This window comes from Spinacia oleracea, chromosome 2 (genome assembly GCF_020520425.1).
Source record: "Spinacia oleracea cultivar Varoflay chromosome 2, BTI_SOV_V1, whole genome shotgun sequence".
In the NCBI taxonomy this organism is placed as follows: domain Eukaryota; kingdom Viridiplantae; phylum Streptophyta; class Magnoliopsida; order Caryophyllales; family Amaranthaceae; genus Spinacia; species Spinacia oleracea.
This window is the reverse complement of record NC_079488.1, coordinates 900736-972824: the sequence shown is the minus strand read 5'-3', so window position 1 is coordinate 972824 and position 72089 is coordinate 900736. Positions and strand designations below refer to the sequence as shown.

At 36.5% G+C, this 72089-nt stretch overlaps 3 protein-coding genes across 3 annotated transcripts; 2 read left to right on the top strand and 1 right to left on the bottom strand.

Annotated features, from left to right (window-relative positions):
- Window positions 1–4175: 4175 nt before the first annotated feature.
- Window positions 4176–6923, top strand: LOC110777664 (protein FAR1-RELATED SEQUENCE 5-like). The gene is made up of 5 exons (XM_056835331.1): window positions 4176–4417; window positions 4718–4774; window positions 4917–5081; window positions 5388–6507; window positions 6810–6923. The coding sequence occupies exons 1-5, from the start codon at window positions 4176–4178 to the stop codon at window positions 6921–6923; spliced, it is 1698 nt and encodes a 565-aa protein (XP_056691309.1).
- Window positions 6924–14006: 7083 nt separating this feature from the next.
- On the top strand, window positions 14007–48050 carry LOC130466719 (uncharacterized). Its single transcript, XM_056835330.1, has 6 exons — window positions 14007–14105; window positions 14983–15280; window positions 15392–15502; window positions 46169–46367; window positions 46547–46748; window positions 46833–48050. Exons 1-6 carry the CDS (start codon window positions 14007–14009, stop codon window positions 48048–48050), a joined length of 2127 nt encoding a protein of 708 aa, XP_056691308.1.
- Window positions 48051–54940: 6890 nt separating this feature from the next.
- Window positions 54941–61829, bottom strand: LOC110777663 (beta-xylosidase/alpha-L-arabinofuranosidase 1). The gene is made up of 6 exons (XM_021982253.2): window positions 60729–61829; window positions 57409–57696; window positions 56849–57018; window positions 56666–56763; window positions 55755–56516; window positions 54941–55666 (listed from the first exon to the last, which is right to left on the bottom strand). The coding sequence occupies exons 1-6, from the start codon at window positions 61203–61205 to the stop codon at window positions 55089–55091; spliced, it is 2373 nt and encodes a 790-aa protein (XP_021837945.1). The 5' UTR covers window positions 61206–61829; the 3' UTR covers window positions 54941–55088.
- Window positions 61830–72089: the final 10260 nt, after the last annotated feature.

Below are 72089 nucleotides of genomic sequence, written 5' to 3'. Positions count from 1 at the left end.
CCGAACCGAACAAGAACAAGTCTTTAGGACTCCAAGTGTCGTCCCTCCGTAGATACTCCACAGCACGTCCGGATCCGCCTTAAGCTTGACCAACTAGGATCGCCCTTAAGGTACTTAGAATTTTCGGCACTTATAGGCAATTGTGTGACTGAATTTTTGCTCTCAAAAATCACTTTGAATACTTGAATACTCTATGTAAAATAATGACCCTAGGCCTTTATTTATAGAGGTATGGAAAGGGAATCGTAATCCTATTAGGATACGAATTAATTAAATTAGAATCCTAATAGAATTCTTATTTAATTAATTCATCCTTTTAGGTTTAGGAATTTAATCATTAGTCGAAACCTGATAGCTTTAGGATTCGTATAGCACACCAACACACACGCACGCACAGCAGCCCACGAGGGGCGCCATGCGCGCGCGCGCAGCCCGCGAGCTCGCAGCCCATTGCTGGGAGGCCCACACGCTGCCGCAGCGTTGGCGCGCGCTGGGCCTGCCTTGCGGTGGGCCTGGCGCAGCCTTGGCTGGTGCGTTGTGGCGCGCTGGCTTGCTGGGCGATGGCCCGGCTTCGTGCTGGGCCTTCGTCCGCGAGGCCTCGTCCGATGCTAATTCGTACGATACGCTTCCGATTAATTTCCCGATTCCGGAATTCATTTCCGATACGAACAATATTTAATATTTCCGATTCCGGAATTAATTTCCGTTTCGAACAAATATTTAATATTTCCGTTTCCGGAATTATTTTCCGATTCCGATAATATTTCCGATTCTGACAATATTTCCGTTTCCGGCAATATTTCCGATTCCGGCAATATTTCCATTTCCGATAATATTTTCCGATACGTACCATGTTTCCGTTTCCGGCAACATCTACGACTTGGATAATATTTATATTTCCGATAGGATCCATATTTCCGTTTCCGGCAATATCATCGTTTCCGGAGCATTCATTTCTTACCTGTGACGATCTCAGCTCCCACTGAAACCAAGATCCGTCGATTCCGAATATCCATAGATGGAGTATTTAATGCCATTAAACACTTGATCCGTTTACGTACTATTTGTGTGACCCTACGGGTTCAGTCAAGAGTAAGCTGTGGATTAATATCATTAATTCCACTTGAACTGAAGCGGCCTCTAGCTAGGCATTCAGCTCACTTGATCTCACTGAATTATTAACTTGTTAATTAATAGTGAACCGCACTTATTAGACTTAACATAGAATGCATACTTGGACCAAGGGCATTATTTCCTTCAGTCTCCCACTTGTGACAGTACAAACTTGATGAGCTTACCTATGTGAATGTGGGGGTTACGCTCAATCCCCTATGAGAGTCCTAAGGCTTAGACCTCTAGAGCATTCATGAAAATCCAGGTAATTGTGGGGCAACTAAAATTACAAATTGCGAGAATACGTCTTGATCCGAGCGAAGTTTAGTGCGCATATATATCTCACTAACATCGTGATAGGTTCAAAGAGAAATCTACCTAATACGACTGTGAGACATGTTTGTATGCACTGGGTGTTAATTCAAGTCCAAAAGACATTGACACTTACACAACTGAGTCTCCATTGCCCAACAACTCTCTATTCAATTTTTCTTTGTTCTTTGGAATCATGTGGGGGATTGTTGGAGTTCTGTTCACTCCAAATGGTTTTTGCTTCAAAAGAACAAATGTTTCCCGTTGGTAAAATACCCTCTTATATTTTTGGATAGAATAAGTGATTGGATTCGTGATTGATTTCGTGAAAGGTCATAATAATATGTTTGACCATTCAATTGCATTTCCCTTGATTTGCTCTCTAATTATGGGCTAATTGATTCACCTTCCAACTTCATTGTCACAAATTGATTACCTTCCTTTTTTGGCTCATTGACTAAATAATATATAGGTCACTCTCCTTCCAAGGGAAGGGACACAAAAATATTCTCTAGCTTCTCCATAAAAATTGCTTCAAACACTTTGTTCTTCGAGTTCTTGGGCAGTGTCGATTCGGTTCTCAATCTACCTCTTTGCTACACCAACGAGGTAGACGTCGTGTAACCCTGGAGGTTGATTGCTAAGAGGCCGTGTGTATGTAACGGGGCAAATTCAACTTTAGGGCAGTGATATTTTGTCACGCCACGACATTTTCAGATAAGCCTTTTACATTTTATCTATTATTAATTTAGATAAGTTTGATATGATTTGTTTGCTATTAGTCATATCTCCATCAATCTAAAGTTGAATTTTTTCTGTTTTTATTATTATGGCTAATAGTATTAAAGGACAACAAAACTTCTCGGCAACTCAAAGTTTTTGGTCTCTTGATGATACGGTCATGAATAACTCCTATCATTTTGAATCTAATTTTTATTTGAGGTTAGAAAAATGCAAAGAGAGAATTTGGTACTTTGAAGTTTTGAGGCACGCAAATATTGTTAGATTACACGAGGTGGAGAATGTAAAGTGTTCTCACTAATCACTGAAATGTATCTTGGGATGATGGTCAAACGAGTATGTTTGAGATGTCCATTGGGTTAATAGAAAGTGATAATTCTAGTATGGAGTTGAGTGTCCATATCATTGGATTCTACCATTAGAAAAACTTTTGGATGTTAACTCATTGTAGGGGTAAGGTGATTTTTCTATTTTTCCACATTATTATGTGCATATTACTATGTATGTGGGTTGTCAGGTACAATTAGTTAATTGGAAAATGTGAGATCCATTGTTGGTGAATCCAACTCCATTAGTACCATGGATTTTGGCTTACAAGCTATAATTGAGATAGTTTGTAATGTAATTAGAATACATGCTTGAGGCATGGATATTGATCATGAAAAATTGTGATGTCACGTGAACGTGAAGAATATTGAGATTCTCTCATCAAAGGCCTTTGTAGAAATTTGGTGCCGGAGTCAGCATTAAGGAATGGGTTTTAAAGCCTGTGTGGAGTAAATTGTGATTGATACCCATCTTAGAAATATTTAAGTTCAATGGGTCAAACGAAGTCACAAAAGAACTCAAGTATTGTACTACAACCATTCCTATTAATAAAGTGATGTAGTATATTTCTTACTGTCATATGTGTAAGGTTAAGCTAAACCTCTTAATAAGTTCATAGCCTTGTGAAGGTGGTTTGTGACAGTACAAACTTGATGAGCTTACCTATGTGAATGTGGGGGTTACGCCCAATCCCCTATGAGAGTCCTAAGGCTTAGACCTCTAGAGCATTCATGAAAATCCAGGTAATTGTGGGGCAACTAAAATTACAAATTGCGAGAATACGTCTTGATCCGAGCGAAGTTTAGTGCGCATATATATCTCACTAACATCGTGATAGGTTCAAAGAGAAATCTACCTAATACGACTGTGAGACATGTTTGTATGCACTTGGTGTTAATTCAAGTCCAAAAGACATTGACACTTACACAACTGAGTCTCCATTGCCCAACAACTCTCTATTCAATTTTTCTTTGTTCTTTGGAATCATGTGGGGGATTGTTGGAGTTCTGTTCACTCCAAATGGTTTTTGCTTCAAAAGAACAAATGTTTCCCGTTGGTAAAATACCCTCTTATATTTTTGGATAGAATAAGTGATTGGATTCGTGATTGATTTCGTGAAAGGTCATAATAATATGTTTGACCATTCAATTGCATTTCCCTTGATTTGCTCTCTAATTATGGGCTAATTGATTCACCTTCCAACTTCATTGTCACAAATTGATTACCTTCCTTTTTTGGCTCATTGACTAAATAATATATAGGTCACTCTCCTTCCAAGGGAAGGGACACAAAAATATTCTCTAGCTTCTCCATAAAAATTGCTTCAAACACTTTGTTCTTCGAGTTCTTGGGCAGTGTCAATTCGGTTCTCAATCTACCTCTTTGCTACACCAACGAGGTAGACGTCGTGTAACCCTGGAGGTTGATTGCTAAGAGGCCGTGTGTATGTAACGGGGCAAATTCAACTTTAGGGCAGTGATATTTTGTCACGCCACGACATTTTCAGATAAGCCTTTTACATTTTATCTATTATTAATTTAGATAAGTTTGATATGATTCGTTTGCTATTAGTCATATCTCCATCAAGGAGAACTAGATGCAAGGCTTCAGTTTAGTTTGATGTTGATAAGAAAACCGGAGTGTATGTTCTTTCTAAACATTGTCGTCTGCATAACCATTCAATGGTTCCTGCTAATAAGAGATACCTTATTAGGTCACATAGGCACATTTCAAAAGAACAGTTGGCTTTTCTTACTACTTTTACTTGTAGTGGCACGAAGCTTGCTGATATTCTTAGAGCTATGAGGAAAGAAGTTGGTGGTGAGGCGAATTTAGGCTTCACTGTTCCCGATGCGTATGATGCTGTTTTGGCAGAGAAGAAGAAAAATTTGGATGGTTGTGATTCAAATCAGTTGATCAGATGGTTTGCTATGAGGCAAGCTAATGAACATGATTTTTATTATGATTTTCAATTGAATGAACATAATCAGTTGATCAATTTTTTTTTGGAGAGATGGAAGAATGCGGTCTGATTATGAAGCTTTTGGTGATTTATTGATTCATGATACAACTTATCGTACTAATAAATACGATATGATTTGTGGGCCTTTTGTTGGAATGAATCTTCACACTCAAAATATCATGTTTGGAGTGGGTTTTATATTGAATGAGAAGGCAGGTACTTTTGACTGGCTTTTTAATTCTTTTTTGACTTCCATGGGAGGGAAGCAACCTGTACTATCATGACTGATCAATGTTCTGCCATGGACAAGGCTATAAGGTATTGTTCTTTTATCTTGTTTGTATGTTCGTTCATCAAACATTTTTGTTCTTTTGTATTTTTGTACTATTTTTTATGTTCTTTTCTTTTGTCTTTCTGTTTAGTTTATTTTTTATCTATTTTTTGGTTTATGTTTTTTTAGGGAAGTGTTTCCAAAATCGAGGCATCGGTTGTGTACATGGCACATTGGAGAAAATGCTGTTGTAAACATCAAAGGTGTTATGGCCAAAGAAGGATTCAAACGTCGGTTTGATTATGTTTTGAAATATACTGACACAGTTGCTGAGTTCGAGCATTATTGGAATAGGTAAAATTTATTTTGGTAATAGACTGATTAGTATTTAAAATTTTGTTTTGTTCTTTTCATTCCACAACATGTTCTTTCTAATGTTAAGTATTGTTCTTTTAATCAGGTATTTTAATGTTCTTTTCCTTGTTTAATAGAGTCCATACTTCTTGAACTGTGATTGTTTGTATTTTCTTTTCAAGTTTTATTGTACTGTATGTCGTTGATATTGTTCTTTTTTTCACTTCTGTCGTTCTTTGTTTTACTCATGGTGTTCGTTTTGTGTCCCTGATTGTTCTTTTGTTCTTCTTATTTGTTCTTTTGTAGTCTTTTGGCTGATTACAATTGCGCTAAACATTCATGGATAATAAGGTTATATAGTTTGAAGGAGAAATGGTGTCCTGCATATAACAAAGAGTGGTTTTCTGGGGGTGTTTTGTCTTCTCAAAGGAGTGAGACTACAAATCATTCTATTTCTAGGAGGTTGCATAAAACCAATGGTTTATGTGATTTTTATAAGTGTTTTTTAGATGCCATTGATGAGTGGAGAAGTAAGGAGAACAACGGAAATTATAATTCTTCTACTGGTAATAAATATTATGCATGTTCTGATAACATGTTATGTATGCATGCCCGGGATGTGTACACCATTGCAATATATTTGATATTTGAGCAACGATTCATCAAAGCTGTTGGTTTGAGGAGTGAACGGATTCGTTTTGAGTATCCAGTTTCTGAGTATATTGTTGGTCATCCTACAAAGGATTTCATTAGACACAATGTCAGATTTAATGAGTTAGAAATGGTTGTTGATTGTACTTGCAAGTCTTTTGGAGAAATAGGCATTCTTTGTTCTCATATCCTTCGAGTTTTTATCGTCCATAATGTTGAAAGGATTCCCAATCGATACATTATGAAGAGATGGACAAAACAGGCTATGAATACAATTGTTGATGAGGTAGAAGATAGAGATAATGAAGTAAGTGTTGTTTCTGCATCGGTGTGGAGGATGCAAACCATAAGGAGTTGCATTAAAGTTATAAATGAAGCTCAACACTGTCCCGCTGCAAGGAAGATTGTTGATGCGGGTGTGCTGGATATGTCAACTAAAGTTAAGGAGTACATTGGTGGAGTTGGAGGGGCTGATGTTTCATCAAACCATTTTGTGCGTAATGAAACTTTACTTGATGCTTTTGAGCCTTCAACAGAACCAGTATTGCAGGAACAGATTGTTGAGGAACCTATTGTTGAAGAAGTTATTCCAGCAATGATTAAAAATCCACCAAAGAGAATAAAGAAGAACAAGAAAGAGAATGAAAAGAGTAATGAGAGGAATGTTAGGCCAAAAGGAATTGTTGAGAAGAAAAGCAATAAACTAAAAGGTTGGAACAAAAGAAGAGAAAGACATGTTGATAATTTGAGAGAGGAAACTCAGTCTACTGATCAAGTGAAGTGTTCTATTTCATATTATAAATTGTTCTTTTGTCTTTCAAATATGTTCTTTTTTTTTTCCTTGTTCGTTTTTTCTCTGTTGTTGTTCTAGATGTTCTTTTATCCTCAGATTATATTCTATTGAATTTTTTTGATGTTCTTTTGCTTTTCCTGTTAGTTTTTTCTCTGTTGTTGTTCTAGATGTTCTTTTACTTTCAGTTTAACATGTTCTGTTGAAATTTTTCATGTTCTTTGTCATGTTCTTTTTCTTCTGTAAAATGTTCTTTTTGAGCCCTCCTTTGTTCTTTTTTTATACAGCGTATCATAAACTTACCTGTTGGTGGTGTCTTGGTTCATCCAGTATCTTCAAATTCACAGTTGGAAACTTTTATTCCAGATGATTATTTTGGAGTGCACATACATCCCTTGTAGATTCATTTCACGATTGGTAATATTTTGATTTTTAATTTGTATTCTCATTAATGTTCTTTTAATTTTTTTGATACGGGCTACTGATGTTTCTCTCAATCAATATTTTGAAATGAGAATTTCAGTTGTATATATTTTTGTTTTAATTTTTGTGCAATTACAATATATATTTTTTCACTGCAAAATTATTGCATACAAGTACCACAAGCACACGCTTAAATGCTTCAAATATGAAAAGATTATGCCAAAAGAGAATTTCCGAATAGAAAGAACATGTCCCACCATGTAGAAGAACATGTTCCTGGATAGAAAGGAACTTGTTAAAAGAGTGAAAGAACAATTTTGGGACCTTTAATTGAAATACTTGCTTAAGATATCCAAACTATGTAGACAACATTCATATTGTTTAGAAAACATCTAATTGTTTAGAAAAGAACATGACACACATTCAAAATAACAACCCATAATTCCAGCAATAACCACACTGATATCTACAAAATATACCATTATTTTTTAAAGCATACTTCTAATAAAAAGTAACTATTATTCTGCCTTCATGAAAACACACCAACTATTCAACTTGATTAGCTCTGTTCAATGCCAGATACGTTAGCTCATGCCTTTTGTTCAGAACGGATAATAAGATTTCAGTACCGTACCGCATTCTCAGCTTGCAAATATAGTCCTTCTGAAAACATAAAATAGTACATTAATAAAAGATTATATGTCAAAATAATATACGTACATATATTCAAAATTTACTTACATCTTCATCTGTGTTTTTGAAGCCACAATTCCAAGGCTGGTTGCCTTTGTAGGTCTCCATATGCCTCATTGAATATATTCCACAATCAGTCTTGTTTGTTCTGTTTTTCCATGGCATTTCAAGCAACACAATTTCATATGCTGAAATCTGTGCCTTCCGCAAAGGATGTCCTTCTTGTTCACAAAATATTGTCCATGCTTCAAACTGAAATAAAAAGAACATTTAACTTAGTAAAAGAACAAAGAACAAAGAACAACAAAGGAAAGGACAAAGAACAACAAAGGAAGGAAAAAAGAACATTTAATTTAGTAAAAGAATAAAGAACAACAAAAGAAAGAACAAATAAAATATATAAGAGGAAATTCTTCAAATAGACTTACAGTTCTTTCTGCAAATGTTTTATATTTTAAATCATATGTAATTCCTTCAGGTAAGGTGAGATTGTCAATGATCTCCACCTTCTTTGCCTTTTGGTTGATTACAATGAGATAAAAAAGATCACCAGACCAGACTGGAAAGAACAACTACAAGCAGAGAAAAGAACATTAAACAAAGGAAAACGAACATATGTAAAAAAGAAAAGAACAATTTTATAATTTTACCAGATGGAATCCCTTCAAAGACTTCACACCAGCAGTTACATACTCATGGCGTACACTTAAAATAAAATTTTCTAAGCGTTTGTCCTCGGTTGCTTGACTATCCTGTGATCCACCATACGGTTCATTCTGGCAGAGCATATTCTGCACCGAATTTTTTTTTTTTTTAAATATATCTTATATAATAAAAATAACTGAAGAAGTACGAAAAAATGAATTTTTAGTGATATTAAAACTTACGAAAGGGATTGTAGAGAAATAGAACTTTAAGTTACTCTTGACACTTTGATCTGGATCATCATTCAGTATTCTTGCAAAAGTGGCAATAACATTATTCATCACCCACACATTGGGAGCTGTTTTAAGGAAAAGAACAAAAATATGAGTAAAAGGAACATTAACAGCATTTAAAAGAACATTTTAAATTCCAATGATTAAATATATACCTAGGGTTTGAAACTCTTCTCTAGTAACTATATTCCAATCATCAGCCTGACTGTTATAAGAATGAAAATAAAATTTCCATAAGAACATGTACAAAAAGAACATCTACATTAAAATACTTGTAATAGTATAAAATTCTTACGTTGGTCTTCCCTTTCCAAAGGCATAATCCAGTACGCATCGCATGTCCTTTTCCTTTTGATTCAACTGTTCTTCCCCAACCAGTAGGTGTGAATACTGAGTTAAGAAGGGTGACAGTAACTTGAGGGGAACATTTTTCTTTCTCTTCCTCACTTATGAAAACAAAGACATTATAAAGTAAAAAGAACATATTAGAGGGAAAAACGAATTCAGACTAACAATAAAAAGAACAACAAAGTGAAAAGAAAAGAACATTTTATAAATGATTATGAAAAATAACTTGTAATAATAAACGAAAAATAACTTATAAAATAAAATGCAGTAGTCATACTCTATGTTCATAGATGTAGGTGCATTTTCTGGTTGCGAGTAAACCGCGCTTGGAGTGCTAAAAAAGTGGAAAGAAAAGAATATATTACTATAAATAAAAAGATCAAAAGAGAGAAAGAAAAGAACATTAAATTAAAGATTATGAAAATTATATTTTAATAAAATACAATAGTCTTACTTCAGGAACATTGATGGAGTTTCCATTTCAGTCTGTGACTCAGCGACAGTCGGAGTCTTAAACTTGGATTCCTCAGTTCTAACAGTTGGAGACATGGGGTTTCCATCTTCAGCTCCTTTGATTAAACCTTCCATAGTCTGAAACTCGGATTCTTCAGTTCTAACGGTTGGAGACATTGGTTTTCCATCTTCGGCTCCTTGGATTAAACCTTTCATATCTGATCTCACATTTTCAGGTTCTCTGTGTATTACAAAAAAAAGAAAAGAACATGTGAGGAGGAACAAAGAACACAATGAGAAGAATTAAAGAACAAAAGTGCAATGAAAAAGAACATATAAGTTAATATTAAAAGTAGGAAGATATTAAAGTAAATATAGAAAGAACTCAAAGAAATATATGAAAGGAACATTCCGAATAAAATAAACAAAAGATCCATTAAATAATTGTATAAAGACAGAGAATTAATAAAAAGAACAAATCAAACGAATAAAAAAACAAATAATTGTTTATAAAAGAACACTGTGAATAATGAAAGAAACAGTCACATATTTATTATACATGTGTATGTGAACTGTTTTAAAACAACGCATACTCAGTTTTTTCTGGAGGTGGCTGTTGTTTTTCAGCTTCATCTTTGTTGTCCCTGAAATTGTCTCCAAATCACGTTCAGTCAAAGTTTTGTTTGCCAAGATTGCTTCTAATCTCATTTCCTCTTCATAGTCGTGTGCCTGAGGAGGAGGATTTGAATCGGAAACCATTCCAAGCTTCAATGTCAAATCAGCAAATACATTAGGCTGGGAAGGCATGACCAGAGGTGTTAAAAATGGTGGCAAATCAAATGGAACATCCTCAGATTCCTCGATTTCCTTTCTTTCATTTCCTTCTATTGTTGCCTTTCGTACTGCTTCCTCAAATAGTATTGTGAAGTAGTCTGAGCTGAAAAATTCTTTATCTTGACTGAGGATTGAACCAATCTCCTCAGTATTCCTTCCTTCTTGCCGCTCTTCTGTAGAGTTGCCCTTCTCAAAAGTAACTGAAATTTCAGTTCCAGAGCATGTTGACCACATTTTTGCCATATTGAATGGCAGACTTTTTTTGACATCAATAGTAGTGTCAAAGAACTTTCTGGACAACGACAATAAGTCGTTAAACTTGTTCATGACACTACTGAGTTCAGTAGTGGTTTAGTGAATTCAGCATGGAATTCTTGTTTAACAATAACAACAATAAGGACTGGATAAATAAAAAGAACATTCGAATGGAAAAAGAACAAGAGAGATTCCTAAAAGAACATTCATGAAGAGCTAAAAAACATTGTTAATGATCGAAAGAACATGTTAAAGAGATAAATGAACATGTAAATAACATGCTTAAACATATAAAAGAACATATTCAAATGTAAAGAACATCTTTTAAGAAAAAAGAACATGCTTAAATAACATGAATAAACATTTAAAAGAACATGTTAAAGAACGTAAAGAACTAGTTTTTGATAAAAAGAACATAAACACAGAAAGCAAAAAACATTGTAAGAAAAAAGAACATATTGAGGACGTAAAAGAACATTTGTTGTAGGAAAAAGAACATTACAACAAAAACGTTGAAAAAATAAATGCAATGGTTGTGTTAAGTGAATTTAATTTTTACCTCAATTGTAGAAGGGACTTTTGCTTTCTCACTGGGGTCTGCCTGTTGCTCTGGAAAATCTTTGTCATCCCCGAGTTGAGTCACTGGTGCACCTTGATGTTCTCTGGGCACATCATTTGTGGACCAGTTAGGCTCTTGGTGTTGCTGTTGCTGTTATGGTTGCTGCAGTGGTTGCTGCAGTGGTTGCTGCAGTGGTTGTTCATCATGTTGCTGCTGCTGTTCCTGTTGCTGTTGTTGTTGTGGGTGTTGAAGAAGAAGTGGTGGTGGTTGTTCATTGAGTGCTTTTTTCTGTTTGAGCAGCTCCATCTCCTCCCTGTACAGTTGTAGCTCAGGTGGACCTTGAATTATGTCCAGAATCAAGCCATGTCCGAAGCCTGTAGCATTGTCATTGCGTACCCTGCTGCTTATCATATCTCTTGTCCAGCAAGAAATTAGGGGGAAGTTCCTTGGAGGGTACTCTTCCATGATCTGCACCCGATCGAAATAACATACCTAATTTAACAATAACAACATAATTTATTGTTAGTTAGGTGAAAGAAGAAGATGAAAGTAATATATATAACAAAGGGAAATGTTAGCTTAATGATTGAAATTTACCATTAGAAATGGTAGTGGACCAGCAAACCATCTGCTACGGTCCACATTCCAGTACATAGCTGCCCCAAGAAGGCTGGTGTGTGCATACTGGCACCAATTTAGATTCCTCACTTGCTCCAAGTCAACAGTGCTTGCTAGGAATCTGAAGTTTGGCTTTTGAAACAGAAAAATATAAAAGAAAAGAACACTAATTATGTTTTTAAATAGAATAAGAAAATAGAACATTCAATAGAAAATAAAGGAACATTAGAGAGAATGAAAAGAACAATGAAAGAAGAGCAAAAGAATATTGAATACAACTGAAAAGAACACAACTAACATTCATATAAAGGAAAGTACAATAATAGGACATTCAATGGAAAAGAAAGGAACATCATACAGAATAAAAGAACAGTGAAAGAGAAAGAAAGAACATGGAATTCGACAAACAAATAAAAGAACAATAAAAATATTAATAAACATTTAAAAGAACATAATACGCAAACAAAAGAACATTAATGAGAAACAAAAGAACATTAATGAGAAACAAAAGAATTTTGATGTATACCGATAAATTAGTAGTGGATTTAATGCAGGTGTTAACTGCAACCACTAGGAAAGATCTTTTCCAGTTATCATCAACTGGAGTCTCATCTTTGATCAGTTTTTCAACCATTTCTTTTAATTTTGGGCATCCAGACCTCACGTTCCAGTATGCCCAAAATTCAGCAAAAACCCTCAACACTTCAGGATCTTGTTCATCAGTCCATTCCACGACCGGAGCTCCTCCAATAGGTATACCGTACACCAGGTATACATCCTCTACAGTAATATCAAGGGAAGACTTTGGTAGATGCAAGGACCGGTCGGACGAGTTGAAATTCCTAACCAACTCGTACGGGAATGGATTTTCGTTTTGTGGGATGTCAAGATGCAGAAGAGATCCAAAGCCTAACTCCACGATGGCTTGTTGTTTTCTTATATCATCTGGTTCATTAGATGCAATTCCCCTCAAGAATCGCATCATCAATTGCGGAGTTTGCCTTAGATTTAGTTTCCTTTCTTCAGGTTTTGGTTTGGCAACAACCAAAGATTTTGGTTTCTCATCATCCACCACCTCCATGACCTCATCAGAAACAACAATTTGTTTACTTCTTGTTGCTATCTGGAAAAAAGAAAAAATATAAAGAACATTAGTCAGGGAGTAAAAGAACATTATAAGGAAGAAAAAGAACAAATAACTAAAGAAAATCTTTGACCTTCTCAACTACTTTTTTCCCCTTCTTCATTAAGGGTTCACTTTCCTCTTCTACTTCTTCACCTTATTCTTCACCTCCTTCTTCATCTTCCTCGTCTTCATAAACCTCCCTCACAACTATCTGATTAACTTTGCTACCCCTCTGAATGAAAAAAGAACATAAATGATGATGTAAAGAACACAAGACAGGAAAAAAGAACATTCTTTATTTAAAACACAGCATTTATCTCTATTATAATATAACATTAAGGTAAATAAAAAGATATACAAAAAGGGTAATGTGAAGTTTACCTTAGGTGCTGCAGTCTTTTTCAAAGTAACTCCTTTCCCCTTCTTAGCATTTGGTGCAACTTTTTTTGTTGAAATTTTCTCAGCAGGCAACAAGCTCTTCTTCCTATGTGCCTCTTCCAATTCCTGCTTTACCTCTTTGATAAGATCGGGAAATTCTTCTTTCAGCAATTGACTTCTGTTGACCAAAACCATAGAACATAAGTAGTAAAAAAAAAAAAGAAAAACACAAAAAATAAAAAGAACACCATTTATGTAAGGTACCTTGTCCTTTTCCTGTTTGGTATTGATTTCCAAGACTTCCCCTTTGCTTTTTCAGGTTCCTCACCAGCTTCTTCTCCGTCTTTTTTCTTTCTAGTAAAAACAGAAATGCAAAAGTATGTTTAAGAAACGAAAATAACAACTACAATGTAAATATGAAATAGTATTAACAAACACAGATGATACCTCAAAGTAATTTTTAAGTTCGTTTTCTTTTCTTTTCTCTCTGGTTCATCCAGCTCTTCTGGAACTTTTACCTCAGCCTCCTCTTTTTCAGGTTCTTTCACCTCTTCATGCACTTTTACTTCATGTTCTTTCTTTTCAGTTTCTTCCTACTTTTCAGGATCTTTGCTGGAATTTTTTTGTCCTTCTCCACCCTTCTTTTTTTGTTCAATCAGATCCAGCTGCTTTTCCTGTTGTAGCAGCTTTTCCTGAAGTGCTTGCACCATCTTCTGTTGTTCTTGCAATGCTTTCCTTTGTTTGGAAAGTCTATAATGAAAAAACATATGTCATGAAAAAAAGAACAACACCAAAAACACATGTTATGAAAAAAGAACAACAGAAAAATGTTTGAAATAAGTAATGGAAAAAGAACAACATGTCGTGTACAAAAGCAGCTATGCTTTTGGAAAGAACACATATTATGAAAAAAGGAACAACACAAAAAACAAGTGCACAGTTCTCATCCTGCACCCTTGTACAATATCTTATTCATCTGATTTTTTTTTATTTTTTCATATACTATATAAATAATGGAACGATTTCCCTAGAAATAGCTAAAGCGAAAACTAATTCCCAATTTACATTGGTATAAAAACTATTTCCCATGATACCGTCCACGTAGGATCGGGTACCAGCTTTATATTTTTTTTTTAAATAATAAAACCGCTAACATTGTTAGCGGTTTATATATTAGAACCGCAAACGGTGAATACGGTTCACAAGGTTAAACCGCTAATATGAGTTACGGTTTTCATTTATTAAAAAAAATAAAAATAAAAGAGTACTTTATTACTTTTGTTTCTCATTTATTTAAAAAAATAAAAAGAAAACCTTACTTTATTACTTTTGTTTCCCATGTTTCTCAAACCTACAAACCCATTATTTCACGAAACCTCCAAAAGAAAGAAAGAGGAGCGAAAGTACCCTGTACGGGTGCTTAACTGTTTGCCGGTGCTCATCTGGTGGTTGCCGGTGATCTCTGGTGTTGGACGGTTGTTGCCGTTTTAATTCCCCACTCGTCTCTCTACAATCTTCAATTGTGAGGTTAGCCCCAATTTCTTAATTGCCCTTTAATCAATTTTATTTATTCATGTATAAGGTGTTAATTGTGGAAATAAATCCGAAATTTGGTGAATTTATGGACTTGTAGTTCTAGATTTCATCCTCTTAATTTCATACTTTAATGGGAGTTCAATACATGCTTTATTCTATTGAGTGGTAGTACTTTGGTTTCCCCTCATGTATGTAGTGTTATGAAATATTTTTTTCATAAATTTGAAGTTTTTTATAATATATTTCTGTTTTTAATTGTAGTGTTGTATATAATTCTTATCTTGAAATTGTGTAATTAGAATGTGGAGCTCTCAGATTTCCCACTTTTATGTTATACTGGTGGCGAAATTGTAGAAAAAGAAGGTGGTGTGTCATATTTAGGCGGGGAAAGTAAGTGTTTGTTCATTGGTTCTAATTTGAATTTCTCAGAGGTTTTGAGTAAGATATATGAAGTTATGGGATGTGATCCACGATATGTAGAGTTGAAAATGCGAATGAGTTATCCAATATACAACTCACACACAGCAGCTATTCAATTGAATGATGATAATTCATTAAGAGCTATGTGGGCTGTTGTGAGACAAAATTCAATGTCCAGTATGCAATTGTACCTAGAATAGTTTCCTAAGCATCAAAGTGTCGTTGAAAACTTGGGTTATTTTCCTACAAGCATGCCTTCGAACTCGCCAATAACAATTCCTAATGTAGGGATTGGATCATTCACTAGAATGCTCACTGATGATCGATACATTGTTGATCATTTATCGGATGTGACTTCTCCTAGTTCCTCACCTCATATAGGGAATGCTTCTTTGGGCGGTTATAACTCGTTAAACCCCGAGCTTGATTTTCTTGGCATTGATCTGAAGGAAATAATGCCCTTGGTCCAAGTATGCATTCAATGTTAAGTCTAATAAATGCGGTTCAGTATTAATCAACAAGTTAATAAATCAGTGAGATCAAGTGAGCTGAATGCCTAGCTAGAGGCCGCTTCAGTTCAAGTGGAATTAATGATATTAATCCACGGCTTACTCTTGACTGAACCCGTAGGGTCACACAAATAGTACGTAAACGGATCAAGTATTTAATGGCATTAAATACTCTATCTATGGATGTTCGGAATCGACGGATCTTGGTTTCAGTGGGAGCTGAGATCGTCACAAGCAAGAAATGAATACTCCGGAAACGATGATATTGCCGGAAACGGAAATATGGATCGTATCGGAAATATAAATATTATCCAAGTCGTAGTTGTTGCCGGAAACGGAAACATGGTACGTATCGGAAAATATTATCGGAAATGGAAATATTGTCGGAATCGGAAATATTGCCGGAAACAGAAATATTGTCAGAATCGGAAATATTATCGGAATCGGAAAATAATTCCGGAAACGGAAATATTAAATATTTGTTCGAAACGGAAATTAATTCCGGAATCGGAAATATTAAATATTGTTCGTATCGGAAATGAATTCCGGAACCGGGAATTTAATCGGAAGCGTATCGTACGAATAAGCATCGGACGAGGCCTGCCGGACGAAGGCCCAGCACGAAGCCAGGCCATCGCCCAGCAAGCAAGGACGCGCGCACGCCCAGCCCAAGGCAGCGCCAGGCCCACCGCAAGGCAGGCCCAGCGCCCCAAGGCAAGACTGCCCAGCGTGGGCTGCGTGGGCCGAGCGCACGCGTGCGGGCGCCCTCGTGGCTCCGTGCGTGTGTGTGCTTGTGTCCATGCACAATTCCTAAATCTATTAGGATTTGGTGTGTGATTAAATTCCTATTCCTATTAGGATTATTTAATTAGAGTCCTTGTAGGATTCTAAGTTTAATTAAAATCGTATCCTACTAGGATTCCAATTCCCTTTCCAAACCTCTAGAAATAAGGGCCTAGGGTCATAATTTATACGCACGATTGAAGTATTCAAAGGGTAAGTTTTTGAAAGAAAATTCAGCCACTCTCTTGCACTAATAGCCGAAAATTCCTAAGCACCTTAAGGGCGATTCTAGTTGGTCAATCTTGAGGCGGATCCGGACGTACTGTGGACTATCTACGGAGGGACGACACTTGGAGTCCTAAATACTTGTTCTTGTTCGGTTCGGGCGCAGCTAGGGAAGGCACGCTACAAAGTGTATGCATCTATACTATGATAAATGATTATGTGTAAATAATATGCTTTCCTAGATTTATGGTTTTTCCGCATGATTTATGTATTGTCATATGTATCATAACCTAACAGTGGTATCACGAGCCTCTTATTATTTTCATAATCTAAATTGCATAAACATGGTTAAATATTACAAATTTGCAAGAATTAAAAGGGGTGATTAATTTTCGTAATTGTTAATTAATTGCAAATTGCGTTTATTTAATTATATGTACGCAGTGTTTCGGCAGTTTCTTCGTTACTCATCCAAATCGAGTGATTTTTGTGTCAATTCCGCATGTAAAAGGCATTCTAAATTTTTGACAAAAAAAATATTTTTCGGCCGAACCCAGAATTCTCCAATTCGAAGCCTAACTATGACTTTTCGGAGGTTTTAGTTTTTCGAACGCAAAATTTCGTAAATTTAAGATGTTAAATTAAATATTTGCGATTCTTGTTGATAAATCTTGAATTTTTGATTGACCTACTGTATATGTTTAACAAGTTTGAATGCCTAGCCTTGTTAATTATGCAATCTAATTTGTAATTATGATTAATTTGTTGAAAATTGGAATAATTTAGAATTAATTTGATTTTCATTAGTTAATAATTTAATTGGATACCTATGATTAAAAACCACCATAAAAATTGTAAATTTATGTTAAATTTTAAATTTTTATGACCTAGACTTGAATCCATGTTAATCGGAAATCAATTAATTAATAAATTTTCAATTTTTCGCCCTAAAATTATGAAATTAATATGTTTTATTAATTCGTCATTAATTTTGAATTAAATTTTTTAAATTTTTATGCAATCGCTCATAAAACTTGCACGCACAAAGCAATGGAAGCTACGTGTTACCCTTAAGGGGTGTTGTATAGTGCGGGCGTGCGACGACGAGCAAGGGAGCTCGTCGCCCACGCGGTACCAATGCAGCGAGCAAGGCGATGGCGCGCGAGCACAAGGCAGCAGCCCTGCCTTGTTTCGAACGCTGTGCGCGATGGGCGATGGGGCGAAGCTATGGCACGCTGTGGGCGCGCGAGCGAGCGAGAGCTGGTCGCCCAGCGATCGCTGCTCTGCGCACCACAACGCGTGGCCTCGAGTGAGCGAGCGAGCGAGCGAGCGAGCGAGGAGCATCGTAGCTGCTGCGATGCTATGGACAGGCAGGCTGCGCGCAAGCGTGGCTTGCCTTGCTGCCTTGCGCGTGGCTGCTGCGACGTTGTGCAATGAACATCGATGGGTCGTGCACTCGACGGGGCTTGGGCGCAAGCCCAAGTGCTCGTCATGTCACGATTGTCGATTTTTAAAATTTAAATTTGAAATTTTCAGTTTACGTAATTTTAATTAATTTTAAAATTAATAATTTAAATTGTTTTCTTGGATTTTAATTTTGAATATTATAATTATAATAAATTTCATTTATTTTACTAAAATTAAAATCATGAATTAATTTAAATACGACTGAAAAATAAATTAAATAAGCGGATTCAATTATAAATTTATATGAGCTTTAAATTTTAATTAAATTTGTATGTTTCCGGTTAGACTAGAAATACATTTTTATGTTTAAAATTAGTAAAGCATATGAATTTATTGGTTTAAGTGGGAGCCATTTTAGTCATAAACTCTTGATTAGGTCTACAAATCCTTAAGGTTAAAACAACTTGATTAGAATTAATAAGGACTGAATAATTTGTAGATTATTGGTGCCCTTGATTAATTGCCGCAAATTTTTATGTGATGCATAATGTGTTTTACTAACCAGCTGAGTGGGCCATTCATGATAATGAATGGGTGAATGGTATATATTGTATATGTACTGTTTTGCAGGTTATGAAGTGACTAGTATGGCCCAAATAGGATAGAAAATATGGTCTGCGTACCATTAATTTGAATGTAATTGGTCTAAAGTACCAAAATTGTTTTTCAATTCAAATATGGTCTGCGTACCATCAAATAGTTGTAATTAGTTTAATTATAGCTTATCCTATTTGAAGAAAATGGTGCCTCCCACAGAGATTTTCGAGACGGACTTTGAAGTTGAAGCTTCAAGATGAAGTCGGGCCATACTAGATGACATTTATCTTATGCATGCTTTAAGTTATTTATTGCTTTAAATATGTCTTAATTATGCATGAGATTGCGGCTTGATTATGTTGCATGATTAAGGATTTTAGTTCACTTAAAATCTAACCAACATAGTAAGAGCCTTAAGTTCCAAACTTAAAAATTGAGTTAAAAGGTGCCATGCCAAAATATACACTTGCTTGGATATCCTTTACATCAATCTAGTAATAGTTTTCGCTCAGCGAGGTGTTACTTATTGGTCCTAAAGGGGCAAGGTACACAAATAATTGTGAGTACATGTTAGTTTTGGTGAAACTCGACGATATAAGTAAGGAGTCCTTTTATGTCGTGGCAAAATCGATAGGTTTACCTAATAAGTTCTTAGACGTGCCTATCAACCAAGAATAGTTTCTAGACTATTAGCAAAAGGTTTTTGCTTACCTAAGATGTTTTAGGATTAAGTCGACAAACCGTGCTTAATTCTTCAATGGATTTTAGGATCTTGGAATCATTTTATTCACACCTGCCGGAACACATAACTTGAATAAAATGCTTAATGAACATTGAATTATGCATGTATGCTAGAATTTAAGTTTATTAAGAGAAACTGTGAATGGTTATTTATTTGTTTATTCTTTTCAATTGTAGTTTTAATTATGGCAAACAACAATCAAAACATCATCATGGGTTCTGAGCTTATGGTCAAGCTGAACCTATCGAATTTTATTGAATGGGAAGCTAAGCTAGTTGAAATAGTCAAACTCAATGGACTTGAGTATGTACTGTTACATCCCATGCCAAGCTACTATGCCAGAGACATGACCCCTGAAAGATTTTTCGCCTGGGATGCGGATCTCAAAAAGGTTATGAGTCTCATGCTGAACAATATCCCTGATGAATGGGCTAGAAGGTTTGTAGCTTATGAACCTTTTACGCTCATCAAGAATCTGAGGGATATCTGTCGTGGAAGCACGGAGGACAGGGACCTGAACGTCCATGAGTTGATTGAATCAATGTCTGGTCTAAAGGTTAGTTCTCCCAACAGGTGTTATAGGATGGAAGTCCAAGAAACACATGTTCAGCTCCTTTGCACTAAACAGAGGGTAGGGGTCCCACTGAGGTTCCATGTGGATCTTATGCGTTCATACTTTGATCGCCTAAGTCTACTAGGAACACCAATAAGCGAAAGGATGGCAGTCTCTATCTTGCTCAATTTACTGCACAGTGGGTTTGGTCGCTTCAAGCAACTATACCTAAGTGAACCAAGAGAAGAAACAGTTGCAGAATTTGTTCACCTTGTCAGAAAGGCTGAGATAATACTGGACTGTGAAGCCAAAGATTTACTCAAGGCTAGAGGAAGACCGTTCAAGAAAAGTGGAAAGTCCAAGGGCAATGCTAAATCAAAGCAGGACAAGTCCACATCAAGCTGTCTTTACTGTAATGGAATAGGCCATTACAAAAGAGAATGTGCAAAGCTAAAGGAAGATCAGAAGAACGGAACAGTCGTTCCATCTTCAGGTATTTTCGTTAAAGACTGTATACTTGCTAATTCAACTTCTTGGGTATTAGATACAGGTTGTGGCTCACACTTATGTTCCAATCCACAGGGACTAAGAAGAAGTAGAAAGTTAAGCAAGGGAGAAGTCGACCTACGAGTGGGAAATGGAGCACGGATTGCTGCATTAGCTGTAGGAACTTATTATTTGTCGTTGCCCTCCGGGCTAGTTTTGGAACTGGAAGAATGTTTCCATGTTCCAAGTCTTACTAAAAACATCATTTCAGTTTCTTGCTTAGATGCTAAGGGATTTTCCTTTTTAATAAAAGACAATAGTTGTTCGTTTTATTTTAAAGAGATGTTTTATGGATCTGCTAGATTAGTCAATGGACTTTATTTATTAGATCACGACAAACAAGTTTATAACATAAATACCAAAAAGGCCAAAAAGGATGATTCAGATCTCACCTATCTGTGGCATTGTCGATTAGGCCATATAAACTTGAAACGCTTAGAAAGACTTCAAAAGGAAGGAATTCTAGAACCATTTGACTTAGAGGATTATGGTAAATGCGAATCATGTTTACTTGGCAAAATGAAAAAGCAACCTTTCTCTAAAGTTGGAGAAAGAGCAACTGAACTATTGGGTTTAATCCATACAGATGTATGTGGACCAATGAGTACAAATGCTAGAGGTGGTTTCAGCTACTTTATCACTTTCACTGATGACTTCAGTAGATATGGTTATGTCTACCCAATGAAGCATAAGTCTGAATCCTTTGACAAATTCAAGGAATTTCAGAGTGAAGTAGAGAATCAATTAGGCAAGAAGATTAAGGCACTGCGGTCTAACTGAGGCGGTGAATATCTGAGCTATGAATTTGATGACCATCTGAAAGAATGTGGAATTCTGTCAGAATTGACTCCTCCTGGAACACCACAATGGAATGGTGTGTCGGAACGAAGGAACAGAACCTTGCTAGACATGGTCAGGTCAATGATGAGTCAGGCCGAACTTCCAATAGAATTTTGGGGACATGCACTAAATACAGCTGCACTCACTATAAATAGAGCTCCGTCTAAAGCTGTCGAAAAGACTCCTTATGAGTTATGGTTTGGAAAGCCTCCAAATGTGTCTTTTCTTAAGATTTGGGGATGTGAAGTATACGTCAAACGATTAATTTCAGAAAAACTTCATCCGAAATCTGACAAATGTATCCTTGTGGGCTATCCAAAGGAAACAAATGTTAGGTTATGATACATATGACAATTCATAAATCATGCGGAAAAACCATAAACCCAGGAAAACATATTATTTACACATAATCATTTAGCATAGATTAGATGCATACTCTTTGTTGCGTGCCTTCCCTAGCTGCGCCCGAACCGAACAAGAACAAGTCTTTAGGACTCCAAGTTTCGTCCCTCCGTAGATAGTCCACAGCACGTCCGGATCCGCCTTAAGATTGACCAACTAGAATCGCCCTTAAGGTACTATTATTTTCGGCACTTTATAGGCAAATGTGTGACTGAATTTTTCTCTCAAAAACTCACTTTGAATACTTTGAAACTTGTGTTATAAATTGTGAGCCCTAGCCTCATATTTATAGCGGTATGGAAAAGGAATCGAAATCCTATTCAGATACAAATTAATTAAACCTAGAATCCTATAAGAACTCTAATTTAATTAATTTATCAAATAGAATTAGGTATTTAATCATTAACCGAACTCTGCATGTTTTAGGAAACGTGCACGAACACAAACACTTGCACACACACGCACGGCAGCCACGATGGGCCCCATGCGTGCGCGCGAGCAGCAGCCCACTCAGCGCCCGCGCGCGCTGCGCGCTGTGCGCGCTGTGCGCGCTGTGCGCTGCGCGTGCTGTGCGCGCTGTGCGCGCTGCGCGCAGCCTGCTGGGCCTGGCCTTGCGCTGGGCCTGGCGTGGCTGTTTGTGCGGCGCGCTTGGCTTGCTGGGCGATGGCCTGGCTTCGTGCTGGGCCTCGTCCGGCAGGCCTCGTCCGATGCTTATTCGTACGATGCGCTTCCGATTAAATTTTCCGATTCCGGAATTCATTTCCGATACGAACAATATTTAATATTTCCGATTCCGGAATTAATTTCCGTTTCGAACAAATATTTAATATTTCCGTTTCCGGAATTATTTTCCGATTCCGGTAATATTTCCGATTCTGACAATATTTCCGTTTCCGGCAATATTTCCGATTCTGGCAATATTTCCATTTCCGATAATATTTTCCGATACGTACCATGTTTCCGTTTCCGGCAACATCTACGACTTGGATAATATTTATATTTCCGATACGATCCAAATTTCCGTTTCCGGCAATATCATCGTTTCCGGAGTATTCATTCCTTGCCTGTGACGATCTTAGCTCCCACTGAAACCAAGATCCGTCGGTTCCGAATATTCATAGATGGAGTATTTAATGCTATTAAATACTTGATCCGTTTACGTACTATTTGTGTGACCCTACGGGTTCAGTCAAGAGTAAGCTGTGGATTAATATCATTAATTCCACTTGAACTAAAGCGGCCTCTAGCTAGGCATTCAGCTCACTTGATCTCACTGAATTATTAACTTGTTAATTAATACTGAACCGCATTTATTAGACTTAACATAGAATGCATACTTGGACCAAGGGCATTATTTCCTTCAGTCTCCCACTTGTCCTTAGGGACAAGTGTGCATTTCCTAATTCCTTTGTCGCTCGATGCTTGCTCTTGAACATAAGGTAAGAGTTGTCATCCTTATTATGTCCAGAGGTGTTCCTCGGTTTCAGAGTTCAACTGATCAAATAAACAGATAATCATAGCCTATGATTCATCCGAGCACGGCCATGCATTTCACAGTTTCTAGCTCTCCGAGTGGCCTTGTACAACTTTTAAGCATCTCATCCCGATTTATGGGAGGACAATCCCAATCTTGCGATCTTGAGATTAGACTTCGTTTGATAGGTGATTACCTGAGCGTTGCCTTTATAGCCTCCTTTTACGGTGCGACGGTTGGTCAACGTCAAAGCAACCAGTTCTCAAACAAGTAATCTTCAAATCACTAAGGTATTGAGGATTTAGTGTCTAATAATTTAATGAAATTTACTTATGACAGACTTTCATCTCTTACAGTAAAGTTTCATAGGTCTCGTCCGATACTAGTCTTCCCAAAGTAAGTATCTATGCAAATGATTATGACATTGCCATGTCCACATAGTTCAAGAAACAGAACTACTAGTCATCTTGCATTCTAATCGTCTAACGTTTTCTATGCGTCCAATTTTATAGAAAACTCCGACTAGGGACCATTTTCAACTTTTGACATTCAAGTTCACTTGATAGACATTTCTTAGTCACAGGACTGGTCCTGACAGTCTATCTTGAATATATCGTCAAATTGAAGGGACTCATCATTTAATAAACCACAAATTAAATGGAAAAATGAATTCTTTTCATTTATTGTGAATGATTAACCAATAATTTTTTACAAAGATTTAAACTCTAAAACTTTAAAACATTAAACAGAGACATCAAAGCCATTCTCCAATATGCTTGATTCCCATAGCTGCAGTGTGCGAGTTGTGCTTCGCCTGCGGCAGAGGTTTAGTTAATGGATCTGATATGTTGTCATCAGTTCCAATTTTGCTTATCTCGACTTCTTTTCTTTCAACGAACTCTCGTAGAAGGTGAAATCTACGAAGTACATGCTTGACTCTCTGGTGGTGTCTAGGCTCTTTTGCCTGTGCAATAGCTCCGTTATTATCACAATACAGGGCTATTGGTCCTTTAATGGAGGGGACTACACCAAGTTCTCCTATGAACTTCCTTAGCCATATAGCTTCCTTTGCTGCTTCATGTGCAGCAATGTACTCCGCTTCAGTTGTAGAATCCGCAATGGTGCTTTGCTTAGCACTTTTCCAGCTTACTGCTCCTCCGTTGAGGCAGAAGACAAACCCAGACTGTGATCTGAAATCATCTTTGTCGGTTTGGAAACTTGCGTCCGTATAGCCTTTAACAATTAATTCATCATCTCCACCATAGACCAGGAAGTCATCTTTGTGCCTTTTCAGGTACTTCAGAATGTTCTTGGCAGCAGTCCAATGCGCCTCTCCTGGGTCTGACTGGTATCTGCTCGTAGCACTGAGTGCGTACGCAACATCCGGGCGTGTACATATCATAGCATACATTATTGAACCAATCAATGATGCATATGGAATCCCATTCATTCGTCTACGCTCATCAAGTGTTTTTGGGCACTGAGTCTTGCTTAGAGTCATTCCATGAGACATGGGTAGGTAGCCTCGCTTGGAGTCCGCCATCTTGAACCTATCAAGCACCTTATTGATATAAGTGCTTTGACTAAGTCCAATCATCTTTTTAGATCTATCTCTGTAAATCTTGATGCCCAATATGTACTGTGCTTCTCCTAGATCCTTCATCGAAAAATATTTCCCAAGCCAAATCTTGACAGAGTTCAACATAGGAATGTCATTTCCGATAAGCAATATGTCGTCGACATATAATACTAGGAAAGCAATTTTTGCTCCCACTAACCTTCTTGTATACACAAGATTCGTCCGCGTTCTTGATGAAACCAAAGTCACTGACTGCTTCATCAAAACGTATATTCCAGCTCCTGGATGCCTGCTTCAATCCGTAGATTGACTTCTTTAGCTTGCATACCTTTTTAGCATTCTTTGGATCCTCAAAACCTTCAGGCTGTGTCATAAACACAGTTTCTGTTAAAACGCCGTTTAAGAAAGCAGTTTTGACATCCATCTGCCATATTTCGTAATCGTAATATGCAGCGATTGCTAACATTATTCGAATAGACTTTAGCATTGCAACTGGTGAAAACAATCCACACCGTGGACTTGCCTGTAACCTTTTGCAACCAATCTAGCTTTGAAAACTTCAAGTTTCCCATCCTTGTCCTTTTTCAGTTTGAAAACCCATTTGCTTCCAATGGCTTGGTAGCCATCTGGCAAATCGACCAAATCCCATACTTGGTTTTCAGACATGGAGTCTAATTCAGATTGCATGGCTTCTTCCCATTGCTTGGAGCTAGGGCTCGTCATAGCTTGCTTGTAAGTCGCAGGTTCATCACTTTCAAGTAATAGAACGTCATAGCTCTCGTTCGTCAAAATACCTAAGTACCTTTCCGGTTGAGATCTATATCTTTGCGATCTACGCGGGGTAACATTTCTAGATTGACCATGATTCTCACCAGATTCTTCTAAAGATCTCTGAGTTTCATCCTGAATGTCATCTTGAGCATTCTCTAGAGTTTGTTGTTCGACTCGAATTTCTTCGAGGTCTACTTTTCTCCCACTTGTCATTTTGGAAATGTGATCCTTCTCCAAAAAGACACCATCTCGAGCAACAAACACTTTGTTCTCAGATGTATTGTAGAAGTAATACCCCTTTGTTTCCTTTGGATAGCCCACAAGGATACATTTGTCAGATTTTGGATGAAGTTTGTCTGAAATTAATCGTTTGACGTATACTTCACATCCCCAAATCTTAAGAAAAGACACATTTGGAGGCTTTCCAAACCATAATTCGTATGGAGTCTTTTCGACAGCTTTAGACGGAGCTCTATTTATAGTGAGTGCAGCTGTATTTAGTGCATGTCCCCAAAATTCTAATGGAAGTTCGGCCTGACCCATCATTGACCTGACCATGTCTAGCAAGGTTCTGTTCCTCCGTTCTGACACACCGTTCCATTGTGGTGTTCCAGAAGGAGTCAATTCTGATAGAATTCCACATTCTTTCAGATGGTCATCAAATTCATAGCTCAGATATTAACCGCCTCTATCAGACCGCAGTGCCTTAATCTTCTTGCCTAATTGATTCTCTACTTCACTCTGAAATTCCTTGAATTTGTCAAAGGATTCAAACTTATGCTTCATTAGGTAGACATAACCATACCTACTGAAGTCATAAGTGAAAGTGATAAAGTAGCTGAAACCACCTCTAGCATTTGTACTCATTGGTCCACATACATCTGTATGGATTAAACCCAATAGTTCATTTGCTCTTTCTCCAACTTTAGAGAAAGGTTGCTTCGTCATTTTGCCAAGTAAACATGATTCGCATTTACCATAATCCTCTAAGTCAAATGGTTCTAGAATTCCTTCTCTTTGAAGTCTTTCTAAGCGTTTCAAGTTTATATGGCCTAATCGACAATGCCACAGATAGGTGAGATCTGAATCATCCTTTTTGGCCTTTTTGGTATTTATGTTATATACTTGTTTGTCGTGATCTAATAAATAAAGTCCATTGACTAATCTAGCAGATCCATAAAACATCTCTTTAAAATAAAACGAACAACTATTGTCTTTTATTATAAAGGAAAATCCCTTAGCATCTAAGCAAGAAACTGAAATGATGTTTTTAGTAAGACTTGGAACATGGAAACATTCTTCCAGTTCCAAAACTAGCCCGGAGGGCAACGACAAATAGTAAGTTCCTACAGCTAATGCAGCAATCCGTGCTCCATTTCCCACTCGTAGGTCGACTTCACCCTTGCTTAACTTTCTACTTCTTCTTAGTCCCTGTGGATTGGAACATAAGTGTGAGCCACAACCTGTATCTAATACCCAAGAAGTTGAATTAGCAAGTATACAGTCTATAACGAAAATACCTGAAGATGGAACGACTGTTCCGTTCTTCTGATCTTCCTTTAGCTTCAAGCAATCTCTCTTCCAATGCCCCTTCTTCTTGCAGTAGAAGCATTCGGATTCAGAAGTGGGTTGACTGACCTTTCTCTTTGCAGATTTGGCGCCAGTTTACTTAGTTGGGCTGGCTTTGTTGCCACCTTTCTTAGCATTCCTCTTCTTTCCAGATTTCTTGAACTTGCCCCCACGCACCATAAGCACATCCTGCTTATCACTTTTGAGCGTCTTTTCAGCGGTCTTCAGCATACCGTGAAGCTCAGTGAGCGTTTTGTCCAGACTATTCATACTGTAGTTCAGTTTGAACTGGTCATACCCGCTATGAAGAGAATGGAGGATGGTGTCTATAGCCATTTCCTGAGAAAATTGCTGATCCAGCCGACTCATATTCTCAATGAGTCCAATCATTTTGAGAACATGTGGACTTACGGGCTCGCCTTTCTTAAGCTTGGTCTCAAGAATTTGCCTATGAGTCTCGAATCTTTCGACTCGAGCCAGATCTTGGAACATGTTCTTCAACTCACTGATGATTGTGAAAGCATCTGAGTTGATGAACGTTTTCTGCAGATCCGCACTCATGGTGGCGAGCATTAGACATTTCACATCCTTGTTGGCATCAATCCAACGATTGAGGGCTGCCTGAGTGACCCCGTCGCCTGCAGCTTCGGGCATCGCCTCATCTAGGACATACTCCTTTTCTTCCTGCATAAGAACTATTTGCAAGTTCCTTTGCCAGTCAAGGAAGTTTTTCCCGTTCAACTTCTCCTTTTCGAGAATTGATCGAATGTTGAATGAATTGTTGTTTGCCATATTAAAAACTACAATTGAAAAGAATAAACAAATAAATAACCATTCACAGTTTCTCTTAATAAACTTAAATTCTAGCATACATGCATAATTCAATGTTTATTAAGCATTTTATTCAAATTATGTGTTCCGGCAGGTGTGAATAAAATGATTCCAAGATCCTAAAATCATTGAAGAACTAAGCACAGTTGTCGACTTAATCCTAGAACATCTTAGGTAAGCAAAAGCCTTTTGCTAATAGTCTAGAAACTATTCTTGGTTGATAGGTACGTCTAAGAACTTATTAGGTAAACCTATCGAATTTGCCACGACATAAAAGGACTCCTTACTTATATCGTTGAGTTTCACCAAAACTAACATGTACTCACAATTATTTGTGTACCTTGCCCCTTTAGGACCAATAAGTAACACCTCGCTGAGCGAAAACTATTACTAGATTGATGTAAAGGATATCCAAGCAAGTGTATATTTTGGCATGGCACCTTTTAACTCAATTTTTAAGTTTGGAACTTAAGGCTCTTACTATGTTGGTTAGATTTTAAGTGAACTAAAATCCTTAATCATGCAACATAATCAAGCTTTTGATCTCATGCATTTTAAGACATATTTAAAACAATAAATAACTTAAAACATGCATAAGATATTTGTGATCTAGTATGGCCCGACTTCATCTTGAAGCTTTGACTTCAAAGTCCGTCTTGAAAATCTCCGTGGGAGGCACCATTTTCTTCAAATAGGATAAGCTATAACTAATTACAACTATTTGATGGTTCGCAGACCATATTTGAATTGAAAAATAACTTTGGTACTTTAGACCAATTACATTCAAATTAATGGTACGCAGACCATATTTTCTATCCTATTTGGGCCATACTAGTCACTTCATAACCTGCAAAACAGTACATATACAATATATACCATTCACCCATTCATTATCATGAATGGCCCACATAGCTGGTTAGTAAAACACATTATGCATCACGTAAACATTTGCAGCAATTAATCAAGGGCACCAATAATCTACCAATTATTCAGTCCTTATTAATTCTAATCAAGTTGTTTTAACCTTAAGGATTTGTAGACCTAATCAAGAGTTTATGACTAAAAAGCGCTCCCACTTAAACCAATAAATTCATATGCTTTACCAATTTTAAACATAAAAATGTATTTCTAGTCTAACCGGAAACATACAAATTTAATTAAAATTTAAAGCTCATATAAATTTATAATTGAATCCAAAAAGTTTAATTTAATTTCAGTCGCATTTAAATTAATTCATGATTTTAATTTTAGTAAAATAATTAGAATAAATAACATTTATTATAATTATAATATTCAAAATTAAAATCCAAGAAAATAATTTAAATTATTAATTTTAAAATTAATTAAAATTACGTGAACTGAAATTTTCAAATTAAACATTCAAAACGATCTTTAATCGTAACGCAAACACCCTACGCAATGCACGCCCATGGGCCGCACGCACACAGCCATTGCTGGCCATGTGCGCGCAGCCCATGCGCTCGTCGCATAGCTTCTGCATCCCTATCGCAAGCCTCCGCACGCATTGGTGCTCGCTGCGCGCGCCAGCGCTCATCGCACGCGGGCTATCGCTCGCAGTGCGCGCGCGACATCGCTCGCTGGGCGCGCGACATCGCTCGCTGGGCGCGCGACATCGCTCGCTGGGCGCGCGAGCCATCGCTCGCTGGGCGCGCGACATCGCTCGCTGGGCGGGCGACATCGCTCGCTGTGCGCGCGAGCAATGCTAGGCGCAGCGCTCGTGGCACGCGAGCTTGAGCTCGCTGCGCGCGAGGCTGCGCGCTCTTGTGCGAGGCAGCGCGCGTTGTGGCGCAGCTCGCTTGCTGCCCACACGCGACTGCCTTGGCTCGCCCTACGCCCATGCCCATTCGTCCATTGGTCGTGGCACACGACACAAGGCAGGGCTGCTGCCTTGTGCTCGTGCACTACGCCCTTGCTCATTGCATTCGTGCCGCACGGGCGACGAGCTCCCTTGCTCGTCGTCGCATGCCCGCATTATACAACACCCCTTAAGGGTAACACGAAGCGTCCATTGCTTCGTGCGTGCAAGTTATATGAACGAATCGCATAAAAATTTAAAATTTATATTTAAAATTAATGACAAATTAATAAATAATATTAATTTCATAATTTTAGGGCGAAAAAATCGAAAATTTATTATCCAATTGATTTCCGATTGTTATGGATTCAAGTCTAGGTCATAAAAATTTAAAATTTATCGTAAATTTACAATTTTTATGGTGGTTTTTAATCATAGGTTTCTAATTAAATTACAATTAATTATGAAAATCAAATTAATTCTAAATTATTCTAATTTTCAACAAATTAATCATAATTACAAATTAGATTGCATAATTAACAAGACTAGGCATTCAAACTTGTTAAACATATGCAGTAGGTCAATCAAAAATTCAAGATTTATCAACAAGAATCGCAAATATTTAATTTAACATCTTAAATTTACGAAATTTTGCATTCGAAAAACTAAAACCTTCGAAAAGTCATAGTTAGGCTTCGAATTTGAGAATTCTGGGTTCGGCAGAAAAATTTTAGAATGCCTTTTACATGCGGAATTGACACAAAAATCACTCAATTCGGATGAGTAACGAAGAAACTGCCGAAAAACTGCGTACGTATAATTAAATAAACGCAATTTGCAATTAATTAACAATTACGAAAATTAATCACCCCTTTTAATTCTTGCAAATTTGTAATATTTAACCATGTTCATGCAATTTAGATTATGAAAATAATAAGGGGCTCTGATACCACTGTTAGGTTATGATACATATGACAATTCATAAATCATGCGGAAAAACCATAAACCCAGGAAAACATATTATTTACACATAATCATTTAGCATAGATTAGATGCATACTCTTTGTTGCGTGCCTTCCCTAGCTGCGCCCGAACCGAACAAGAACAAGTCTTTAGGACTCCAAGTGTCGTCCCTCCGTAGATAGTCCACAGCACGTCCGGATCCGCCTTAAGATTGACCAACTAGAATCGCCCTTAAGGTACTATTATTTTCGGCACTTTATAGGCAAATGTGTGACTGAATTTTTCTCTCAAAAACTCACTTTGAATACTTTGAAACTTGTGTTATAAATTGTGAGCCCTAGCCTCATATTTATAGCGGTATAGAAAGGGAATCGAAATCCTATTCAGATACAAATTAATTAAACCTAGAATCCTATAAGAACTCTAATTTAATTAATTTATCAAATAGAATTAGGAATTTAATCATTAACCGAACTCTGCATGTTTTAGGAAACGTGCACGAACACAAACACTTGCACACACACGCACGGCAGCCACGATGGGCCCCATGCGTGCGCCCGAGCAGCAGCCCACTCAGCGCCCGCGCGCGCTGCGCGCTGCGCGTGCTGTGCGCGCTGTGCGCGCTGCGTGCTGTGCGCGTGCTGTGCGCAGCCTGCTGGGCCTGGCCTTGCGCTGGGCCTGGCGTGGCTGTTTGTGCGGCGCGCTTGGCTTGCTGGGCGATGGCCTGGCTTCGTGCTGGGCCTCGTCCGGCAGGCCTCGTCCGATGCTTATTCGTACGATGCGCTTCCGATTAAATTTTCCGTTTCCGGAATTATTTTCCGATTCCGGTAATATTTCCGTTTCCGGCAATATTTCCGATTCTGGCAATATTTCCATTTCCGATAATATTTTCCGATACGTACCATGTTTCCGTTTCCGGCAACATCTACGACTTGGATAATATTTATATTTCCGATACGATCCATATTTCCGTTTCCGGCAATATCATCGTTTCCGGAGTATTCATTCCTTGCCTGTGACGATCTTAGCTCCCACTGAAACCAAGATCCGTCGGTTCCGAATATTCATAGATGGAGTATTTAATGCTATTAAATACTTGATCCGTTTACGTACTATTTGTGTGACCCTACGGGTTCAGTCAAGAGTAAGCTGTGGATTAATATCATTAATTCCACTTGAACTAAAGCGGCCTCTAGCTAGGCATTCAGCTCACTTGATCTCACTGAATTATTAACTTGTTAATTAATACTGAACCGCATTTATTAGACTTAACATAGAATGCATACTTGGACCAAGGGCATTATTTCCTTCAACAAAGGGGTATTACTTCTACAATACATCTGAGAACAAGGTGTTTGTTGCTCAAGATGGTGTCTTTTTGGAGAAGAATCACATTTCCAAAATGACAAGTGGGAGAAAAGTAGACCTCGAAGAAATTCGAGTTGAACAACAAACTCTAGAGATTGCTCAAGATGACATTCAGGATGAAACTCAGAGATCTTTAGAAGAATCTGGTGAGAATCATGGTCAATCTAGAAATGTTACCCCGCGTAGATCGCAAAGATATAGATCTCAACCGGAAAGGTACTTAGGTATTTTAACGAACGAGAGCTATGATGTTCTATTACTTGAAAGTGATGAACCTGCGACTTACAAACAAGCTATGACGAGCCCTAGCTCCAAGCAATGGAAGGAATCCATGCAATCTGAATTAGACTCCATGTCTGAAAACCAAGTATGGGATTTGGTCGATTTGCCAGATGGCTACCAAGCCATTGGAAGCAAATGGGTTTTTAAACTGAAAAAGGACAAGGATGGGAAACTTGAAGTTTTCAAAGCTAGATTGGTTGCAAAAGGTTACAGGCAAGTCCACGGTGTGGATTACGATGAAACCTTTTCACCAGTTGCAATGATAAAGTCTATTCGGATAATGTTAGCAATCGCTGCATATTACGATTACGAAATATGGCAGATGGATGTCAAAACCTCTTTCTTAAACGGCGTTTTAACAGAAACTGTGTTCATGACACAGCCTGAAGGTTTTGAGGATCCAAAGAATGCTAAAAAGGTATGCAAGCTAAAGAAATCAATCTACGGATTGAAGCAGGCATCCAGGAGCTGGAATATACTTTTTGATGAAGCAGTCAGTGACTTTGGTTTAATCAAAAACGCAGACGAATCTTGTGTATACAAGAAGGTCAGTGGGAGCAAAATTGCTTTCCTAGTATTATATGTCGACGACATATTACTTATCGGATATGACATTCCTATGTTAAACTCTGTCAAGATTTGGCTTGGGAAATGTTTTTCGATGAAGGATCTAGGAGAAGCACAGTACATATTGGGCATCAAGATTTACAGAGATAGATCTAAAAAGATGATTGGACTTAGTCAAAGCACTTATATCAATAAGGTGCTTGATAGGTTCAAGATGGCAGACTCCAAGCGAGGCTACCTACCCATGTCTCATCGAATAACTCTAAGCAAGACTCAATGCCCAAAAACACTTGATGAGCGTAGACGAATGAATGGGATTCCATATGCATCATTGATCGGTTCAATAATGTATGCTATGATATGTACACGCTCGGATGTTGCGTACGCACTCAGTGCTACGAGCAGATACCAGTCAGACCCAGGAGAGGCACATTGGACTGCTGCCAAGAATATTCTGAAGTACCTGAAAAGGCACAAAGATGACTTCCTGGTCCATGGTGGAGATGATGAATTAATTGTTAAAGGCTATACGGACGCAAGTTTCCAAACCGACAAAGATGATTTCAGATCATAGTCTGGGTTTGTCTTCTGCCTCAACGGAGGTGCAGTAAGCTGGAAAAGTGCTAAGCAAAGCACCATTGCGGATTCTACAACTGAAGCGGAGTACATTGCTGCACATGAAGCAGCAAAGGAAGCTATATGGCTAAGGAAGTTCATAGGTGAACTAGGTGTAGTCCCCTCCATTAAAGGACCAATAGCCCTGTATTGTGATAACAACGGAGCTATTGCACAGGCAAAGGAGCCTAGACACCACAAAAGAGTCAAGCATGTACTTCGTAGATTTCACCTTCTACGAGAGTTCGTTGAAAGAAAAGAAGTCGAGATAAGCAAGATTGGAACTGATGACAACATATCAGATCCATTGACTAAACCTCTGCCGCAGGCGAAGCACAACTCGCACACTGCAGCTATGGGAATCAAGCATATTGGAGAATGGCTTTGATGTCCTTATTTAATGTTTTAAAGTTTTAGAGTTTAAATCTTTGTAAAACATTATTGGTTAATCATTCACAATAAATGAATAGAATTCATTTTTCCATTTAATTTGTGGTTTATTAAATGATGAGTCCCTTCAATTTGACGATATATTCAAGATAGACTGTCAGGACCAGTCCTGTGACTAAGAAATGTCTATCAAGTGAACTTGAATGTCAAAAGTTGAAAATGGTCCCAGGTCGGAGTTATCTATAAAATTGGACGCATAGAAAACGTTAGACGACTAGAATGCAAGATGACTAGTAGTTCTGTTTCTTGAACTATGTGGACATGGCAATGTCATAATCATTTGCATAGATACTTACTTTGGGAAGACTAGTATCGGACAGACCTATGAAACTTTACTGTAAGAGATGAAAATCTGTCATAAGTAAATTTCATTAAAATTATTAGAAACTAAATCCTCAATACCTGAGTGATTTGAGATTACTTGTTTGAGAACTGGTTGCTTTGACGTTGACCAACCGTCGCACCGTAAAAGGAGGCTATAAAGGCCACGCTCAGGTAATCACCTATCAAACGAAGTCTATTCTCAAGATCGCAAGATTGGGATTGTCCTCCCATAAATCGGGATGAGATGCTTAAAAGTTGTACAAGGCCACTCGGAGAGCTAGAAACTGTGAAATGCATGGCCATGCTCGGATGAATCATAGGCTATGATTATCTGTTTATTTGATCAGTTGAACTCTGAAACCGAGAAACACCTCTGGACATAATAAGGATGATAGCTCTTACCTTATGTTCAAGAGCAAGCATCGAGCGACAAAGGAATTAGGAAATGCACACTTGTCCCTAAGGACAAGTGGGAGACCGAAGGAAATAATGCCCTTGGTCCAAGTATGCATTCAATGTTAAGTCTAATAAATGCGGTTCAGTATTAATTAACAAGTTAATAAATCAGTGAGATCAAGTGAGCTGAATGCCTAGCTAGAGGCCGCTTCAGTTCAAGTGGAATTAATGATATTAATCTACAGCTTACTCTTGATGGAACCCGTAGGGTCACACAAATAGTACGTAAACGGGTCAAGTATTTAATGGCATTAAATACTCTATCTATGGATGTTCGAAATCGACGGATCTTGGTTTCATTGGGTGACAGGCTAAATCGCACTCCTATCAAAGATAAACCTAACGTTCACCAACTAAAAATATAGCAAGGGAAGCAGGGATCGTATCCACAGGGAAACAATGTTCTTTCTACTATTAATTAACTAATCTAGACTACTGGTAACAAAGAATTGGATTGATTTGTATATTAAGCTAAGGCAAATAATCAAACTGGAATATAACAATATTAAGGGAATCTAGGGCAGCGGTTCACCACAAATGCAGACCGGGATTGGACAACGGACAATAACAATTAATTAACAATCATAACTAGGAAATCATGCATCTCTCGAATCTTATGAATTCCTTAGGATAGAACAACTAGCGGGCTCTCGCTACGTACTAGAAATAATTCCTATCTAATAGCCACAGACCAAAAACATCAGATTTATACCTCTCGGCGCATAATCTAAGGTTAATCAAACTCAAATCAAAATAGTCCGGCCGAAGAGAATTGACGAGCAATAATAATAAGCTATAGAAATTATAATCAATCAATCAAATAATCAAGTCCACATATAATCCCAATCATGCATTCATGGATCCCCTAAACCCTAGAAATTAAACTACTCACTCATGATAATAAATAATAAATAACCCTAGAGACTGAAGGAAATAATGCCCTTGGTCCAAGTATGCATTCTATGTTAAGTCTAATAAATGCGGTTCAGTATTAATCAACAAGTTAATAATTCAGTGAGATCAAGTGAGCTGAATGCCTAGCTAGAGGCCGCTTCAGTTCAAGTGGAATTAATGATATTAATCCACAGCTTACTCTTGACTGAACCCGTAGGGTCACACAAATAGTACGTAAACGGATCAAGTATTTAATGGCATTAAATACTCTATCTATGGATATTCGGAATCGACGGATCTTGGTTTCAGTGGGAGCTGAGATCGTCACAGGCAAGAAATGAATACTCCGGAAACGATGATATTACCGGAAACGGAAATATGGATCGTATCGGAAATATAAATATTATCCAAGTCGTAGATGTTGCCGGAAACGGAAACATGGTACGTATCGGAAAATATTATCGGAAATGGAAATATTACCAGAATCGGAAATATTGCCGGAAACGGAAATATTGTCAGAATCGGAAATATTACCGGAATCGGAAAATAATTCCGGAAACGGAAATATTAAATATTTGTTCGAAACGGAAATTAATTCCGGAATCGGAAATATTAAATATTGTTCGTATCGGAAATGAATTCCGGAATCGGAAATTTAATCGGAAGCGTATCGTACGAATAAGCATCGGACGAGGCCTGCCGGACGAGGGCCCAGCACGAAGCCAGGCCATCGCCCAGCAAGCCAAGCGCGCCACACAAACAGCCACGCCAGGCCCAGCGCAAGGCCAGGCCCAGCAGGCCATGGCGGCGCGCAAAGCGCGCGCAGCGCGCGCGGGTGCTTGCGTGGGCTTGTGGCTCGCGCAGGCCTCGGTGCGTGGGTTGCTGCTCGCACGCACGCATGGGCGGCCCATCGTGGCTGCCGTGTGTGTGTGCGTAAGTGTTTGTGTTCGTGCACGTTTCCTAAAACGTGCAGAGTTCGGTTAATGATTAAATTCCTAATTCTATTTGATAAATTAATTAAATTAGAGTTCTTGTAGGATTCTAGGTTTAATTAATTTGTATCTGAATAGGATTCCAATTCCCTTTCCATACCCCTATAAATATGTGGCCTGGGTTCACAATTTATAACGAGTTTCAAAGTATTCAAAGTGAGTTTTTGAGAGAAAAATTCAGCCACACATCTTGCTCAAAAGTGCCGAAAATTCTAGTACCTTAAGGGCGATTCTAGTTGGTCAATCTTAAGGCGGATCCGGACGTGCTGTGGACTATCTACGGAGGGACGACACTTGGAGTCCTAAAGACTTGTTCTTGTTCGTTCGGGCGCAGCTAGGGAGGGCACGCAACAAAGAGTATGCATCTAAATTATGCTATATGATTATGTGTAAATAATATGTAATCCTGGGTTAATGGTTGTTTCCGCATGATTTATGTAATATCATATGTATCATAACCTAACAAAAACATGATCAAGCAATAAGATAAATTAAAGCAAGAAACAATACCGACTTGAAGAACATTGGAATAATAAAGCTTGAATCTTTGATTAAAATTAAAACTAAGTGTTTGGAGAAAATAGAGAGAACTAAAATAGACTAAGTAATTAGAAAACTAGAATAAAAGATGTCACTAAAAATATAAGGGGCTAGTATTTATAGTTTGCCCAAAATAGAGCCCAAAATCGGAAATAAAATCTCGCGAAATACGCTGGAGGTTGGCGTGGCCCGATCGGGCGACGCTTGGCCCGATCGGGCAATGTGCTCGATAGTCGGCTCGATCGGGCAAAATTCCGCCCGATCGGGCGGTTGCAAAATGCCCAGAACAGCGCCCAGAATGACCGCCCGATCCGGATCGGGCGAATCCCGCCCGATAGGGCGCTTGTTGAAACTGCACGATCCTCTATCTTAAAAACACCATATCTCCTTCGTTATTAGTCGGAATTAGGCGAGTGACCACTCGTTGGAAAGCTCTTGAAGTCTAGAATCCAACCCAATTTGAATCGCTGCATTTGGAGTTGTATAACTCGAGTTATGATCAAAAGAGTGGACGATATTCAGTTTTCTACTTCTTTCACTATTCGCTTTGCATGAAAATTCTTCCAACTCAATGTTTGCGCTCTCGAAAGTATATAATCTCTTGTATTCATTCAAACGAGTAGGAAATGCACAAAAATATGCTAATTCCTACAATGATGAACCTGAAACTACAAACACACTACAAGGAGCACATTAGTACTAAAATCGCTCCGAAGAGCTCATTTGAGATCAAAAAGTACTAAGGGACGGGGGTAAAAACTCTATATAAAACGCATATATCAAACTCCCCCAAGCTAGATCCTTGCTTGTCCCTAAGGAAGGAAATCATCGATGAATACAAGATCAACTTCACCCCTAACATATTTCAAAACGAAAGACATAATTCAAGGCAAAATCTAACGAGCATGCATCAATGTCAACCAATCAAATCCACCAACCACAAATCCTCCCTAACAATCGTCACGCAAAGCGAACCACAAATGCACAATGGAATTCAAGACTAGTGCTCACACACTCGTCACTCATTTATGTGGCGGATAAAAGATGTACCCGTTCGCTCTCCTCCCAACATATAAGTGTACAATGCCCTCCCAAAACTCACAACACTCGTGTGTCTAGAAAAACATACACTCAACCTAATAGTCGACTCGGAATATGTCATGTCATAACTTGCATTGATAAACAACTACTTTCACATTAATATGACTCTATGCACAAAGGTCGGAAGGTATTCAAAGCTTGTAATGATAGGCTTAGGTAGGGGTGCGGTAAATTTGGGTAAAATGTGAGCTTAAAGCCTTGGCTTTGGGGAGCATAAATCCTAGCAAAACCATGATCAACCACAAATGATGACCACAACTCTCCCACTCAACACATGATGAAACAACAAACAAACCACACTATACTTTCTTGCCTTTCTTTCACAATTAAAATCAATCACTCATAAAGATAAGAAATTACAATACTTGAGTGTAACAATGCTTTGAATTTTTCTGTGAGTAATGAATTTTTTTCTTTTTATTTTTTTCAATTTCCTTTTTTTTTCTTTGGAAACCTTCATATTTTCTATTCTTCTCATCTCTTTCACTCTTCATTATTTTTTTTTTCCTCTTTTTCAAACAACAAACAAGATAAGAAGAACTCTCTTATTTCCTTTTCAACACTCACTTTGTGCTCAAAACTAAGCACACTACAACTCCCTCACCTCACTTACTATTAGCTCCCCCAAGCTAGGCTTGGGACTAGTAACCAATGGGGCTTTCATGGGCTTGTAATATGGCTAGTCACCGAATAAAGGGGCACAAGCAACAACATGGGTAGAAAATGAGGGAACAAATGTATCTAGATTCATCTGAAGGCTACCTAAACAGAAAAATACCTTCGTCCTCCACAATGTGCATGTATATGAGTCATAAAACACTACTAACAGTTGCAAACCAATACTCAAAATCTCCTCATAACAGTTTTCTACTTCTTTCACTATTCGCTTTGCATGAAAATTCTTCCAACTCAATGTTTGCGCTCTCGAAAGTATATAATCTCTTGTATTCATTCAAACGAGTAGGAAATGCACAAAAATATGCTAATTCCTACAATGATGAACCTGAAACTACAAACACACTACAAGGAGCACATTAGTACTAAAATCGCTCCGAAGAGCTCATTTGAGATCAAAAAGTACTAAGGGACGGGGGTAAAAACTCTATATAAAACGCATATATCAAACTCCCCCAAGCTAGATCCTTGCTTGTCCCTAAGGAAGGAAATCATCGATGAATACAAGATCAACTTCACCCCTAACATATTTCAAAACGAAAGACATAATTCAAGGCAAAATCTAACGAGCATGCATCAATGTCAACCAATCAAATCCACCAACCACAAATCCTCCCTAACAATCGTCACGCAAAGCGAACCACAAATGCACAATGGAATTCAAGACTAGTGCTCACACACTCGTCACTCATTTATGTGGCGGATAAAAGATGTACCCGTTCGCTCTCCTCCCAACATATAAGTGTACAATGCCCTCCCAAAACTCACAACACTCGTGTGTCTAGAAAAACATACACTCAACCTAATAGTCGACTCGGAATATGTCATGTCATAACTTGCATTGATAAACAACTACTTTCACATTAATATGACTCTATGCACAAAGGTCGGAAGGTATTCAAAGCTTGTAATGATAGGCTTAGGTAGGGGTGCGGTAAATTTGGGTAAAATGTGAGCTTAAAGCCTTGGCTTTGGGGAGCATAAATCCTAGCAAAACCATGATCAACCACAAATGATGACCACAACTCTCCCACTCAACACATGATGAAACAACAAACAAACCACACTATACTTTCTTGCCTTTCTTTCACAATTAAAATCAATCACTCATAAAGATAAGAAATTACAATACTTGAGTGTAACAATGCTTTGAATTTTTCTGTGAGTAATGAATTTTTTTCTTTTTATTTTTTTCAATTTCCTTTTTTTTTTCTTTGGAAACCTTCATATTTTCTATTCTTCTCATCTCTTTCACTCTTCATTATTTTTTTTTTCCTCTTTTTCAAACAACAAACAAGATAAGAAGAACTCTCTTATTTCCTTTTCAACACTCACTTTGTGCTCAAAACTAAGCACACTACAACTCCCTCACCTCACTTACTATTAGCTCCCCCAAGCTAGGCTTGGGACTAGTAACCAATGGGGCTTTCATGGGCTTGTAATATGGCTAGTCACCGAATAAAGGGGCACAAGCAACAACATGGGTAGAAAATGAGGGAACAAATGTATCTAGATTCATCTGAAGGCTACCTAAACAGAAAAATACCTTCGTCCTCCACAATGTGCATGTATATGAGTCATAAAACACTACTAACAGTTGCAAACCAATACTCAAAATCAATGACACACCAGGAAGCTATCACACATCCTAACCAAGTCAACTAGCCAAGCACCAAGTCCACAAATAGTTAGTCAGAGTTGACTCATGTTAAGGCATCAAAGCAATCGAATATCAAATCATGGCTAACACATCCACATTGCTCGTCATCAAATACCAAGAATCAAAACAATTTTCAATCAAAGGGGCACAGGGAAGCATGATATTGTATTCATCGGAACGTATTTTTGTATTTTTTTTTTCCAAAGCAATAAACTACTCTAGAAAACATTAAACACACCAAAATAAACACACAAAAATAAGTAAATGCAAAAATAAAAGGAAAAACATACCTAATATGTACAAGTGAGTGAAACACCCCCCCAAGCTAAATCAGACAATGTCCTCATTGGCTCAAGGGATATCATGAGGAAAGTGAGCAAACCGTGGCTTATTTGTCGCTGATTCGCAAATCGCCCGATCGGGCAGCAGATCGCCCGATCTGGCAGCATATCGCCCGATCTGGCAGCAGATCGCCCGATCGGGCGAATTTCGAACCTTTTCGTTGAATCTGTGCGCGCCCGATCGGGCTCACCTCGCCCGATCCGGATCGGGCGAAATGCAATGCCTTGTTTTATTGACTTTTCTCAGCCCAGAATCCTTCCTTGACCTTTCTACGACGTCATCATCAACCGCCCGATCGGGCGGAATTTCGCCCGATCGGGCATTTCACTCGCCTTTTGTGTGGATCGGGCAACCGTCGCTCGTTCGGGCGATTTTCCAACATTTTCCTTGAATCGACACGCACCCGATCGGGCGCTCCTCGCCCGATCCGGATCGGGCAAAACGCAGACTACTCCGTTTCAGCTTGAATTCAACTTTTTCGAACTTGGAGCCTTAGACCTGCACAGCATTAAACGTCCAAACCGTAAAATACCCTCTTCTCACCTCTCTAACACCAAAAACTACAATGAAACACACACTTGCTCAAAAATTATACTAAAACACACAAACAAAAGCGAAAAATACACTACGAAAAGCAATAAATGGATAGTGAAATACTCATCCCCTATTAGATTGATGCAATGTCCCCATTACACAATCTTAGTTTATGTACAAACAACGAAAGGAAGGGGATGAGAGCCACGACAACTCATCGAATGGGGGCACCAAAGATGGTGTCATCTGGTGTCGAATCAATTGCCTTGGATGAGCTATGTGGCGCGGGAAGTGACAGACCATGACCCCGATCATGAATACGGTGCCCACCGTTCACCGAGCTTTCGGCCTTTCGGGTCTCAGCATCATCAAATCGTGCCTCCCGCAAAGAGATTGGTTAGTAAATAACCAACGAACGAGCGCAGAAGCTTGTCATGCGCACTCGCACAACTTTCGTGCAACAAGACATGCACGATAATCAACAACAATATTTGCATAAAGTCCGAATGAACTCTATGCCAGTAAGGAGTAGGATGCCTAAAGGAAGAAGAACAAAAAGAAAAAACAACAATAAAAGAAGAATAAGAAAAGGAAGGAAAAGAGAAAGTAGGCATACTCTCCTTATGGAAGTTGTTTTTACGGACTATTGATTCTTCAACCTCAATGATCAATGAAATAGCTCTCTCTGTGTTTTGGAATTCATGGTGGATAGGCTCTTCACCATATAGAGCTCTCTGCAAAGCATCCACCTCTTCTTTGTAAGTATTGTAAGTACCTGCTAAAGATTCACAAAGAGGAACATACTCTATTGGGTCATTGGGCTTTTGATTTTCATGGGGAGGAGGAAGATCCTCAAGTAAAGGTTTTATGGGGAAAGAGAAGGGGAGTGAGACGGTGTAAACGGGGCTAAGAATAACCCTTCTTGGACTTGGAATATGAGGGGTAGGGGTTGACACAACAACAAGGGTTTTATCAACTTCAACTTCAACTTCCTCATGGAATTGCTCTATGACATATGGCTTTTCAGTTTCAACAAATCCTTCATCCATTGATCCAACCGTCAAATCATCATCCTCCCACTCATCCTCAGCCTCTGTTATAAGCTCCTCCCACTCTTGGTTGCCTATGGGTTCACTCAGTTGACCCCCATCCCCAACACAACTCGAATCATTATTTTCAATAATTTCTTGAACTTTTCTAAATCTCTCAAGAGTAGCCTTACTAGCTTTAATAATCTCATTAGTAGCCTCTTGAGATCTAGTACACTAAATCTCAATCTCAGAGTTTAATCTTCTTAATTCCTCTAAGAAGCTATCTCTGATTTCTGATTCGGGTTGAACAGGATTGAGCAAGGGTTCACAATAATACACGGGAGAAGCAACAGTGGAATTATGAGGCAAAACATTGATATCCATGCAAGGGTTAGATAAGTCGTTAGAATATACATGATTATCATAAACATTAGAATGCACCTCATTATAACAAGCATTCAAGGGAGAGGGGGTAGAAACATGTAGATTATGCTCATAATTTGGATTAGCACATGTAACATGAATCGCCATTTCACGCTCATACAAATCCCTTGCAAACCACATATAGTAATCCCACATATCATCCAAAGACAAGGCTCGAAAATCACCATTAAATCTACTTTCTATCACATTCCTTGTATACTCATTTAAACCACCATAAGCAAAACCACAAGAATCCCAACGATTAAAATTGTGGTAACTAATAAAATCATTTAGCCTATCGAAATACACCCAAAAAGGCTCATTTAAGAATTGAGGGAAAGAATAATAATCCATTTTTTTCAGGGAAAAAAAAAATTAAAAAAATTAAAAGAAAAAAATAATAAAAAAATAAACTAAAGAAAATAAAATATATACATGGTCTCAAAGAACAGGAAGTTCTATGAGACTCAAGAAAATAATCTAGATCATAAAATTAGTAGCAGAAATTAAACCGTTTCCCCAGCAACGGCGCCAAAATTTGACAGGCTAAATCGCACTCCTATCAAAGATAAACCTAACGTTCACCAACTAAAAATATAGCAAGGGAAGCAGGGATCGTATCCACAGGGAAACAATGTTCTTTCTACTATTAATTAACTAATCTAGACTACTGGTAACAAAGAATTGGATTGATTTGTATATTAAGCTAAGGCAAATAATCAAACTGGAATATAACAATATTAAGGGAATCTAGGGCAGCGGTTCACCACAAATGCAGACCAGGATTGGACAACGGAAAATAACAATTAATTAACAATCATAACTAGGAAAACATGCATCTCTCGAATCTTATGAATTCCTTAGGATAGAACAACTAGCGGGCTCTCGCTACGTACTAGAAATAATTCCTATCTAATAGCCACAGACCAAAAACATCAGATTTATACCTCTCGGCGCATAATCTAAGGTTAATCAAACTCAACTCAAAATAGTCCGGCCGAACAGAATTGACGAGCAATAATAATAAGCTATAGAAATTATAATCAATCAATCAAATAATCAAGTCCACATATAATCCCAATCATGCATTCATGGATCCCCTAAACCCTAGAAATTAAACTACTCACTCATGATAATAAATAACAAAGCAATTAACATAATAGAAAACATGATCAAGCAATAAGATAAATTAAAGCAAGAAACAATACCGACTTGAAGAACATTGGAATAATAAAGCTTGAATCTTTGATTAAAATTAAAACTAAGTGTTTGGAGAAAATAGAGAGAACTAAAATAGACTAAGTAATTAGAAAACTAGAATAAAAGATGTCACTAAAAATATAAGGGGCTAGTATTTATAGTTTGCCCAAAATAGAGCCCAAAATCGGAAATAAAATCTCGCGAAATACGCTGGAGGTTGGCGTGGCCCGATCGGGCGACGCTTCGCCCGATCGGGCGATGTGATCGATAGTCGGCCCGATCGGGCAAAATTCCGCCCGATCGGGCGGTTGCAAAATGCCCAGAACAGCGCCCAGAATGACCGCCCGATCCGGATCGGGCGAAGCCCGCCCGATCGGGCGCGTGTTGAAACTGCACGATCCTCTATCTTAAAAACACCATATCTCCTTCGTTATAAGTCGGAATTAGGCGAGGGACCACTCGTTGGAAAGCTCTTGAAGTCTAGAATCCAACCCAATTTGAATCGCTGCATTTGGAGTTGTATAACTCGAGTTATGATCAAAAGAGTGGACGACATTCAGTTTTCTACTTCTTTCACTATTCGCTTTGCATGAAAATTCTTCCAACTCAATGTTTGCGCTCTCGAAAGTATATAATCTCTTGTATTGATTCAAACGAGTAGGAAATGCACAAAAATATGCTAATTCCTACAATGATGAACCTGAAACTACAAACACACTACAAGGAGCACATTAGTACTAAAATCGCTCCGAAGAGCTCATTTGAGATCAAAAAGTACTAAGGGACGGGGGTAAAAACTCTATATAAAACGCATATATCAGTGGGAGCTGAGATCGTCACAAGCAAGAAATGAATACTCTGGAAACGATGATATTGCCGGAAACGGAAATATGGATCGTATCGGAAATATAAATATTATCCAAGTCGTAGATGTTGCCGGAAACGGAAACATGGTACGTATCGGAAAATATTATCGGAAATGGAAATATTGTCAGAATCGGAAATATTGCCGGAAACGGAAATATTGTCAGAATCGGAAATATTATCGGAATCGGAAAATAATTCCGGAAACGGAAATATTAAATATTTGTTCGAAACGGAAATTAATTCCGGAATCGGAAATATTAAATATTGTTCGTATCGGAAATGAATTCCGGAACCGGGAATTTAATCGGAAGCGTATCGTACGAATAAGCATCGGACGAGGCCTGCCGGACGAAGGCCCAGCACGAAGCCAGGCCATCGCCCAGCAAGCAAGGACGCGCGCACGCCCAGCCCAAGGCAGCGCCAGGCCCTCCGCAAGGCAGGCCCAGCGCGCCAAGGCAAGACTGCCCAGCGTGGGCTGCGTGGGCCGAGCGCAAGCGTGCGGGAGCCCTCGTGGCTCCGTGCGTGTGTGTGCTTGTGTCCATGCACAATTCCTAAATCTATTAGGATTTGGTGTGTGATTAAATTCCTATTCCTATTAGGATTATTTAATTAGAGTCCTTGTAGGATTCTAAGTTTAATTAAAATCGTATCCTACTAGGATTCCAATTCCCTTTCCAAACCTCTATAAATAAGGGCCTAGGGTCATAATTTATACGCACGATTGAAGTATTCAAAGGGTAAGTTTTTGAAAGAAAATTCAGCCACTCTCTTGCACTAATAGCCGAAATTTCCTAAGCACCTTAAGGGCGATTCTAGTTGGTCAATCTTGAGGCGGATCCGGACGTACTGTTGACTATCTACGGAGGGACGACACTTGGAGTCCTAAAGACTTGTTCTTGTTCGATTCGGGCGCAGCTAGGGAAGGCACGCTACAAAGTGTATGCATCTATACTATGCTAAATGATTATGTGTAAATAATATGCTTTCCTGGCTTTATGGTTTTTCTACATGATTTATGTATTGTCATATGTATCATAACCTAACATGATCATGTTTTGCTAGATAGTGACGAGGGTTAAGATGAAGAAGTAAGAGAAGCTAATGATAGAAATATTAAAGCAAGTGCACCGATACTAGACTTCAACAATGTTCCTGAGGTAGACCCAAAAGTTCTTGATTCTTGGAGAACTTGGTCTGGGAACAACACATTTACTCTTGAGGGTGAGTTTGAAATTGGTCAAGAGTTTGATTCTTTGCAGCAGTTAAAAGATGTAGTGAAACTATACTCTATATCCAAAAATCAAACTTTTCGAGTCAAGGAGGTGGAGCCACAAAAGTACGTCATTGAGTGCATAAGAAAACAACAGTGCAAATGTCCTTGGAGGTTGCGTGCAATCAAATTACCTGCACTTCCCACATTTAGAATTGTAATTATGGAGGACCTCACGCAAACACTTGTGTAGCTGAAATTAACAACGTTGACCACCCTCTTCTGTCTTCTGACTTTGTGTGCAGTGTTATACTTGATCTCATACGAGCCGTCCCGTCTTTAAAAGTTTGTGCTATAGTGCAAGTTATTAAAGATCGCTTTGAGTATACCATCACATACAAGAGTTCTTGGTTAGCTAAAGAGAAGGCGATCACTAGTATTTTTGGAGATTGGGAGAAGTCATATGAAGAGTTGCCCAAATATATGCAAGCATTGAGTGAGTCAAATGTGGGTACTGTAGTTCATTGGTGTACTGAATCTACTCTAGATCCTTAAGTTTTGGTGTTTAAGAGAGTTTTTTGGGCTTTTAAGCCATCAATTGATGGTTTTAAACATTGTCGTCCTCTTATTACTATTGATGGAACTCATCTTTATGGCAAATATAGGGGCACACTTCTAATTGCCATGGCCACTGATGCGAATTTTCAGTTATTTCCTTTAGCATTTGCTATTGTTGAAGGAGAGACAGGTGAGGCTTGGGAATGGTTCATGTTCTGCATAAGACGTTCGGTTACTCAAAGAGAAGGCCTTTGTGTTATTTCAGATAGACATGCTTCGATTTTGAAAACAATGGCCGAAGTAGGTAGTGGATGGGAGGAGCCGCATGCCCACCACAGGTTTTATATTCGTCATCTTGCCTCAAATTTCAATTCTGAATTCAAAAATGCTCACTTGAAAAACTTATTTGGTCGAGCTGCCGATTCACGTCAAAAGGAAAAGTTTATTAAATACTTCGATAGAATTGGTGAATTGAAATTCGAAGCTCGTGAATGGTTAGTCAAAGATAAACCATTGCATAAGTGGTCAATTTATCATGATGGTGGGTTCAGATATGGTATACGAACCACAAATATGTCAGAATGCTTCAACGGTGTGTTGAAAGGAGCTCGTTTTTTACCTATTACTGCTCTAGTTAAAATGACATTCTATAGAGTTAATTCCTACTTTGTCACTAGGCGTGGCTGGGGTAAGAGAAGATTAGATAAAGGTTATGAGTACAGCGAAAAGGCATTAAAAGTAATTGAAGATAACGTGAAGAAATCAACAGCTCATAAAGTTGTATCTTTCAATAATGAACAAGGTTTGTTTGAGGTTACAACTGGTCGTGGAAGTCGCCCTTCTGGAAAAGGGGGTAATGTGCATACTGTCAATCTTTCTAGAAAAACTTGCACTTGTGAAAAACTGAAAATCTATAAATTGCCATGTTCTCATGTCTTGGCTGTTTGTCGTTATCGAAGCTTGTCACATGCTGAGTATGTAGACCCTTTCTTTAAAACATCAGAATATAGGCTTACTTATGTGAAAAGCTTCAAGCCTGTAGGGGACGTTTCTAGATGGTCTGCATATTCAGGGCCTAAAATTGTTGCTCCTCCTTCTCAAAAGAGGAAACCTGGACGCACCCCTTCTAGTAGGTTTCGAAATGAGATGGACCAGAACACACGAGGAAAAAAAATGTGCAACATATGTCGTAAAAGAGGGCATAATAAAAAAACTTGTGGTTATAGGAATAATGGTCAAACTTCAGGGTAATTTTTTTTAATTTCTTCTAATGTTTTCATACTATTATTTCTATGTTATTACTTAATCGCACTTGAATGTTTTGTACTCACGTGCTCACTTGTTTTTAATTTAAACTTGAATTTCAGGTCCAATGGTCAATCTGGACCCAGTTCCATCGGTTCTTAATCTTCAAGAGGAGCATAGGAGTGAGGATTTTTGGAAGGGAGTAGGAGCGGATAAGGTATTGTCATGTAGGGAGCATTTATTTTCCTTGTCTAGAGATTGGGTAGTAGATGATCGGATGCTACATTATGTTAGACAAGCAGGGTTCTACGGAGTACATAGATTAAGATGTTCTGTTGGTATTGATCGTGCTCTCATTACTGCTTTGGTTGAGAGGTGGAGGCAAGAGACACATACGTTTCATTTGGTGGTTGGTGAGGCAACTATTACGGGTGCATGGCGATGCCGTCATAGGTTCTACTGCTTATGAGTGATCTGGTTTAGTAGAGGAATTGTTAGGAGTGAAGCCGGAAGTTGATGAAGAAACTCAAAAACCAGTATTGGTTGGTTCAGGTCTTACATTGTCTTGGTTGAGGAGAAACTTCTCGCACTTATCTCCAGATGCTGATGATCTGACTGTTCAAAGATTCACGAGAGCTTATATACTTATGATCATGGATTCTGTTTTGTTCGCTGATAAGAGTGGCGATTCAGTACAACTTCTGTACTTACCATTACTTAGAGATCTTGAGAAAGCTGGAACATATAGTTGGGGGAGCGCCACTCTTGCTTTTTTGTATCGGGAATTATGTCGTGCATCAAGACGTGGAACAAAGCAGATAGGAGGACTTGTTTTACTTCTCCAGTTATGGTCGTGGGAGCATATTCACATCGGTGTACCTACCATCTCTCGACTTCGGCAGCCCATGGATCCTTCGGAGGGGGAACCTGATAGCCAGAGTGTACTTTGTTCTCAACATGAGCAGGGCCTTGATCCTTTAGCGTGCGCGTAGTTACTTGCCTCTTTTTATCTTCTCTAAAATTTTCCAACAAAAATATTACATGATCTGAAATAAGACCTTTTATTTCAGTTGGCTACGTGTTTACTTCTCACATGTAGACACAGCTTTTGGTGGCCTTTCTTATTATCGAGATGCATTGGATCACCAGAGTGATAAACAGGTAATAACTTCTCACTACAAATGTTTGTGGTTATGTTTTTGGTCAACTTTGAGATTTATTGTTTGGTTCAACTTTGGGATTGTAATGATGTTTCTGGATTACTAAGGAGCTAAAATCAAGTTCTTTTTGCTTGTTAACAATTAGCAGAATGTAACTTTGAACAAATCTAGATTAGTGAAAATAAGTAAACAAGATGTAACTTTAATTTCATAACCATCTGATCTGACTTTAGCGACTTTGTATTTAATTCTTAATAGATGACATGGCAGCCATATACGGAGGATATCCTTTCTTTACTTCCGGACATATGTCGAGATGATAGACATATTTGGCGTACTTACTCTCCGTTGATTTGCTTTCACATTGTTGAGTATCACTGTCCTGGTTGAGTGATGCGCCAATTCGGGTACGAGCAGATTATCCCTCTTCCTTGTGACACGAGTAGATCACTTCACCGTATTGATCGTCGAGGAACAAAAAACAAGAATTATGTAAGACTTCATGCTATCTATTTAGAAGAGTGGAATAAGCGTGAAGATAGAGTTGTAGGTGGCATTGTCACTAGGGGTCAAACAGCATCTCTGGATGCCTATATGTCTTGGTATCGGAAGATCACAAGGCTTATTATCACACCGCCTACTCAAGAGCGTCGTTCAACTCAATACCAACCTGCCTCTACTGGTAAGACTTAAACAAAGTATAAATTTGAAAAACTAAATTTTGGTATTTTTATCTCACATTGTAAGAACTTGAAAAATTAACTTTTATTATTTATATAGTCTCAGGTACTAGCTGATGTGGTGAAGAAATGCACTCGAGCCGTAGAGTCTACATCTGATTTGCCCCCTTCAACAGCGTCAGTGTTGGCATTGCATACCTTACAAAGCTTAGCAAATTCTTGCACCGACGCCTTACACGAGGTTGACAAGGAACACATGCTACAAGATCTAGGTATCCCAACTCATACGTCGTCATCTCCTACCCCTGATTTTCATGGTAATGCACATAGCTCCCCCACTTTATCACATAATTTCATAATACCTCGTGCCCCCCGCCCGCCACTACCTCCTCCTTTTGCTCCTCCTCCTCGCCCGCCAACACCTCCTCCTCTTTGCCCACCACCACCACCTCCACCTTCTCCCCCTCCTCTTTTCCCACCACCTTCACCTCCTCCTCTTCGTCCACCAACACCACGTACCTCCACCTTCTCCTCCTCTTGATCAATCTCTTACTACTACTACTACTACTCATTCTCCTTTAGTTCCTCCTCGTATGTCACCACTTGTTGCTCCTATCCATTCATCACCCTTTAGTTCTCCACCATTAGCATCTCCCCCACTGCAAGTCACATACCGTAGACGCCCGCGCACTTCTATTTTGGACTCCATTGAAGAGGTGGATGAATCTGATTTGAGATCGACTCAACATTCGAAGAAACAACATATTTCTTAGTTGTTATATAGACATTTAGAAGTAAATATTTTGTAAACATTAATTACATTGATGTAGTTATGTGTCCTTAATTCAAGTTGGAGAAAACGCTTCTGGTGGAGATTTTTTTGAGTAATAACACTTGGTGTATTCTTTTGGAGCATTTGTGCAGAATATGTGAAATGTGCATTTGGATTTTATTTTTCTTTTGCTTTCTTACAGGTATACGGGAAGGTTGTTTTTACACCCAAACAATAAATTTGTGTTGTTTATAAGAGAAACAGAATGCGCGGGAAATGTGTAATAAAATGAACCGCTTATAGCGGTAGCGGTTTAACGTAAAGAACCGCTACTGGTGGTAGTGGTTCTTTATATTAAACCACAAACATTGATAGCGGTTTATTTCATTAAAACGCTAATACAGTTGGCGGTTTATGCTGAATTAAAAAAAAAAATAACGAAGCTGGTACCCAATCCTACGTGGACGGTATCATGGGAAATAGTTTTTATAGCAATGCAAATTGGGAATTAGTTTTCATTTTAGCTATTTCTAGGGAAATCGTTCATAAATAATGTTTGTCCTCCATATTCTCATTCATTCATCATTTCATAATTTTAGCAACACACTTTAGAGAGAGAAAAATGAGAGGTTTTATTTTCTCTCAACAGAAGAGAGAATTTAAGAGAGAGAAAGAGTTAAATGCGATTTCTACTTTCTTCTCTCTCCAACTTTTCGCATTATTGTTCTTGTTTTTTTGAGAATTAGTGAATTAATCAGAATACTAATTCTCAGGAGATGAAAAAATACAATTTGCTAATTTTCGTAGAAAGAAAATTGAAGGAGATAATGAAATTCAAGAGGATTGTGATCATTTGCTGAGGATTTATGTTGATGTTGTTGATAAATGTTGTTCAACTGTTGATCAAGGTATGCTTATATGTTCCTTTTCTTATGTTCTTTTTATTAAGTGTTCTTTTACTGTGTGCCAACAGTTTTAGGTTTGTCTTTTAAATGTAGATGGTTTGTTCTTTCATCCGTGATTGATTGTTCTTTATTTTTTAAAATACATTTAAGAACAAGTAAAAAGAACACCATCTCATCAAATCTAAGCACATTGTTCTTTTAAATTTTCATTGATTGTTCTTTTAATGCCAAGTAATCTTTTAAGTAGACATGGACTGTTCTTTTCCTCTAGATGCATAGTTCTTTTTAAGCCTACATTAATATTGTACTGTTCTTTTGAGTGTACATTGGTTGTTCTTTTGAGTCTACATTGTTTGTTCTTTAAACTTGCACAGTTGGTTCTTTTAAGTTTTTATAGATAAGAACATAGATAAAAAAGAACATAGATCAAATTCAATAGATAAGAACAAAATTATACATCTAGGTTTAAGTTCGTCAAAATTGTACTGTTCTTTTTAGTCTATATGTTGTTCTTTTAACCTGGGCGAATTGTTCGTCAAATAGTAGGGCTAATAAAAAGAACAGACAGTAAATAAATAAAAGAACATATATCTGTGTACGCTTAACATCACAAAATCAAGGTACGCTTATATGTTCGTCAAACAGTAGGGCTAATAAAGAACAGACACTAAATAAATAAAAGAACATAGATCTACTTTTTTAATTTAAATAGCCACTGTTCTTTTGAGTTAACATTCGTTGCTCTTTTAACTCTATACCATTGTTCTTCTAAGTGTATGATTCAGTGACTTAAAATACATTTAAAAAAAACATAAATGTAGATCTACTTTTAAATTCGTCAAAAAATGTATTTGGTTTCGTTATTGTAATTAGAACATTAAGGAAAACAAAAAGAACAAACAGAAGGTGTAAATGAACCTAGGTTTCTGTTTAAAAATGAATAATCCACTTACTCGCTCTCTTCTTCTTCTACCGTTTCTGAAACTTCTTTGTTGATATCTTCCAACAAATCCGCATCAATTGTTGGTGTAATTTCTTTCTCTTTCTTCTTTTTGTTTCTTAAGTTCAATAAAGTCGTTGTCAAAGGAACATCATCCCTTCAAATGAAATTTTATAGAAAATTAAAATTCATGGAAAATTCTCTGAAAATTAAAATCAAACTGAAATTCAAGAAAAAAAAAGAAAAATGAAGTTGAATTCTTACTCAATAGAACATGTCGCATCAACTACTTCTCCTTTTTTCGATTTTCCCATTTCCAATTGTTAGGGTTCAAGTTTTTGTAACCAGATTATCACTTCCAAAAAACAAATTGGGGAAGTTTTTAGAGTGAAAATAGTAGAATTGCAAATTATTTGTTCGGATTTGCAAGAATTTGAAAGGTTTTGCAGAGTTTTTTTTATTGTTGGTGAGTGGAGGTTTTGCATGTAGGTTGAGTGTGAAAGTGAAAATAAATGTCGCATTCAATGATGTATATATATATGATAAATTGAAGAGAGAGAAAATAACTGCTACAGTATTTTCAAATTTAAACTTCCTTTTTTTTTTTTTTGTTCTTTTCGTCCGCTTTTTTGTTCTTTTGGCTGATAAGTAAAGAAAATGATGTTCGTTTGAGTCTCCTTTGTGTTCTTTTTATTATCTGTTGTTAGTATTTTTAAATTTGTTTTTTATTACTGTTTTTTACTTAAATTATATTTTTAAATTTTTTTATTTTAAACAGTAATCTATTTTTAAGTTTTTTAAAATACAAAATGAAAGACAAGTAACTTATTTAATTTTTTTTTTATTAAAAGATTTTGAGGAGAGAGCAATTACCTGCCACGTTTTATGTTTTCATAGGAAAACTTCTGTTTTGCGGTTTTTTTCTTGTCACGTTCATTATTTCAATAAAAAACTTCTGTTTGGCGGTTTTTTCCCTTTTTTAACGTTTTTGTTGTTCTTTTCGTTGGTTCTTTTCTTTTTTTTGTGCGTCTGGTGTAACATTTGTCATGTTCTTTTTAAAAGTGCAGAGAAATCGTTCTTTCCTTGTTTTAACCTTTTTGGTTTTTAATATGTTTGTGTTTTTCTTTTTTTCTTTTTGTTCTTTTCCTTTACTTTCTGATCTTCTCTCATTTTAGTGTATTATGTTCTTTTACGTGTTTTAATCTTTTTGGTTTTTAATATGATTGTTCTTTTCTTTTTGTTCTTTTCGTTTAATTGCTGATGTTCTTTCTTTTTAGTGTTTTATGTTCTTTTACGTGTTTTTTCATATTCTTTTTATAGTTTATTAGGACAGAGAAATCATTCTTTTGTTGTTTTAACCTTTTTTGGTTTTCAATGTTATTGTTCTTTCCTGTTTTACTTATTGTTCTTTTGGTTTAATTCTTGATGTTCTTTCTTTTATGTTTTTGTGTTCTTTTATGTTTTTTTGTTGCTTTTTTATGTTTTTGCGTTTTGTTCTTATTTTTCTGCGTTTTGGTGCAGGTGCACCTAGATCTAGGTGCACGCGCCTGCACCATCCGCGCGTTGAACATTTTGAAGATAAAGCTACATTGCCCTACATTAATTACGGAGTACTCCGTATTGAGTTTAGTATTTGTATGTGTAGTCTTCTTCTTCCTTGGTGAAATGGTGACCCTGCTACATCTCGACTTAGTTGTTCTTAGTTTGGTTGTACTCCTTACAACATCAGTGTTGCCAGTATGTATTTACTCTATATTTGAGTGGCTATTTTTTCCAAGCTCGATATTTTCTATAATTTGGCAACATTTTTGGAAGAGTAAGAACCTCTGCTTATATGTTGAGCTAAGGTTTAAGCAGATTTTTGTGAAATTTCAAATTCGAAAATGATAAAGGTCGCAACATGCGACCTTTAAGCCGTGTCACAATGATAACATGGCATGTTTATGTGTCATGATTTAAATTGGAATCTAAAATATTTAACTTATATATTCTACTATACATGTTTAAAATAAAGGTAGGAAAATCTTAAAATTCTAATTTGTTTCTTTCTTTATATCAATTACCTTATTTACATGTTTTCATAGTAAAATTTTTGCATTGATAGTAAAAATATTATGATGACTCATAGCATACGTGGCGCCTATATGTACCAATTAAATTTCGACACGTGAGATTGCGACAACTAAATGTTGTCGCAACTTGCGACCTTTATCATCGCCCTTTGAAATTTAATACCTTTGCTTAATCCAAAACTGTCCTCTTAGTCAATTTTAGATGGGGACATATTCAGTTGATGAGTTATTTGATTGGTTTCTTTGTAGGTTTATTATTTACATTAATTGTCAAGCAATTTATTATTTATAGTGATAAATTAATGAATACAATGCATATTAGTTTTCCGGGTGTAGAACTTAAATAGATTATTTTTGCAAAGCAAAAGATAAGTATTTAAAAATGATGGAACATGAATATAGAATTCATTGATCAATGTGACAATGTGAGGAATCTTACGACTCCTTGGATAAGTTCAATTGAAAAGCAATCAAGTCTACTAACTAGCTTAGCTTAGCTTAGCTTAGCTTAATAATCAGATCCTGACATTGAATGAGTAATTCAAGTTGCCAATATGTAGTTGATGAACTCCCAAAGCAACTTTACGATTTCCAACCTCATCAACCACACTCAAATGTTTACATGCATCCACCTTAAACACAACCATACCTTGAGTATTCCCATGCAAATATACCTTCTCAAACTCTATCAACTGTTTCCTTGGTGAATTATGAACTGATGGTGGTGATGTGAACAAGAACACTGTATGCCTTCCTCCCATACTCCCATTATTCCTCACTTTCAGGTGTAAATCGAATCCTAAGTTCTCACAATGCTCTCCAACAGCATCAATTGACTTGCAGTTTGAAGAAGAATGACGACATTCATGTTCTTCCTGCAAGGGGATTGATACTTCTGTGGGTGCTTTTACCAGGTGATGGGTGAAGTCTGAATAACTTAATCCATCACCAAAACTGTATACTGTTTCTCCGTTGTAAAACCTGTAGCTTCTTCCTGGGTATCCTGTTGCAGGGTCTGCTCTCATGTTCATGTTTGTCATTGGTACTTTGTCTGCGTAGGATTGTGGATACCATGTCATTGGTAGTCTTCCACCTGCACATACAGACATTAATATTATATGTCAATGTTTGATTATTCATGTTTTTTAGTTGTAAATAAATGAAATTTATAGGGGACTTACAAGGATTGTAAGCACCAAAAATGATATCAGCAAGAGCAGCACCACCAGCTTGACCCGGATAACCAACCCACAAAATACTCTTGATTTTGTCATTGTTCTTGGCAAAAGTAATGTCCATACCACCACCAGACATTATAACCAGAATCACAGGTCCCTTGGAAACATTTGCAACTGCTGTAACGAGTAGTTGTTGCTGTCCAGGAAGGTACAAATCAACTCTGTCTCGACTCTCTGCTTCAATAGACTGATCAGCACCCATAATCAAAACAGTGGCATCTGAAGTTGAAGCTATCTGTTTTGCTTCATCAAGTTGAGCTGTAACACATGCTACATTAGAGCAACCAGGTTGGTAAGTTGTTGAAGTGTATGAAGCAAGGCCTTGTAAAGGGGTTGTGTATTTGCATGGAATTCCTTCATAATTTCCAATCATTGTTTTGGTAACATTAGCATTAGGTCCAATTACAGCAACTGACTTGATATTTGAAGCAGTAAATGGTAATGTTTTTGCAGTGTTTTGTAGAAGAACAATGCCTTGTCTTGCAGCATCACGAGCTAGCTCCTGGTGTTGAGGTGTGCACACGTCTTTTGGACCAAGATCTCCGTAAAGTTTCTTGGAGGGATTACCATCGAAGAAACCGAGCCTCATTAATGTTGCGAAATTGTAAGAGATAGCTTTATTGATATCTGATTCTTTAAGTAGTCCTTTGTCTACTGCACCTTGAGTGTGCTTCGAAAGGAAGTATCCGCAATCAAGGTTCACCCCTGTTTATTACAATATATATATAGTTGGTTAGTTAGTTAATTAGCTTCTTAATTAGCTTCTTAATTAGCTTCTTAATTAGCTTCTTAATTAGAACTTAGAAGTTAGTAGTTCTCTGAAACCTAAAATATGATGTTGATGTTCAATTTACCTGCTAAAATTGACTGAGCTACAGCTTCTTCAGGGGTTTTGGTGTAGTGTTGAGAATTGTACAAGACATCTATTGAATCACAATCTGTAACAATGTAGCTGCAAAATTGGTGGCACAAAATCAAAATTAATAAATGTAAAAATGTATTTACAGGGTAAGTAAATTTGGTAATGAGAAAGTTACCCATTTAAGTTCCAATCTCCTCTAATAACTCCAGAAAGAAGATGAGAATCAGCACAAGTAGGTTTGCCATTAACTTGGTTGTAGGAACACATAACACTAGCAACATTCCCATCTACAACACAACTTTTAAAAGGAGGTTGAAATGTATCATCCAAATCTTGTTGTGACACCTATCAGACCATATATATACATACATATTCATGTTAGTTAGTAGTATTATCAACTGAATAGTTATACAAATTTGTTATCCCATGCATGTGATTCAAAGCAAGTGGATATTCAAGACACTTAGTTATGAGTTATGAGTATGACTTATGCTTTTCCCTAGCTTGAAATGTAGATGCATTTAGTACAATCCAACTAAATTATGGGCTGTTGTCTTAAATTATGACTTATGAGGTAGGACTTCCAATATTCAACCAATCAATATAATGTTGAAAAAGTGATAATTAATTAATTAAGATAGGACCAACACTACATTTTCAATAATATTATCAACATGATGATATTATTTAGAAAGAAAGAGAGAGAGTAGGATCGGAGTTAGAATAGTTACGTACCACGGCATTGAAGCGATAACGATCAACGCCTTTCCAATTATCAACATCATAAGCAGTGTAATGTTTGCAACAAGCAGCAACCTTAAGCTTGTTAGGATCAGAATCATCAGATTGTTGTAAACCTTGAACATAATTAGAACCATATTTACTTGAAAGAAGTGGGTCTTCTCCTGGTGTTTCTTGACCTCTTCCCCAACGTGGGTCCCTAAATATATTCACATTTGGTGACCAATATGTCAATCCAGCTAATCCTACATTGTACATTGCTCTTGCTTCACTTGATACTACCTGCATTACATTATTGGATTTTAAATTTTTATGTCAACTTGTTAATGAACTTGTAGTAACAAACAACCCATTATTTAAAGTTACTCTTCTATTTATGCAACTAATAATATATAGTACGTACTATGCATGGTTTAGCCTTTTTCTATTGGATTTTTCATCATTTTGCCATATTCTTTTGCTATTATTAAAGTTACACATCTATTTATACAAGTGAAAGCTAGGAATATATAATTGTAATACTTTAGTACTAAGGTTTAGCTTTTTGTTATAGAATAGTTTTTGGTGGAAGACATTACAAAGCAAAATGTTGACACTATATCTTATTTTATATTTTATATTTTATATGATTAAGGTGAAGAAATCATTATTTATATCATTGAAACTAGTAGCTAGTGTCTTAAGGAAGACTAACATATATACATCACTCATAGTAAAGCTCCACTATGATTAGATTTGCTTTCTTAGATACCAAGATTTTGGTATTAGACGTTCTTGGATCAACTATTACCATTATTATAATTATAAAACTAAACTCATAAATTTTCAATTGTAGGTGTTTAAGTTGTTTTTTCTTAAAGTGATAGATTTATAGGTTCAACAGGTTATACAAGTCTCGTGTTACTAATGTCTATTTATTTGCTCATTTGGAGAACTGCAGGGGTAATTAAGAACATTGATATATATTACAATCGATTTTAATCAACAGAAATTGCCTATTTTGACAAAGATGTCAAAATGTGAACAATAAATTTTGTATAAGGTAATGGCATAATTAATGTTGTAGCTTAGATGTTCGACATTTAATTTCCTATCTTGTTTATCACTCTTAAAACGTTACCTACTAATTAATCTAGCTTACAAGTATTACATTTTTGGTCCAAATTGAAACTGAAAAGTCAACATAATACGTGGTGATACATATATTAATATTATAAACTAGTAGTAGTACGTAACTAGTTGTTGGGCCGGGCGATGCCTCGGGTTACTACGTTAATAACATTTGTATTTATTTATTATTATTTTTGCAATGATAACATGAAACATATCATGTCTTAGTGGTAAAGACTTTATTGTTTAAACACAAGGTTGGAGGTTCAAACCTTATACAAACTATATTTCACATTTTTTTCATATATGTGAAAATCGCATAGAGTGAAAGACTAATAAGCAGCGCGTCACGTGTCACATAAACTTCTTTAGAAACGCCTTTTAATATATAGTATAGATATTTAGTCAAAGAACACAAAGAGTAGCTAGATTTATTGGTTACGATTAGAATTTAGTGTACAAGTTAGTTGTGGTAATGCTTAATTAAACGTAGCAGCTCGATCAGCTAGTGTACCAACCACACTTAACAACTACGCAATGACCACAATCATTCCTTCTGTTTTTAGATATTTTTCACTATAATTATTTAACGTATTTAAACGAATCTTCTAAATATACTATATATAATTAACTAGACTGATAATTTCAAGTTTTCAACATTAGAGGACCACAGTTGTATCTACTTTTCTGCCAAAGGAACTTTTTAACTTATTAAATTATAACAAATCGAATCATTATCCAAATACAGTAGGTTCTAGTGTAAAACGATCTGACATATTTTTATTCCATAATGTTCCTCATGTTTACTATTTATATGGTCAAAGTTTAAAAATTTTGACCGTAATTAATAGCATAAATGTTAACTTGTGGGATATATTTGATTCGTTTTCAATATAAATTTTATAAATATAAATTTTTTATAATTTTTACTAATACGAAATTAAAATTATTAACGGTCAAAGTAGTGTATTGGAGACCGCGTATAATGGAAAAGTGAGGAACATTATGAAACGGAGGGAGTACTGCTTAAGACCAAAAAAACAAAGTTGCTGAAGGTATAATGTGAATAAGATATGTGATCATAATATTTGATTAGACTGTCTCACATAAGATTTATTTGTCAAAGGATCTTTAAAAAGAATTGGCAAATGATTTCAATATTTCAATGACCTTTATTTAAGGTAAAATAGCAAAGACAAAGACAGACGACTACAGAAGTTGTCCAATAAAAAACAAGTTGCTAGTAATAGTGATCCTCACGGATGCACAATACAGAATTATGAGGATTAATGTTTGATTGTTGATTTTGTTGTTATGCTCAATTATCACAGTAAATATTATTCTTTTTTACGTAGGACGGCTATGAAAAAAAAAAGAAAAGGAATGTACAAGATTCAGAGATAAAATGTCATTTTCTTTCATTTGTACACAAACATTGATGCAAACACAAATTTTGCACCAAATCCTAGCCACCATTATTTTATTTTTCTTGATAACATTATCTACTTTAATAATTAATTCCTAATGCCTAATTTTGCACCAAATACCGGGTATTGTAGTCTTGTTAACTAAGGCGAATTTTGGTTTCAAAAGTTTGAGAAGCTTGTTTTTACTTTTCTTTTTTTCAACTTAAGACGAACTATTAGCCTTTTTATAATCTTGTGTGCATTAGCAAATAATACTAGTTATCATGGAATTGTTATCGGAAAAAGATACTTCGTATTTGGCATGGTGTGTTAAGATCAATTTTTATTCTTTTCTAATATGTAAGTCGTAGAGAAAATTGAATCTCACAAAGTCAATTGCAAATCATATTCCATTAAAATAAAGTAACACAATCTAAAAGTTGCCCCAATTTTTATCTTTTCTACACCCTCTAAGAGATACAAGGGCGAAATATGTGATCTTAAACCAACATATTTTTATTATTATTATTATTATTATTATTATAAGGTCAATCATAAATAATGTGCCATATATCTACTCATAACAAGATTTACATAACTTTTTTACTTTCATGCAACAAATATCCAACATGCATTTTTTTATGGTTGGTTTGGAAGACAAGTATCTGGGATATAGACTATTTTGTGGACCATTTAAATATTACTCCGAATTTAGTTATGACGTTACTAGTTTTTAATAGGATAATTTACGTGTACGTATAATAAAAGTTGAATTAACAAAAAGGATAGAAATGGTACCTTTCCTATGGCTTCAAAGAGTGTAGTATTGAATGATGCAGCAGTTGTAATAACTTGAGGGAAACTAGTAGCACCAGGAACCACATTAGAGAAACGAGTACCCGGACCCGTATTAGAGACTCCATGTAATGCTTCGGACCACCATTCGTACTTTGGTATACCAAGTCTACTTACACTTGCTGCTCCACTTATCAAGTATCCGATTTTTTCCGGTAGGGTTAACCGCCCGACTAAATCTGCAACCCTATCCTCCATACCCGTTTCCGTATTGCAAAACCCGAGACTCGACAACGAAGCATTGCTCGCTGTATCACAGGCGAAAGGGGGTGATTGCCCTTGAATTTTGCTTAAAGAGTATAATGTGACTAAAAGAATGGTGTGTAAGGTCAAAACAGGGGAAACAGAGCAAGTTTTTGCTCTGTTTTTATGGGAGCCCATTTTTTGGGCTAAAGAATTTTCTTTCAAGGAAAAAATCATTTTGGTGGGTTAAGAATTTAAGATGGGGCCTTGTGACTTATAGTGGTGTTGGTTACTTATATTTATAGTGGATATATAGTTGGATGTTACGTAGTATGAGATTTTTTTTTTTTGTTTTTTTGGTGGATAAGGTAAGGAAATAATGTGATTTTTAGCGTAGGATCAAATTAATGTCTTGTTCTCTTCACTTTAGTTACACTTGTTTCATATTTTTATGTAAGTAATTGAAAGTTGAGTTTAATTTACGATGAAAATAGATTTTAATAATGTTTAATTAATTTCAGATAGAAAAAATCAGGTTAATAAATGAGCACGGATTCATGATTATTGAATTTTGGTTGATGAAAAATAAAGGAAGCTAATGTTTGTTGTGCTAACAAGAAATTCAACAACTATATTGGCTTGTCTAAAGCAACACAAAATCAATACGCTTAAAAACTAAGTTAGTATTAAACACTAAGCTAATCATGGAATTAGAATATTATCCTAAAAAGCTTTATCGTTGCAAAGACTTGACCTATAAAGTTCAATGTAATTAATTTGTAGAACGTTTATCGAATAATAATGATAATAATAATTCTTTTAAAAACAAAAGTTTTCACCAAATTACAAACTCTTGTTGTCTAAAACTTGAAACAAATAAAGTTTTTCTAAAGTTCCAAAATGTTAATTATTTTCTTTTAATAGACATTTAAGATGAAATGATTTTTTCATGGGTGGTTGCAAATAGAGCATTGAATAAGAGTGACAACTTGAGACCTTCACATACATTTTTTGGTTAGAAAAATGTCACTAATTCATACGTATCTTCTTAATATACAAAATGCTTTTTTCATTTCAAATTAGTTTACACATTTTTGGGCACGTATAATCATCTCCATTGGGACTCAAATAAGGGTTTAAAAGGAAAAAGAAAGTGTTACTAAAGAAGAGTCTCCTGTTGGACGCGCGAGTTATCAAAAATTATTTACCTTTATAAAGGAAAGTTATAAAAAATTATGTTACCTATATGTTTTACGGGATAAAAAAAATTCCTTCATTAATACATTGGATGTTTGAGTCTTAAAAGTGGGTTTAAAAATAAAGGCTCCTCATTGTAGGGAAAAAAAACATTTAATATATGGGGCTAACAAAAAGAGACGAAGTACGGCGGGAGTATTAGAAAGCAACTAAAGTACTTATACCTTGAAGGCTTTAACTAGTAAGAAAAGATTTTTGATCCCAACTAAAGGGTTCACCGCTAGCTATACTCTAATAGCATTTTTATTACTCCGTATTTTTTATTGTTGTTTTAGTAGAATAGTAGGTGTGAAATTAACATGTATTTTTTTTTAAGGGAAATGTGAAATTAGCTAATGGACCTTCATTATCTCAATATTATTTATTTATTTATTTATTTATCTATATCACGACGTTAAAGGTGAGAGTGAAGATGAAGTGGATTAAAAACATTATTCTACCACCTTGTGAATTCCAATTATTATTTTTAACTAAACGAAATGGTTAACATAATTAATCTCCAGTAAACCGTTAGTATTTTTAAGAAACCAAATAATTTATATTCGGGCCTATTGTGTAATCAAGCTATTCCATTTTGTTTATTTTTAGAGGGTGCTATATAAATTCCCTATGACATTAGCTAAACCTGAAACTATAATTAATGAAATAAAATGATGTTGATTATATCATGCATAAGGTAGAATCAATGAATAGTATATAAAAAATGGAATACTCAACCACTCAACCCTACACGCAGGTTACATAAGGTAAAGTAAAACATGCATGCGATATGGACTTAAGTAGGAATATTAATTTATAAAATAATAATAATAAAAAAAGAAGTTGTTTTGTAGCAGCCCGTGATGAAATGGAAATGAGGCGAAAATGAGATTAAAGAGGTAAAGTACGTACAAAGTTTGTAAGGCTATGAAATTATGAATACTTGCATCAAAATTCAAAATTCAAAATTCAAAATAATGGTGATTGGTCAAAATAAGTAAAAAGGGAAGTTTGTAAAGAACTCCGTGAACACATTGCATCTTGTTGTTTTTATTGGAAACAATTTGGTTTGCAATTTGCATGGGATCTTTGGGTTTTTTTTTGGTGGATGCCACCATATATTATATATACTTCATATCATACTTATATAAAAAAGAGCGTAGAAAATGAGTGTGTTTTCTTTTGCAGTGAATTGAAATGCAAATTGCTCTCACGTGATCATTTTATTTTGTGGCGGTGCTCATTGTCCTTGTTACTATTTTTTACAATACTACTCAATTGATCAATATCTTAAATCAGGTCAATCATCGATCAGATTGGTTTTGTCAATTACAATAATTTAAGATAAGTTCATTTTAAATTTTAAATTTAGGTGTCATCAGATTAAAAGATTAAACTCGTCTTTAAATAAATAATTACTACAGTGATATATTATTGTTCATTAAAGTATAAACTTAAAGACCTCATAACTCATGAGAATGACCTTGGTCTTAAATTATGAGTTGTTAATTAGAATTTGAAAAATGAACACGAAGAATAAATAAAAGTGAAAGGGCCATATCATTAGAGTTTAGAGCCCATCCAAATATGAAATATCCATCCTTTTCCTTGAAACTTTAGGCCATGCATGCAGATAAGGTTAATCAGAGACAACAAGATTAATTAGTATATTTTATTATAAAAAAAAGGTGAGGAGACTAATTATTGCTTTATGTGTCGATTAAGCAAAGCAATTGAATTGAAACACTACGTAACAAGTGGAGAAAGACAAAAGTGGAAAGGAGAGAGACATGAGTCATGACTACATGACTCAATAAGGTGGGTGTTGTATTTTTATTCTTGCCATTTGCTAAGCCAATATAATAGTAATATAGTATAGGACAGTTTAGTGATCAATGATAATACAAATCCAAATACACCAACTTATATACTACTCGCTACCTAATTATTAATTAACCAACATCACCAATTATGGATTTTCTCCCCTAAAAAAATAATTAAGGTTACTGTTTACGCGTCAATATCAAGATAACTCACCATAGTTAGGAAATAAACACAACTTAGTTAAGTTGACAAAAATAGGAAACGGACTTGTTTGATTTAATATCTTGTTTCCTAGTTTAATTAGAATTGTAATTAGGAAAGTAAATATATTTTGGTATGTAACAATCTCTAGAATAATTATTTAGACTTGGAGAACAAGTATAATTCTATTAGACGTGGGTTTCTAGTTTAGCCTATAAAAGGGGGTTTAGGCCTAGCTAGAAAATAAGACGGAAAATACATTGGTGAGAGGAATCATCAATTGAGGGATTATTGTGTTATTTTGCAGGAACTTAATAATACGATAATATTTGAGGGGAGGAAATATAAATTTCCTCATAAACACTTGTGTCTTTTATTATTGTCTTTTACTATTTGTTCTATATTATATTTGCAGAGTTTGTTCCTAATCGTTCGTGGCAGGCGTTTGGTTATAACACTCACCCATATAATAACTATGGTACATATTGGAATAAATATAGAAAATGTAAACATTTAACATTGGTAATGAAGTTATCCCAATTGCTTGTTGGTTCAGTGGTGATTGGGGCTGAACTTGGTAAGGAGAACCCGTGTTCGATCCCCCGCAACAACAATTGGGAGGGGACTGGAACCTAACCACCCAGAACTCTCCCCGAATCCGGATTAGCCCTAAGGGTGAACCGGGTGCTAACACCAAAAAACATTGGTAATTAAGTTTATAGGGCAATATCATACTACAGAGTATCACTAATACACAATCACTTACTACCGCACTACGATGCCTATGCTAGGGATACCATTTTCACGTACACCTGGAAAACACACAATTCGCTTGAGATGGGAACACTAAGATAGCGGTACAAAAGATAAGTGTTCATATGTACATCGACAAATATATGGTCAAACATGTGCATTGGCATATTAATATGCGCAGTCAAATTCATGGAATTGAAAGAGAGGTGAATGTTTTGGCTATAATTTCGATTATCATTAGACGAAAATCATATTCACCTCTATCTACAACAAATTCATAAGTTATAACTTATCGTATGACTTTTAACGATCAATGAATTAATTTGTTATTAAAAGAAGCATATAGGGGTATCATAACTTTAGACTTGTCAAAGATTTTTAAAAAAATATAATAAAATGAAATTAACCTCGACTACGCGGTACCGTTAAGTGCACCGGTAAATGTGGACCTGGATGATTATATATTTCTAAGGCATGTAGTACTCCCTCCATTCCTTTTTGTTGTTCCCATTTCCTTTTCTGGCATTTCTTTTTGTTGTTCCCCTACTGAATCTTTACTATTTTTGGCCATAGTTTTTTTACCAATTTACCCTAAGATTCCCCACTATTTACCAAAAAACCCTAAGATTCTACCCTTTTTCCAACCTAAATTTCACCACTTTCATTATTTTATTCATCCTTTATTCCCACTTTCACCCATCCCTATCTCCTTCTCTCTCTTCTTTTTCAACCGGTCTCCCACTTTTTCTCTCTCTCCTCCTTCCTCTCTCTGTTTCTTTCTCTGTTTCTCTTGAGGAGAACATCCTTCTTCATTTTCTATCTTCCTCCTCTCTCTTTTCTCTCTCTCCTCCTTCTTATCTCACTGTTCTCTCTTTAAATCCCTCAAGAACACTTTTCTCGCTCTATCTCTCTTGCCACCACCACACCTCCGGTCCTCCGCCACCGCCACCACCCTCCGGAATACGTATTATGGCTTTAGATGTTGACATTCGACCATGAAAACTCTATGGTCGAATTTGACCTCGAAATCCTCAAAATCGTGATATTGAGATTAATCGGGTATGAATTTATTTTTGTGTTCATGTTTCAAATTTTTTGGGTTGAATTTTTGGTTAATTTTGGTGTATTTTTAGTCGAGTTTTGGTCGAGTTTTTCGGATAGATTTATGTCGAATTTTTTGGTTAATTTTGGTCGAATTTTAGTCGACTTTTGGTCGAATTTTGGTCGAGTTTTGGTCGAATTTTAGTCGAGTTTTGGTCGAATTTTGGGTTGAATTTTGTTGAAATTTTAGGTTGATTTTGGACGAATTTTTTAGTTTAATTTTCTCGATTTTGGGTTAATTTTGGTTTGATTTTCTCGATTTTCTGGGTTTAATTTTGGGTTCATTTTCTCGAATGTTTGGGTTTAATTTTGGATTTTTGGGTTGAATTTTCTCGAATTTCTGGGTTCATTTGGACGGATCTTGCTTAAGAAATGAAGATCTAGTTGTTTTTCCGTATGAAGTTGCTTAAGAAATGAAGATCTAGTTGTTTTACATGAATTGAGGCGCACTATGTCTTGATTTTTTGTTCGAATTGTTGTTGTTATTTGGGTTTAATTCACCCATATTGTTGATTTTAAATCGGAGTTATTTGGGTTGAATTTTTGTTTGTTGATTTCGAAGATAGGTGATTTTTACCTATCCGTATTGATCCTACGGATCTTAAGATTTTTTTAATCGAAATCGAATTTGTCTTAGGCTGGGTTCTTAAGATCCGAAGATAGGTGATTTTTAATCTGGATGTAAAGTTTTAGAGGGAAATCTGGGAAAAGTTTTAATCGAAATCTGGGTGATTTTTTTGTTGTTGTTGAGTTCAAATCTGTTTGCTTTTTGATTTTTTAATTTCTCCCGTTTATGTTATTTATTTAATATTTTCTCTCTCCTTACTTTATTTTAAATATATAATCTCTTACACCCAATCATTATTCTTACACCCAATCATTACTCATATCCCAATACAACCCAAGATTCCAATTTTCTTAAAAAATACCCAACATTCTTTATGGGTACAACAAAAAGGAATGGAGGGAGTAGTATAAAGCAGGTGAAAGCTAAAGGTGACGTTAACCAACGTAAGTAGAAGAAAGTGATTTGTATTACTACGGAGTACATGATTGCAATTTGCAACAATGGTTTATGGGTTGTATTACTACGGAGTACATGATTGCAATTTGCAACAATGGTTTATGGGTTATCTCTAATGTTTACTTTATCAGATATCGATGGATAAGTATTAAGTAGGCAGGCAGTGATTGCCGTGCCAATTGCCAAAGGCGATGGAATTGAACTATTGAAGCCTTTTAGTGATGCTACGTTATTCTCAAATGGACCACAACATATCGTAGTATGATAGTATCGTACCCATTTTCTTTTTCTTTTTCTTTATCCACAACCAAACTCTCCCAACCGACCTATATCGATCAATATGTCTTTGATATTACTTAGTGTCAAAATTTAAATGTGTCATTTAAAGATGTGAATTGAATGATGTATCATCTAATGATTATTCGATGTCTTGTTCTGTTAATAACGCCCTAACTTTTGACGTGAAAGTACGATTCTGCCCTTTAAAATCAAAATAACCCCCCCTCCCTCATCACACTTCTCCTTCTCTGCTCTTTCCCTTCCTCCCTCTCCTTCTCCTGCCGGCAGCCTAAGAATTGCACCGCCGCCGTCTCAGCCCAACTCCGGTCGGGTGAGCAAACCCATATTTTCGCCGGCCAACGCTTGTCTCCTTCTCTGTTCTAATTGTCGAGCAAATCCGACCGGAAATGCGTCAAAAAACCCCCCTCTTGCACGCACCATAGCCACCGGAGCAAACTCATAGCCCCCACTTGCACGCACCATAGCCGCCGGCGTCCAAAAATCCCCCTCTTTAATTCAATCGTCTCTCGCCGGACGCCCATCCCCTGTTATTCCAACCCCTGTTTCGCCGCCCACGACTCCTGTTTCGCCGTCCACGACGCTGATTTTCGCCGGTGAGATTGTCAACGTCAATGGCTTCAAAGAGGAGACCGACATCGACGCCTTTGTCTCCTCCACAATCGTCGGCGTCAAAGGTAATTGAAGTTTTTTTTTTAATTGAAAGGGGTTGGGTGGCGCACACAAATTGCGTCGACCTCCATGTCAACCGCGCACAGCCTGTGCGCCGGTGACATGGGGTTCGTGCAGATCTGGTGCACCACCTCCATGTCACCGGCGCACATGCTGTGCGCGGTTGACATGGAGGTCGACGCAATTTGTGTGCGTGGGCGGGGATTCTGTGGGTTTGAAATTTGATTTTTTTTTTTAATTTATTATTGTTGTACTATTACTGAATTTTAATTTAATTTTTATAATTTTCGATTTTTTTTATTATTTAATTATCTGTTTTAATTTAGATTATAATATTTTAGTTGATTAAAATTTATTATGTTAACGGAATTAATTATTAATGTTAGGGAATATTATTAATTGATGTTAGGGAATATTATTAATTGATGTTAGGGAATATAATTAATTGATAAATGTTAGTAAATATTATTAAATTATTATATACATCATAGTTTATATAAATAAAAATATAGTTTATAATATCAAAATGTATTATAAAATTATTAGCGTTTAAACGATATATAAATGTTAGTTTGGTAACAAGTATGTGTCACGCTAATAAAAATTTAAAAATATAACCCAATTATTTTCTTCCACTCGTTGTTGTTCACACTTAATCATAAACCGACAACCACATGCCTTACTCTTTGTGTTTGGTCGTTTTGCGGTCTCTGGATCCCTACAATTGTTTTCCCTCCTTCCCCGATCGCATTTCAAGTAGCGGTACTTACGACCATCTTTTATGAACCCCGATCCGATAGCCACTTGCTTTGCCCATTCGCTGCGTTTTCAAATCCATCGAATATTTCATTTGTTGCAAATAGATAACTATAATCAACACCGTCGCCACCATAATCCGGAAGTGGGGCCTATAATAAAACATAATTTAATAATTAAAATCACTAACATAATTTCTAAAATTCATAAAAATTAAATTAAAATATAATTTCCAAATAAAATAACAATTAAAATGACACATGTAATTTCTAAATTTTCCTAAATGAACATGTAATTCTAAATTAAATAACAATTAAATTAACATATATTTTTTAAAATAATGTTACTTTGCGCGTAATAACTAACATACTTTCTAAAATCACTAACATAATTTTCTAAATTAAATAAAAATTTAATTATCATATTATAATCTAACTTTGCGCATAATAACTAACATAATTTCTGAAATATATAAATTCTAAAATAAATAAATTCTAAAATAACCAACATAATTTTCTAAACTAAATAAAAATTAAATTAATAAATTATAATGTTAATTTTGCGCATAATAACTAACATAAATTCTAAAATAAATAAATTTTAAAATAATAATTTCAATTTCTAGAAATTCCTAAAATCACTAACATAATTGTCTTAAATAAATAAATATTAAATTAACTAATTATAATACTAATTCGAATAACTTTACATTAAAAAATAAAATTTTATTTAAACAAATTTGAATTTCAGATTTAGTTTTGGCGCACAAACATTGCATGAAGGACATGTAACTGGCGCACAAACATTGCATTGGTTCCATGAACCTGGCGCACGGAATTTGCACCAATTCCATGAACCTGGCGCAAATTCTGTGCGCCAGTTCCATGGTAAGCCACGCACAGAATTTGCGCCAGGTTCATGGATTTGGTGCAAATTCCATGCGCCAGGTTCATGGAACCAATGCAAATGGTGTGCGCAAGAATTTAATAAAAAAAACAAAAAAAAACACCATTTTTACCTCCTCCATTGAAGCTTACGAGCTTTTCGGGAGCCGATTTTCCGAGACAAATTCCACGACTATATACACCGCCGCAACTCCCACATGAATTATGAAGAAACAAACGTTTTCCGGAGTTTCAGTTTTCCGGCGAATAATGAAGAAACATGTATGAATTTCAGTTTTCCGGCGAATTATAAAAGGGGTGAAAAAATACTCGCCGGAATTTCATTTTTCCGTCGACATTCCGGCAGCCAGTTGGTGGGGAAGGGGGGTTGAGAGAGAGGTGAGGGAAAGGTGAGGTGAGAAGGGTAAAAAAAATGAAAGGGAGGGGTAAGTTTTATAAGGGTATTTCTGTACTTTCACTATGAATAGTAGGGCGTTTTTAGCGTGGGCAGACGTCGAATAGCGATACACTTAAATTATCACAAGTTAATTAAATATAATACAATACAATATTTCAATGCATGGGCATCTAACAACGTCACGTTTGGTGAACTAGATGTCAGGTCGCGCGCTATCGCGCGCGAATGCCTGCCAAAAAACAATAAATCTTAATTTTCAAATTAAACACGATGCAACAAAGAAAAAGAGAAAGAAAAAGAATAAAGTATACAAAATAGCCCGTTTAAAAATCGTGTTTAGATCCTCTAGAGTTCTAAAATAACGCTACAAGATAGAGTTTGAGCAATATCAACCATTGAATGAAAAATTAATGGCTCATATATTATCTTTTTAAAATTTCCCCTATTTTTTCTCCTCAATATCCACCCACTGATTTCTCTTCCCACTAATACAAGTCATTGATTTTAAAATGTATGGTTTAGATACAACTCTGCCTTGTAGAGTTTTATTAAAACTCTAGAGGATCCGGACCATTAAAAACTACTTCCTTTGTTGATTTTTATTTTTTGCAATTGGTAGTACACTATCATGTATGTGATTTAACAATAATTAATATGGATGAAGATAATTTTTTTATTTACTTAAATAATACAAATTACGTTTATTAATATTGTTTTCACTTTTATCCAAAGTCTAACATTGGAAAAGTGAGATAGATCTAATACCTCAATAGGTAAATGTGATAGATTTAATGCGCTAATGAATTTCGTTGATTAAATAATAACTGACACGATTTTTGACATAATATTGGGGGAAATCTTTGTTACATACTTCGTATAAAAGAAAATATTTCAAATACAAAAACTAAAGTAGAAAACTCAAAACGGATTACGTAAAGAATGAAAAGGGGAGGGAGGTGAGTGTAGAATTTAACTTATTTGCAACACGTAAGCGAGGAAACAGGGCACTAATAGACGCAAATACTCCCTGACAAGATATTATACATTAAAAGTGCGGTAATTGGAATGTCTCATGTTTCACAAAAGGTAAACAAAAGGAGCAACGACCGAATGTTCGCTAGGGACATGAAGCATAGATGTCTTAAGCTTGCATACCTTTTTAGCATTCTTTGGATCCTCAAAACCCTCAGGCTGTGTCATAAACACAGTTTCTATTAAAACGCCGTTTAAGAAAGCGGTTTTGACATCCATCTGCCATATTTCGTAATCGTAATTGAAGGAAATAATGCCCTTGGTCCAAGTATGCATTCTATGTTAAGTCTAATAAATGCGGTTCAGTATTAATTAACAAGTTAATAATTCAGTGAGATCAAGTGAGCTGAATGCCTAGCTAGAGGCCGCTTCAGTTCAAGTGGAATTAATAATATTAATCCACAGCTTACTCTTGACTGAACCCGTAGGGTCACACAAATAGTACGTAAACGGATCAAGTATTTAATGGCATTAGATACTCCATCTATGGATATTCGGAATCGACGGATCTTGGTTTCATTGGGAGCTAAGATCGTCACAGGCAAGAAATGAATACTCCGGAAACGATGATATTGCCGGAAACGGAAATATGGATCGTATCGGAAATATAAATATTATCCAAGTCGTAGATGTTGCCGGAAACGGAAACATGGTACGTATCGGAAAATATTATCGGAAATGGAAATATTACCAGAATCGGAAATATTGCCGGAAACGGAAATATTGTCAGAATCGGAAATATTATCGGAATCGGAAAATAATTCCGGAAACGGAAATATTAAATATTTGTTCGAAACGGAAATTGATTCCGGAATCGGAAATATTAAATATTGTTCGTATCGGAAATGAATTCCGGAACCGGGAATTTAATCGGAAGTGTATCGTACGAATTAGCATCGGACGAGGCCTGCCGGATGAAGGCC

Excerpts from the sequence above, each read along its gene's own strand:
- LOC130466719 (XM_056835330.1), top strand. The coding sequence starts at position 14,007 with ATGTCGTGTACAAAAGCAGCTATGCTTTTGGAAAGAACACATATTATG. Across the intron at positions 15,281-15,391 it reads GAGACAAAATTCAATGTCCA|GGATTGGATCATTCACTAGA; the intron begins GTATGCAATTGT and ends TTCCTAATGTAG. Across the intron at positions 46,368-46,546 it reads AAGGAGGTGGAGCCACAAAA|TGTTATACTTGATCTCATAC; the intron begins GTACGTCATTGA and ends CTTTGTGTGCAG.
- LOC110777663 (XM_021982253.2), bottom strand. The coding sequence starts at position 61,205 with ATGATTTTTTCCTTGAAAGAAAATTCTTTAGCCCAAAAAATGGGCTCC. Across the intron at positions 57,697-60,728 it reads TCTTTGAAGCCATAGGAAAG|GTAGTATCAAGTGAAGCAAG; the intron begins GTACCATTTCTA and ends AATGTAATGCAG. Across the intron at positions 57,019-57,408 it reads GTTATCGCTTCAATGCCGTG|GTGTCACAACAAGATTTGGA; the intron begins GTACGTAACTAT and ends ATGGTCTGATAG.
- LOC110777664 (XM_056835331.1), top strand. The coding sequence starts at position 4,176 with ATGGTTCCTGCTAATAAGAGATACCTTATTAGGTCACATAGGCACATT. Across the intron at positions 4,775-4,916 it reads GCCATGGACAAGGCTATAAG|GGAAGTGTTTCCAAAATCGA; the intron begins GTATTGTTCTTT and ends ATGTTTTTTTAG. Across the intron at positions 5,082-5,387 it reads TTCGAGCATTATTGGAATAG|TCTTTTGGCTGATTACAATT; the intron begins GTAAAATTTATT and ends GTTCTTTTGTAG.